The sequence below is a fragment of the Hordeum vulgare genome, chromosome 4H (assembly GCF_904849725.1).
Source record: "Hordeum vulgare subsp. vulgare chromosome 4H, MorexV3_pseudomolecules_assembly, whole genome shotgun sequence".
NCBI classification, from domain to species: domain Eukaryota; kingdom Viridiplantae; phylum Streptophyta; class Magnoliopsida; order Poales; family Poaceae; genus Hordeum; species Hordeum vulgare.
In genome coordinates, this window is record NC_058521.1 from 382,071,903 (window position 1) to 382,143,991 (window position 72,089).

Here is a 72,089-nt window from a genome sequence, read left to right on the forward strand (position 1 = left end):
CTCCTCTCTGTCCCGAGGTAGAAGACCACCCCGACAGGTGGGGCTCACCTTTCGGTGGCTGTTCTCTCCCCCATCTCTCCTCTCTGGCGCTGACCACAGGGGCCCACGCGTCAGGTTTAAACCTAGCCGCGCGCGCGCCTAGGCTGTCTGGTTGGCTGGCTGGCTAGCTGGGCCGGCCCAAGCCACAGGCCGAGCCAGGCGTGAGCCGAGGCCCTTTTCTTTTCTCTGTTTATTCTGGTTTTACAAGATTTTCATTAAAATAATTATTCAATATATTTTTGTTATTCTTCCACCATAATTCTTCTAAATGTGAGTAGTATTTAATAGAACCTTTGTACAAATTTTTGAGACAACTTTTCTGTTTTGTAATAATTAAACAGGCTATTTGGAATAGTTTTGCTTATCTAAAAGTAATTTAAAAAATAATCCTTTCACTAAAACCAAGGACAAATATTTTTAAAATAACAATATGGATTGATCGAAATTAAGCAACATTTTTAAAGTGACTTTGTGCTCTATTGTTGAGTGAGCTACTTATTGCTTTTTATTTATTACGACAATGGAAACCACGTTTGACGAAGGGGTTGGACATGAAGACCCCGAAGACCCCGGATACTTAGCTGATCAAGACAAGCAGCCCTTTGGACATGTCTGAGAAAATACTATATTTCATGCAAGTAGAGCAAATATTTCCGTTGCATATGATCATAAGTATCGATAAACCATCGGTATGATGTTTCCGATGGCTCCTCTGGAGCACTTGCATTTTGAGCATGATCCTACCACCTATGAGGGTCACGCTAATATCATGTTGACAAGTAGAGCTAAGCATAGTAGAAGCATGTGCATGATGATGGTAAAAATCAAAGGTTTACGAAAACCCCGTCGGGTGCCACTAATGCCTGAGAGTGATGATGAGTTAGGTAGCCACTATTGGTAACGTGGTGCACCGGGTGTATTTTGGTGCGAGTGGTTTCAGAAATGGGAATAGATTTATGATGTGACCATCATCCCAACCTTACATGTGCGACCACGTTACCCCTTTATGGGACGGGACTTTGTTTATTACTCTGATCGGTGCTAGCAAAGAGCCACATTACTAGTAGCGGGAGTGATATGTGGTCACTCTCGTGACGAGGTCGTGCCAGGTAGGGCGACTATCCGTTTTTACATGTTCTAGGCACACCATTAGTCCCCGCATAGATGATACTATCCAGAGTTGGTGCTCGTAAGACGTACATCATGTGGGTCGGGTACCAATCAAGTGGACCTCTTTGTCTAGTATCGTTAGGGAAAGGCATTGATCGGGTACTTACCTTGGGTATGTTATATACCGCGAGTCGTGGATGACACGGAAGTTTCCCGGATCTCGTGGGTACATCGTACAATCTCTGCAGAATATAAAACTATTCTAATAGCCGTGTCCACGGTCAAGGACAGTTGGGTAATACAACTTAAACTACGTCGAGTCATTTCCGCACAAACCAAGTGTGTGTGTGTGTGTGTGTTCAAGTAGTTATGTGAAAGAGTTGATATGACCAAGTTTGGCGACTTGGCATATCGGGTGAACCCGAAGTGTTCAGCCCATAACAGATATGTTGATATCTGTAACCTATTCTTCTAAATACCATCTAGCTTATGATGCACATTCATGATCATGTTTATTTACAGTTAAGCTACTATCCACTAGTACTGCATATTACTTCTTATCCTACAAATTGCATTATTCATATCATGGGCTGTTTGCGAGTACATTCAAAGTACTCATTGGCTTGCCACTAGTTATATTATTGACCAGACATGGAAGGACGAGAGTTTGGAGAAGCGTACGTCATCGGAGACGGCCATGCGAACTAGGACGCTTCCCAGTCAGAATGCCTGTTGGTGTAGGTTGATGGAATGGGCACCCGCTTAGCCCCAAGATTTCCGCTATTAGTTGTATCGGTGTGTTGTCGCCTTATAGGCCTAGCTACGTGAACTTGACCTTCCATGTCATTTGTTGTAATAATTCGGTATGTTGGATGTAAGACTCTTATTATTCAGCATATGTGTGCTCGATGAGCATTGATATCTGGGATCACTCGGCGATATCGACTCGTAAGTCGGGGTCCACACAGAGCTGGTATCAGAGCCATCCTGACTGTAGAAAGCCTTAGGTAGCGTGGACGATAGCCGAGACAAGTAGTGCACTCAACCCTTGCACTTGAGATTTTCTGCACCCACCAAAAATTTCTAACCCTCTCCAACAACCTTGTAGATGGCCGCCGTACCCGAGATGCTTCTGGAGACAGGCTTTCCCCTACTTTTGGGAGATAGCCTCGAGAAGTGTCAAGTATGCCACACAACCATTTTCCTCTACCATGAGCACTAGGACAACGTCGGCACTAAGGAATATCACATGGACGTGAGATTGAAGGCTAACGACTCCCCAACTAGTTGGTTCTTCGAAGGACCACAGATGGAGAATCTGATGTTGGTAGTAGAGAAAACCGCACGAGAGACGCTCATGCGTCTCCGCGACATCCTTCCCGAGATGGCTAATGAGCTGTCTACTCGTCACCTCCCTTTTATTAAGGAAGTATTTGATGGGAGTTGGATACTTAACCATCTTCAGGGGACGGAATGCCACTCAGGTTTCAGACCTACTTCAACCTCTCCGCCGACACCTTGACTCACCTTCTAATCAACGGGTCGACGATGCTTCGTCAAGAGCTGCACTAAGTCAAGGACCTAGTTCGCGTGGAAAAGTTGCAGACCCACAAGGTTAAGAAGGAAGGAGCACCCGGAGGGCAGTCAGCCATTGCCTTCCAAGGAGGAATACCACCGCTCACACCACTCCAATTCACAGTCGCCGTCTGACCGCGGAAGAGTACAATGAGCTCCTCACCGCCTCACCAACTAAGAGATTCCGTGATGGACCACTTCCGTCTCCCACACCTCTGAAGAAGGAATATACCAATGAGGATGAAGATGAAGATCTTACAGAACCTGCCTACGAGACCGAGCAGTCCGCCGCTTAAGAAGTACGACTTAGGCAAATAGGAGTCTTTCCCAAGCCTAGTTGAGTCCATGTATCGGTTCATGTGAACCATGAGTATTGTGTGAGCATGTATGATGCAAGCCGCATTTCTGCCATAGGCAGCTTGTAAGTGACTACATCACTTGATTAATTCAATGCATTAGCTTTCCCAAAAACCTTTTCTTAAACCTCACACTAGCACGGTACCAAACCCCCCTTATTTAGAGCATCATCCCTTATGATTCGCGGCCAATTCGGCATGATGACCTGTCTACTCCCCTTACAGGATGGTGATTTCACCATGCACCAGCACCTTCGGCAACCCCGACTCTACCACCTCTGGCCAGCAGCAGGGAACCGGTGGAAATGCTCAAGTTAGAGATCACCACGAGCAACAGCAAGGCGATATTCCTCCGCCACCGCCTCCTCCGGAGAGCCTGACTGTGGCTAAGTTCCTCCAAGATCTCCGAGAGGAATGCCAAGCCAACAATGCCTCCATCCAACATCTGGCTCAAGTCTTGGTGAACAATCCGCCGCAAAACAGAAATGGCATCGGTCGCTCTACTTTGTCTGAGTGTATGCGGACTACGCCTCCTATATTCACGGAGACAACTAAACCATTGGATGCCGATGACTGGATCCGCACCATCGAAGACCTCCTCACGCTGGTCAAGTGCACCGATGATCATGAGAAAGTCCTTTATGCTTCTCACTGTCTCGGAGGCACGTCCAGAACTTGGAGGGACGGGTTCCAGATCATGCGAGAAGGGCAAGCTATCACTTGGGCAGTATTCAAGGAAGGATTCCGTGCTGCTCACATTCCTCCTGGAATAATGACCATTAAGAAGAGGGAATTTTGAGCTTTAAGGCAAGGCAGTGTAACCGTCAAGGAGTATCTACAGAAGCTTAACCTCATGTCAAGATATGCACTATAGGACGTCAATACTAAGGCCGCAAAAGTGGAACGCTTTATGGAATGACTGCAGAAGTCACTCCAGTATCAACTGGTTGTTTGTCAATGCCGGACCTTCCGCGATCTGGTTAACAAGGCCCTCATGTTGGAGGATAAGAATCGTGCAATGTACGACACCCGTAAACGCAAGCTGATGGGTAGTGGAGGACCTAGTAACCCGAAACCACGTCCATGGCAGTCAACCCCAGCAAGACCCAGTTATCAGCAACAGGAGTACAAGGCACCAACATTCTGCCAGAACTACCAGCCCCAATAGCAAGTCAACACCAAGCCAGCAATCAACCGACCAATTAACAGGGGAGTCAAGACGAACATCCCGGGACAGGTTACCTGTTTTGGATGTGGACAAGCTGGGCACTATTCCAGGCAATGCCCCAACAAGAAGCCCGATGCACCGTGCCCCAATGCGCCAATCCAAGGACAAGGTCAAGGAGCACGAGGCAGGAACCAGGCTCCCCACAATTAGTAGTACCATACTAGGGGACGTATTAATCACATCTCCGCAGAAGAAGCACGGGAATACCCGGACTGCATTCTGGGTACGTTCCTCGTTACCTCCACCCCAGCAATAGTATTGTTTGATTGTGGTGCTTCGCATTCTTTTGTTACTCAGAAGTTTGCGGAAAATGTGGTTTGAAGCCTACCCTACTTAATGGGAAAATGGCCGTACATACCCCGAGAGCAGTTCTAAGGACCAACCTAGGATGTAGAGGAGTCGGGATCAATATTAATGGGATAAGTTTCTCAGAGGATCTCATCATCATTAAGTCGCGAGGCTTAGAAGTGATCCTTGGGATGGATTGGTTGGCCAAGCACTAGAGCATCTTAGACTGTGCCAATAGGACTATTACCATGACAAGCGACCAAGGGGTCAAAGAGTATGTCCCTGAGACGACATCCACTCAAGTCCCGCAGGTAAATTGCCTATCGGGAGAAGAGCTGGATCGTGCGCCGATAGTCCGTGAATACCCGAACGTCTTTCCTGATGAGCTGCGAGGGATGCCTCCTGACCGAGACATCGAGTTCATCATTGAGCTCATTCCTGGGTCAAGGCCTATCTATAAGAAGCCTTATAGGATGGGATCCGAAGAGCTAGCAAAGTTGAAGAAGCAGCTGGATGAGCAACTCAGGAAAGGATTCATTCGTCTGAGTGCATCACCATGGGGATCACGTGTTATGTTCGTGTCTAAGAAGGATGGCACTATCAGACTCTGCGTCGATTACCGTTCTCTCAATGCAGTCACGATCAAGAACAAGTACCCACTCCCCAAGATTGAACACTTGTTTGACCAGTTAAATGGAGGGAAGGTATTTTCCAAGATCGATCTTCGATCTGGATATTACCAACTAAAGATCCGTCCCGAAGACATACCCAAGATTGCATTCGTGACCCGGTACGGTCTATACGAGTGCACCGTCATGTCATTTGGGTTGACAAATGCCCTAGCATACTTCATGTACCTCATGAACAAGGTCTTCATGGAATACTTGGATAAGTTTGTCGTCCTTTTCATCGATGACATATTAATCTTCTAGAAGTCCGAAGAAGAGCATGAGCAACACTTGAGGTTAGTGTTGGAGAAGCTTCGAGAGCACTAACTTTATGCCAAATTCAACAAATGCCAATTCTGGCTGCATGAAGTTGGATTCTTGGGTCATACCATGACGGAAAACAGATTGGCGGTTGATCCTTCCAGGATTACCACGGTAACCATCTAGGAGTCGCCAATCGATGTGAAGGAAGTCAGAAGCTTCCGCGGACTCGCGGGATACTATCACAAGTTCGTAGAAGGATTCTCCCGCATCGCTCGACCAATGACTCGGCTCTTGAAGAAAGGCAAGAAGTTCAAATAGACGCCGGAGTGTGAAGCTAGCTTCCAGGAGTTGAAGAAGAGATTGACTACCGTCCCGGTATTGGATACTCCAGATATCAGCAAGGAGTTTGTGATATATTGTGATGCCTCGAGAATCGGGCTCGATGGATTCCTAATGCAAGACGGTAGGGTCATGGCGTATCTGTCATGGCAACTACGTTTGCATGAGGAGAATTATGCCACCCAAGATCTCGAGTTGGTAGTAGTAGTGCATGCCCTGAAGACAAGGCGACATTACCTTGTGGGGAAGCGATGTGAAATATACACTGACCACAAAAGTCTGAAGTATATCTTTACTCAAAGGGAATTGAATATGAGGCAGGGAAGATGGTTAGAGCTAATCAAAGACTATGACCTCAACATTCAATACCACCCCGATAAGGCCAATGTGGTGGACGCTGCCTTAAGCCGAAAGGCCAGCACCTTGAATGTTATGCTCAAGGAAAGGCTACCCGCCTTGTATGAATAGATGGAAAGCTTCGGGTTGGAGCTAGTTGAACTAGGATTCCTAGCGAACCTCGAAGTCAAACCCATGCTGGCAGACGACATCAAGGAAGCCCAGAAGGGGCACAAGAGCATCAAAGGCATCAAGGAGAAGATCCAGGAAGGCAAGGCCCCAGAATTCTTGGCGGATGAGCAAGGAGTAGTGTGGTTTGGGAAGCGTTTATGCGTACCCAACAAGGCAGAACTCAAGGACTTGATCCTGCAGGAAGCCCATGACACACCCTACTCTATTCACCCCGGTGGCACTAAGATGCATCAAGACCTTCGAGAAAGATTGTGGTGGCACGGTATGAAGAGGGAAATATCATCCTATATTGCCAAGTGCGATGTGTGCCAAAGGGTCAAGGCTGAACTCCAACGACCTGCTGGACTGCTACAACCTCTCCAAGTGCCTGAATGGAAGCGGGACCGAGTCGGCATGGACTTCGTCACCAGCTTACCCAGGTCCAGCAGAGGCCAAGACTCTATATGGGTGTCTCACTTCATCCTGGTTAGTACCACCTATGGGGGCGACAAGCTGGCTAGCCTCTACATTGAGCGTATTGTGAGCCTTCATGGAGTTTCCAAGGAAATCATATCAGACCGAGGCACACAATTCACCTCAAGGTTCTGGAAGAAGTTCCTAGAAGCTCTCGGAACCAAGCTCTCTTTCATCACCGCGTTCCACCCGCAAACGGGCGGACAGACGAAGAGAGTAAACCAGATACTTGAAGATATGCTCCACGCTTATGTTTTGGCACATGATACCAAATGGGAAGATTGTCTGTCGTTCGCTGAGTTCTCAGAGAACAACAACTACCAGTCCAGTCTCGAAATGGCCCCATTCAAAGTACTATACAGATCAAGGTGCCGCACCCCGCTCAACTGGTCCGAGACCTGTGAAGGATTGATTTTCGGGCCGGAAGTTCTGCAAGAGGCAGAAGATAAGGTGCAACTTGTCAGAGAAAACTTGAAGGCAGCCAAGTCGCGACAAAAGAGCTATGCAGATTCTCACCGCATAGAGTTGGAGTTCAACCTCGAAGACCAGGTGTACCTCCGTGTCACACCTCTCAAGGGAACCAAGCATTTTCACGTCAAGGGGAAACTTGCTCCAAGGTTCATTGGACCTTTTAAGATCATGGCAAGGCGTGGAGAACTTGTATACCACTTGGAGCTACCTCCAGAACTTTCGGGTGTGCACAACGTCTTCCACGTGTCACAACTCCGGAAGTGTCTGCAAGCGCCGAACCGTCCAGACCTTTATAAGGACATTGACCATCAGGCTATCGACCTTCTACCTGACCTCACTTATCGTGAGAGGCCGATCCGCATCTTGGATGAAGCAGAGCGTTGCACCAAAAGCCGCACCATCAAGTACTTCAAGGTTCAGTGGAGCAACCACACCGAAGCAGAAGCTACATGGGAGAGTGAAGACTATCTCCAATCTGAATTACCGTACACTTTTAACATCTAGCTTAGGAATCTCAGGGACGAGATTCTTGTAAGGGGGATAGGTCTGTCACACCCTGTTTTCAGTGCACTTTACTGTAATTCAAAAATCCGAGTTTATTAAAACTTTTTGAAAATCAATGATATGAGTGCCATGATTCTTGTAAGGGGGATAGGTTTGTCACACCCTCTTTTCACCTTACTTTCATTGTAGTTCAAAAATGTGAGTTTATTAAAAAAATTAAAAACCAATGCTGTGAGTGCCATGGTTGTCATTGTATGCTTGTATGCTTGATTGTGTAATATGAAAACCATATTTTCATAACATAAATATTCTCAAAAACGTTTTTCTTATTTCTGACTATCTCAAAACCCTCCTTTGGGTTGCACTACAAGTCCTTGATAGCAAGGGAGTGCTTTTCACCCAAAGATGGTGATCTCGTTATAAAACTATTTTTACACTTCAAAAGCTTAAAATAATTATTTATAAATTATTTTCCTATTTTATTTGCATGTCCATTTCCGAGGCCAGAAATGATAATCCTACATGGAAAATTACTTTTTTGCCTTAGAAAAATTTGAGAAAATTTGGGGATACTCAAAGGAAATATATTTTCCATACATAAGATTTTCAACCCCTATTTATATTCAAAATATTTGAGCAAAATCTTGAAAACCTATTCTGTCTGTTTTGATCTTTTGGAATATTTGCAATAAAAACTTAGAAAATTCCAGCAACCTTCCCAAGCTATATTTAGTGGCCACACCAAGTTTCATCTCATTCCAAGGTGATTTGGTTCCCTAAATAATTCCAAAACCCTTTCTGTCCAGAACCAAGTTGAATCATCTCTACGTTGCAAAGTTTATCCAAACATCTTGATACTTCGAAGGAGTGTTTAACACTCCAAATGAGGAGTCTCTCCCAAAAATGGGATTTGCAGGAGGTAATCTACCCACATTCCCTTTGGAAGGTGCAGATCTACCATTTGGGGGTGATTTCAAGTTTGCATTGCCAAACTTGTCCAATGAGGCTCAAATTTGGTGATGTATCTTATTTTTGCACCCAAGTTAATCGTGTTAACTCTCATCACCAGCGGTGAGGTCTTGCTATCCCAAACACCTGTCGAACACCTACTGCCATATTAGCGAATCAGCTCCTACCCTAGTCCACACCTAATATCTTCCCTCCAAACTCTTTGACCAGGTAGCCAACACCACTCCCCAACTGCAGGAGTGTGGCCCCTCTTTGAATCCAAGCAGAAGACCCCCAAAACCCCATTCTATGTTCTGGTCTTACACTGGCATCTCCTCTTTCCTCTCCTCCCATGGCCAATAGTGAGCCCCTCGGCTCCCAAACGGCTAGGCATCTTCAGGCCATGCCCCAGGACACCCCGTACAAGGCCAAAGCGCCCCAGAGCACGCCAGCATGCCGTGGCATGCCAAACTGCACTATGTGCACGCTGCTGGGCGTACCCAAAGGTAGGTGGCCAGCCCCGTCCCGTTTGAGCCTCCCCTAATGCCCATTCGAGCCCCCGACCACCTCTCTGTATCAGGGAAGCCCCACGGCCCCTCCTCCCTCGCTTTGTTGACCGGAGCGACGTGTGCCCACGCGCGCGAGATACACCAGAAGACCGTGGCCACGCGTGCAAGCTCCTCCTTGCTTTCTCTCCCTCTCACTGGGTCACGCGGGTCCTAAACCACGTCCGCATACCATGGTTTCGGCCCTGAAGGCTCACTACTCCTCCTGCGAGCTACGGTGAAACCACCGGCGCCACCGGCTCGGTGCGTCGTCGGGAGCCTATAAATAGGCCTCCCCCTCGCTCCAGCACCCCCATCCCACCTCTTCACAGCCTGAATTCCACCCCTAGCCACTCCATTCGAGCATAACGAGGTCCTGTGCTCGAGATCGATTGAGGCCCCGCCGCTTCGGAGCTTCGTTGATCTCGGGCTACATGCCAGCTCCGACGGTCCTTTGACCTCCTCCGTGCTCCTAGAAACCCCAGGGAGCTTCCCCATCACCTTCCCGATCTAATCCATGCCCGTAGCACCTAGTTCATCAACCTCCCGAAACATTCCGCCGCAGCCACCTCGTCGTCGGTGAACTAGGGCCTCCCCGTCGACCCCTCAACCACAAACATGTAGGCGACGGTGAGCTGGCCCCATTCCTTCCTTCGGTTGGGCTAGAGGCCATTGGTAGCGTCGCCGGCATGCCTGCCCTCCTCTCCGTCCCGAGGTAGAAGATGACCCCGACAGGTGTGGCTCACCTGTCGGTGTCTCTTCTCTCTCCCCCTCTCTCCTCTCTGCCGCTGACAGGAGGGGCCCGCACGTCAGGTTTAAACTTGGCCGCGCGCATTCCTGGGATGGCTGGCAAGCTAGGCCGAGCCAGGCCTGAGCCCCAGCCCCTTTTCTTTTTCTGTTTATTCTGGTTTTAAAATATTTTTATAAAAAAATTATTCAATATATTTTTATTATTCTTCCACCATAATTCTTCTAAAAATGAGTAGTATTTAAGAGAACCTTTGTACAATTTTTTGAGACAACTTTAATGTTTTATAATAATTAAAAAGGCTATTTGGAATAGTTTTCCTTCTCTTAAAATAATTTTAAAAATATTCCTTTCACTAAAATCAGAGACAAGTATTTTTAAAATAACTGAAAGTGCGTTATATCGACTAGAGGGGGTGAATAGGCAATTTTAGAATTACATCGCTAAGGAAATTCCTTTTGGGGAAATTCCTCACTCATGAATAACGTGCAACGGAAATAGCACAGGATCACTCGTGCAACGATTACAACAACATTTTACTTGATGAAGATTATGAGAATTGGTTTGCACAGTATGCAGGCACGGAATAAGAAAGTGAAGATTAACTGGTATGGATAATTTGAGGTTGAGGAAATTCAGAGAAAGTCTTCAGAAAATTCTTCAAACAGTGACAATGGAAGTCTTCAGCATACAATATTGAGGAATAGAAAGAGTTGAAGAAATAGAACCCGTATCAGGATGAAGACATATCTTGATGACCCAGTTCCAACTGTTGTGACAGTCGTACGTCGGGTTTGGAGCGGCTTGGTATTGAAACCAAAGGACACACGGTCCCGGGACACACAGTCCCTATCGTATTCTCCTTGAGCTAAGGACACACAATCCTTGTCCAACGCACGTGGTAAATCTTCTGGGCAGACTTACAAACCCTCACAAACTCGGTCACCCGGCGATCCACAACTGACTGCCGGATGCTCTAGACCATGACGCCTAACGGTCTGGAGGATGCACAGTCCTCAATGGAAAAAGGCTTCAGTTCCACACAAGAACAAATTCTCCAGTGATGCTCAATCACTTGGTTTTGGTTTGTGGTTTGGTGTTTGGGGTATTTCCTCACTTGATGATTTACTCTCGAAGACTATGAGGAATTTGGGTTGCTCTAAATGACAAGTGTCAGTTTCTCGCGGAGCAACCAACCAGCTAGTGGTTGTGGGGGTGTCTATTTATAGCCTGGGATGACATGATTTGACATAAATGCCCTTAAATATTGTGACCGTTGGTGTGGATAAGATCGGTGAGGTGGCGCGAATCGTGGCAATGGTCAGAACTCTCAACTGTGAGAGTCCTCATGTCTCTCATATTCCTCACTTGAGGCTTTTGTAGGTTTAGGCTTGGGTTGAGCATCATGAGGAAATTCATTCCGTAGTATTACCTCGACCCCCGTTAATAGTACGGTGTTCATATGACCCAAGAGTAAAGAAAATTAAACAGAAAGAATAAATCTTCACGCTTCAAAGTCTTCAGACTAATTTTCTTCAGGACACACCGAATTCCTCATCTTCAATATCTTCATGAGGAATATCAGTTTCATCACAATTTCTTCGCGATCAAAGTCTTTAGCATAAGACCAATTTCTTCAGCCAAAGACATACATTTTTAGGGGTCGATATTCATCGTATAACTCAAACTCCTTAGCGACTTATAGAGCATGTGTGCACTTATAAACACATTAGTTACTTAATCTATAAGTCCTCAAACCACCAAAATCACTAAGGGCACTAGATGCACTTACAATCTCCCCCTTTTTGGTGGTTGATGACAATTAGGTTAAGTTTTCAACAGGTATAAAAATATGAAGTGTAAATACTGAGTTTGAGGAATTTGAAATCAAGATGCTGAGAGAATCCCTCTGAGGATGTGCATATTTGGAGGAAATTGATTTTCACAGCAGATGCACATTGATGATTTATATCATGGAGATCTCCACCTGTATCTTGTAAATCACGCATACACTTGACATATAATATGAGGAATTGAAAATGCTAGATGAAAACTGGTGTCTGACGAATTTCAGCATGCCTGCATTAATATACTTTGAGGAATAAACATGCGAATAAAAACGTTCAAAAGAGTCAGAGCGCCATCGGGCATAAGTTACAACTCATTACATAAAACACTTCAGAAGAACCAAGAGTTTGTAACTTAATAATGTTCATAAGCCCCAAAAATATATCCCACTTGAAGACTAACTCAGATTTCTCCGCCTTCGTCATCAAGTGACGAAAAGGGACAAAACTGAGGACTAACGCCCCATGAAGACTGATCCGTTTCCAACGTATCTATAATTTTTGATGGTTCCATGCTATTATCTTGTCAACTTTGGATGTTTTGTATGCATGAATATGCTATTTTATATATTTTTTGGGACTAACCTATTAACTCAATGCCAAGTGCCAATTTCTGTTTTTTCCGTGTTTTTGGCCCATTTTCAAACGGAGTCCAAATGGAATGAAACTTTACGATGATTTTTTTGGGACAAAAAGAGACCCCCGAAGCTTTGGAAGAAGTCCAGAAGAGCCACGAGGGAGTCACAAGCCCTGACGCCGCCACCACCCCCCTAGGTGGCGCAGGGCAGGCTTGTGACCTCCTCGTGGGCCCAACCGACGTAATTCCACCGCCATAAATTCCTATAAATTCAGAAACCTCCAGAAAGAAATCTAGATCGGGAGTTCCGCCGCTGCAAGCCTCTGTAGCCACCAAAAACCAATCTGGAGCCCGTTCCAGCACCCTGCAGGAGGGGGAATCCATCTCCGGTGGCCATCTTCATCATCCCGGCGATCTCCATGACGAGGAGGGAGTAGTTCTCCCTCGGGGCTGAGGCTATGTACCAGTAGCTATGTGTTTGATCTCTCTCTCTCTCTCGTGTTCTTGAGATGTCTTGATCTCGATGTACCATGGGTTTTGCTACTATAGTTGGATCTTATGATGTTTTTCCCCCTCTCCCTCTTGTAATGAATTGAGTTTCCCCTTTGGAGTTATCTTATCGGATTGAGTCTTTGAGTACACTTGATGTATGTCTTGCACGTGTCTAGAAACAGTGATCAACTTGCGGGTTTGTGACATTGGGAACCTATGCATATGGGTTGGCACACGTTTGATTCATGTGAGTACTCGATGTATGTTTTGGTGATCAACTTGCAGGTTAGTGACATTGGGAACGTATGCATAGGGGTTGGCACACGTTTTGACTCTCCGGTAGAAACTTTGGGGCACTCTTTGAAGTTCTATGTGTTGGTTGAATAGATGATTCTCAGATTGTGTGATGCATATCGTATAATCATGCCCACGGATACTTGAGGTGACAATGGATTATCTTGGTGACATTAGGGTCTTGGTTGATATGTATCTTAAGGTGTTATTCTAGTACGAACTCTATGACGGATCGAACAGAAAGAATAGCTTCGTGTTATTTTACTACAGACTCTTGAATAGATCGATTAGAAAGAATAACTTTGTGGTGGTTTCGTACCCGACAATAAACTCTTCATTTTTTCCCCGCTATTAGTGACTTTGGAGTGACTCTTTGTTGCATGTTGAGGGCTAGTTATATGATCCAATTATGTTATCATTGTTGAGAGAACTTCACTAGTGAAAGTATGAACCCTAGGCCTTGTTTTCACGCATTGCAATACCGTTCGTGCTCACTTTTACCATTTGTTACCTTGCTGTTTTTGTAATTTCAGATTACAAAAACCTATATCTACCATCCATATTGCACTTGTATCAACATCTCTTCGCCGAACTAGTGCACCTATACAACTTACCATTGTATTAGGTGTGTTGGGGACACAAGAGACTCTTTGTTATTTGGTTGAAGGGTTGCTTGAGAGAGACCATCTTCATCCTACTCCTCCCGCAGATTGATAAAGCTTAGGTCACCCACTTGAGGGAAAATTGCTACTATCCTACAACCCTCTGCACTTGGAGGCCCAACAACGTCTACAAGGAGAAGGTTGCGTAGTAGACATCAAAGACTTTCACTTCTTGGCTAATGAAGAGGCGTCAGTATTCTTGGCGACAGGCTTCTTCCTTGGACAAGTTGCAGTGTCTTCAGGTTCTTCATCTGACTCAGCGGTGCGGAATGAAGAAAAAGAACAGTCCTCAAGGTCAGGAACTAGAATTGGCTTGAATTTCTTCTTGGGAAGCCACGACCAGTCGAAGTCCTGAGTAAACTCCAATTCCTCAAGTTCTTATTGAGTCTTCATATGAGCCGACGTAGCCCAGGTATGATCAAACTCCTCATGAAGATAATAGTGATTTTTCCTCACTGCATTCTGAGTCTCGTTGAGGGTTTTCACAATGGCACTGAATTGACGTTTGACCCATTTGTGATTACGATCGACCTTCTAATGATTACTGAGGAGTAGCTCTTTGTTATTCATCACTCTTGGGGAAGCAAGGCTTGGTGGATCTTGGGTAGCAATGTCATCATATGAAGAATATGACTCTGCTTCGCGAAACTGGCCATCAAGGGGCCGATTTCCTTCGTCAATAACAGATCTTCCTTTGCCTTCAACAGGCTCAAATGTCTTCTTAATGACTCTGATGGGCGGCATATATCGATATGATTAGGAAAATCAGCATGGTAGTTGATGCCTGACCCGCTTCTGATGAATCTCATGATCCACAAAGCATAAATCTTCATATTAAAAGGCGACAATGCATTATCAGCCAAAGTCCTCAGGAAGAAGTCATGAAGGTTTATGGGTATGCCATGGATGATATTGAAAAGGATATTCTTCGTGATGCATACGACATCTTCTTCATTATCATGGCCTTTGATAGGATAGATGACATTGGCCAGGATTCTGTAGACTGCTCGTGGTTCATACTTCAAGTCTTGAACCAGAAAGTGAGTCCTTGGAGGTTGGTCCTTGACCAAAGGCTTCATGAGGACTTCCATCAGTCTGTTGGGCATCTCACATTCATCATACATTAGCACCACATTCTCTGAGGGAATTGAGACTACAAGAGCTCGAAGCAATTCAGTGGCAGGCGCTTTGTAGTGTGTGTGCTGAGTCATCCAATCCAAAACCCAAGTGTTGACATCCTTTGGGTTGCCAGAGATATGCAGAGTGGCAGAGAACTAAAGAATTATGTCATAGTTCTAGTCACCTATGTTAGTGCAAAGAGGCAGCAGTCCAGCTTCTGAAGAACATTGAGGACTGGAGTGAAGCAAGGAATTTCTTCCATCTCATACTGAGGAATATGCTTGTGCTGAAATATCTAGTTCCTCCCATAGAGCACTGAAGCATAGTAGTTGAGCTGGTTCCTCGACCAAAACTTCCGGTGCCTGATGCGAAGCTTATCATAAGGATTTGCGCTAGTGAAGTACATCCGTTCTTCATAAAATTCTTCCTTTTGAAACTTTCGCCTTTTTGAAAAAGGCAAATTTTGCTGCGGTTGAAGATTATGTTGTTGTTCTTGAGGAGGAGCTACTATCATTGTTGTTTCTCTGTTTACCACAACAATAGCAGTTTCATCATTTGGGGCAGGAGCATTTTCTTCATTATGAGCATTTTCATCAGGTTGAGGGTTTTCCTCAACTTGAGGAATTTGCTTGTTTGAGGAGGCAGTTGTAGCATTGGTCGCTGCATTATCTTTAGCTGATGCAGCTAATTGTTGAGTAGATTCCTCACGGAAGGTCTTCCCATCAGATCCTGTGAGGATTTCTGTTGCAGCAGGAGTAGGAGGGATTTGGGTTGACCTTGGTGAGCGAAGAATTTCTTCCCAGAAGTCATCATGAATAACTGGAGTGGTGCACACAGTTTCATCATCACCCACAATTTCATCGGAGCTCTTTTGAGATATGGAGGGTTGAGGAATGTCATCAATTTGTATTTCCTCATCCATCATTTCTTCAGCTTCAGCATCCTCTATTTCCTCATCATCTTTAGGAATGGCATAGTCAACTCCGAAGGGAACCAGTGAGTAGGATGGAGCTACATTGAGAGGCGTAGCATCCACAGGGGCAGTTGAAGACTCTGTGTGAGTGACCTTTGGGTGCTTGGCCTCTTAGGATTCTGAGATCATTGAAGCTTTTCTCTTCTTTGCTTCTTTCTCAGCAGCTTTTGTCTTTTTCACGTCTGATGCAGACGGAATCATTTTCTTCACCTTTGAGGGTTGAGGTGAAGGAATAGTTTCTTCAGGAGCTAGTGCAGACACAACACTGGCATTTTCCTCAGCTGAAGCATTTTCTTCAGCTGGAACATTTTCTTAAGCTGGAGCAGATTCTTCAGCTGGAGTATCTTGAGGAATTTCCTCAGCAGCAGGTTCATCAACTTCATCTTCTTCTCTTAGCTGAACCATGTAGCTAGACTTAGGTAGCTTTTGCTGCACAGGACGAGCAGCTTTCTTGTTGTATTCATCAATTGCATCTGTTGCAAACTTGATGAAATTCACCTTGACACTTTGACAATCAAATTGGCTTGTGTACTTATCTGTCAAGGTTTTTAGTTCATCCTGAGTTAAAACAAGAGCTTCAGGTGTCAGATTGAGGAGATTCTGCTTGAGAAATTTCTCCTTCTTCAGTTTAGCAGCCTTTGCTTGCTTGGCTTGTTGTTCTTTCCTTTTTGCCTCATTGATGAATGTGGCAACCATGTGACTGACACTAGGGGGAAGCTTCAAGTCATCAATGGGAGTGTTTGGATCTTCATACCAGAGATTGATGAAGTTCAGCAGAACCTTGGGGTCCATGGCAAGAGTAATAGAGCTGCCTCAGGCTTGTGCAACTAGTTCCTGCTTGTTTCTGATGATTGCTTGAAGAGTTTCATCATCGAATTCCTCACTTCCTTCTGATGCAGATTGAACGTTGATGAATTTTCTTGGACTGAGCCTGATGCCTCTTCCAGCAGTCATTTTAGTCTTCAAAAGAGGTGGTGAAGACCTTGTAGCAGAGCTCGTGGCAGATGGCACTGAGGAACTAGAATGAGCAGGCTGATGCTTAACTATCTGCTTTTGTTGAGGTTGTGAGGACTATGGTGCTGTTGAAGGTTTTGGCACCGGTGAAACCTTCTGAGGCAATTGCTCTTTTGGCACTGAGACCTTCCATTTCTTTGGCATATTCTTCTTCTGAGGAATAGTTGTACCAGAGGCTTCACCAGCTGAAGAGGTGGCAGCAGTGGTAACAGCAGCAGAGTCCTCATTGAATTACTTCACTGCATCTTCTGCTTTCTTCTGTAGCTTAGTAAAATGTTTGTCTTTCTCATCAGGGTAATTCTCAATTGTTTCAACATTTGAGGGATGAGCAGCTTGTTGATCAGCCTGGGGAGGCCTCTTGCAAGGTGGCTTGAGGGAGAATTTCTTCCCATATATTCCTTCCACTCCTTAGCCCACCTGCGTTCGATATTCTGAAGCCTTATCTTGCGCTTCGCGTTGGTTTCTTTGCCATATATTTCCTCAGCAAGAGTGCAGTAGTCAGCATATATTTCTTCAAGAATATCAACTACAGTGATCTGTTCAACCTTCTTTCCTCCCTTTTGCTTTCTGTCATCTTCCATTTTCTTCACCTCGCGCTTTTGCTAAGGAATATGCACTCTTGAAGATTCTGATGACACTAGTAAATCTTTTCAAGGAACGCTGCAAATGAGTTAAGTTGATGAGAACCTAGTGATTCATGAGCTGACATTTTGTACCTGTGAACGGAGTATGGGTGCGAAGAATTTGGAGAGGTCATATGCGTTCTCAGATTTGAAGAAATTGTAAATTTTAGAAGTTGAGGAATTTGACCAGTGGGTTGAGGAATTTGACTAAGCATTCTGATCTTGGGTTCTAGAGTTGTGCAGATTCGAGAATTTACACAATTGAGGAATCTCATGAACAATTTGAGTGGCTTAGTGAAATTTATCAAGTGTTTGAGGAATGAGTGTGCGAGCCTGACAGAGACTCTGAGGAAAAACAGATTTCGCGTGTATAAAGTGAAATAATAGATCAACAGAGGCAGTAAAATAAGATTTTAATTACCGTGAGAGAAGAACACAAAGAACAGGAGCAGTAAAAGTGTGAAGCTCTTCGGTTCAGATCTTCTCCGCCCTAACTTGGCGGCAGAAGTCAGTTACAGCGGTGGCGGAGGAGGAGATTTCGCTTCCAGCTTGAGTTCGGCGACGGCGAGGGCAAGAGAGTGAAGTTGTTCCTCACCGGTGACGAGATTGCTAGCGGTGGCGCTAGGGTTGAGCTCGAGCGGAGAGAAGATGAGAGGACGAAGATTTTTAACTAAGGGGGGTAAGGGCCTATTTATAGCCTAGGTGAAAAACTGTTCGGCCGAATCTTTCGGACCGAACTGCCCTTGCCTATTCATCTCCGCACGACACGTGGAGCCCACGATTGAAGCGGTGGAGATCGTGCTTATCCGATCGTGGGAAGTGGGTCCAGTTACTATGTAACGTTATAAAATTCATTTTTGAAGGTTTGAGGATGTCGTTGCAAAGTCCTCAGCTGACAAGGACACAGTGAGGATTTTGAACAAGTTTCTAGTAGAACACATATGAAAAAATGAATAGACTCGGTTGAGTATAGCATACAGGGGAGTCGGGTCCGATCAAATTCACTTAGATAAAATATCAAATTGAAGACAGAGCTATAAGTGATTGTTGTTGAGGACTTTGAAATCCCAGTCTATATAAATATATATCTAGGCAAATGAAAATCATCAAACGTTTTGAAGAATTTTAAGATTTTGATGATTTTGAAAAACTTGAGGATTTTGTGACAAAGTGTCAGATTGATGAATTGCAACTTTGAAGAAAAACAGCTTGAACAATTTCAAAGTTGAGTGGTGGCGTGACCCACCGTATAAGAATGATGATTTCAGGCGCCGCGTACAATTGTCGTAGGGCCCTGAGAACCAAATTCTTCATTAATTTCCTCACACTAAGAGTGATATTCTTCATTGATTGAAGAAAATCGATTCTTCGTGTGTTGCACATCTAAGTCATGAATTTTGCATAAGTGTTAGGATGTGTTCATGTTTTCACAAAACATTTGAAGACTCTAAGATATTGAGCTCACACCGCAACTTGCAAAACCTTCTCTCATCCAAGGGCTTAGTGAAAATATCTGCTAGTTGATTGTGAGTCTTCACATGTTTAATGATAATATTGCCCTTGAGGACATGGTCCCGAAGAAAATGATGACGAATCTGGATGTGCTTAGTCTTCGAGTGTTTTATGGGGTTGTAGGCGATCTTGATTGAACTCTCATTGTCACAGTAGAGAGGCACATTCTTCCTGTTGATGCCGTAGTCTTTGAGGGTTTGCTTCATCCATAACAGTTGAGCCCAGCAGGATCCAGCAGCAATGTACTCAACTCCGACAGTGGAGAGAGAAACACAGTTCTGCTTCTTTGAGGACCAATAGACTAATGATCTTTGGAGAAAATGGCATGTGCCTAATGTTGACTTGCAATCCACACGGTCGCTAGCATAATCAGAATCAGAATATCCAACAAGGTGAAGATTTGAGCCCTTGGGTTACCATAATCCTAGTGTTGGTGTGTGAGCTAAGTATCGAAGAATATGCTTCACAATCTTATGGTGTGATTCCTTCGGTTTTGCTTGAAAATGAGCACACATGCAAACACTAAGCATTATATCTGGCCTAGATGCACACAGATACAATAAAGAGCCAATCATCGATCGATATACCTGCTGATCGAAATTTTACCATTTTCGTCAGTGCAGAGGTGGCCGTTGGTAGGCATGGGACTCTTGATGCCTTTGCATTCATGCATGTCGAATTTCCTCAGAACATCTTTGAGGTATTTCTCCTGTGATATGAAGAGGCCATTGCATTATTGACGAATTTGAAGACATAAGAAGAATTTCAGCAACCCCATCATAGACATCTGATATTCTTCACTCATCATGTAAGCAAATTCATCACTATAACATTTGTGAGTACATCCAAAGATAATGTCATCGACATATATTTGGCACACAAATAGTTCATTATCATAGATTTAGTGAAAAGAGTTGGATCGAGTGAACCAAATTTGAAGCCTTTCTTCATGAGGAATTCCTTCAACGTGTCATACCACGCCTGAGGGGCTTGCTTGAAGACATAGAGTGCCTTTTTGAGTCTGATGACTTTGTTTGGATGCTTCGGATCCTCAAAACCTGGGGGCTGAGGAACATATAATTCTTCCTCAAGCTTACCATTGAGCAATGCACTTTTCACATCCATTTGATATAGAGTAATGTTATGATGATTAGCATAAGCAAGTAGAATTCGAATAGCTTCAAGTCTAGCAACAGGTGCAGAAGTTTCATCGAAATCAATCCCTTCAACCTCTGTGTAACCTTGGTCTACAAGTCGTGCCTTATTCCTCACCACTTGAACATCCCCATCTTGCTTGTTTCGTAAAATCAATTTGGTGCCGATGATATTATGCTTGGGAGGATCTGGTCGTTTGATGAGTTCCCGCACGTCATTTAGCTTGAATTGAAGAAATTCATCTTGCATGGCTTGAATCCACTCAGGTGCCATGAAATCCTCGGCAACTTTTGAGGGTTCTGTGATAGACATAAAGGAGGAATGCCCACAAAAGTTAACTAAATGTGAAGCTTTTGAGCAAGTGAGAGGACCTGGTGCATTGATGTCATCGAGGATTTTGTGAAGTTCTACTTCATTTGCAATCCTTGGATGAGCAAGTTGAGGATTTTGCCTGGGCTGAGGAATTTGATCTGGAGCAATTTCCTCAGGTGCGCCTTCTTGAATTTCATCAGTGGTGGGGATGATTTCTTCAGCAATTTCCTTAGTAGGAACAATGTCTTCAGTAGCTTCCTTGGGAGATAATGTGTCTGGCACAGGAGGCAATTGCTCTCTTTGCGAGCCATTAGTTTCATCGAACGGCACATCTACAGTTTCAACAACCTTGTTGTGATAGGTGTTGAAGACTATGTAGGTGTGCGAGTCCATTCCATAACCAAGCATAAAACCCTCATCTTCTTTAGGTGCAATTTTTTAACTATCGTGAGGAACTCTAATCCAGCATTTTGCACTGAAGACTTTGAAATAACTTACATTGGGTTTCTTATTTGTGAGGAGTTCATATGAGGTTTTCTTGAGGAATTTGTGAAGATATACCATGTTGATGATGTGGCAAGCAATGTTGATTGCTTCAAGCCAGAAACGACAAGGAGTCTGATATTCTTAAAGCATGGTCCGTGCCATTTCAACCAGAGTCATGTTCTTCCGTTCAACGACGCCATTCTGTTGAGGAGTATAAGGAGGAGATAGTTAGTGAGTAATACCAAGTTCATCAAGATAATCATCAAGACCAGTATTTTTGAATTATATCCCGTTATCACTCTTGATGTGTTTGATTTTGACGCCGAAGTTCGTCGAAGCCCTTGAGGAAAATCGTTTGAAGACTTCCTGCACTTCAGTTTTATAGAGAATGATATGCACCCAAGTATATCGAGAATAGTCATCAACAATGACAAAGCCATATAAGGATGTTGCATTGGTTAGAGTGATATAATGAGTAGGTCCAAATAGATCCATGTGAAGCAATTCAAACGAACGAGTAGTGGTCATGATAGTCTTCGAGGGGTGTTTGGATCTGGTCATTTTTCCAGACTCACAAGCACCGCAGAGGTGATCCTTGAGGAATTTGACGGATTCGATGCCAATGACATGCTTTTTCTTCGCCAACGTGTGCAAATTACACATGCTTGCATGACCAAGTCTTTGATGCCATAGCCAGCCTTTTGAGGTTTTTGCTAGTAAGCATGTGGCTGGTTGAGGACTTGTGGAAAAATCAACAATGTACAAATGTCCTCTCCTAAAGCCTTCGAAGACTTTGGATTAGACAGATTCCATGATGACTACACATCTATATTTTAAACAGATAACAACCATATCAACATCACAAAGTATTGACACTGCCATGAGGTTAAACCCAGGGACTCGACAAGCATCACTTTGTCCATGTGTCTGTCGTTGGAAATAGCCACTTTGCCAAGTCCCAATACCTTGCTTTTACCTTTGTCAACACAAGTGATTTGCTTGAGTGGTGATGGAGTCAGTGGCATATTCATCAGCAAGCTTCTATCACCAGTCATGTGGTTTGTGCAACCACTATCAAGAACCCACTCATTACTCTTGGGTTTGTCATCCTGCAGATGAATTAGTACAACTTACCACATCATATGCTTCAGACTTGGAGAATATGATATCAATTTCATCAGATAGGGATTTCATCATAAACAATAAATTTGAGGACGTGTGAAATGTTAGCATTTCATGAATTTTAGCTTGCGCCCAATCAAACATTTTCCTCGGGTCTCCAACAAATTCTTCAGATAATGATTTTCATATGGAGACCTGACCTGCAAAAGTGATTAGTTCAATTTCTTCACCACCCACATCTGAAGGGGTGGCAAAGAGTTCATCATCCTACGTTGACCATATGAGAAAGGTGGCATTGAAGCTAATGCACTTCTCTTCAGAGTAGGGGGTTATAGTACTCAAATGAATAGGCAAAGAAGTTCTTTGAGGATTTATGAACATAATGATTTGATGTATAATGCTCATATTCATATCCCTTGTAATTTCCCTGCATATTAGAAGCGTTAGCACGAGTACGAGAATAGTTTTGACCAGTTGAGGAATTTGATCCTCTTGAAGACTTTGGTCCACCTGAGGAATTTGATCTGGGGTTCAGGTTCTTCACTGGTGGTTTCATGAGGACATTCACGTGAAGATTTTCCAAGCAACCTTTGGGGACCCAGATTTTCTTAAGAAGTGGTCCATTCCTGCAGTTAGTTCCAACATATCGAGCAAATACTTCACCGGATTGATTTTTGAAAAGTTTATAGTTGGAGTCAAATGACTCATCTCAGGAATAGGATAATTCACATGCAAAGCCTATTAGATTGGATGGATCAATAGGAGGTCCTTTAGAAGCAACCCATGAGGTTTTGCGATACTGCTCAGGTTTCCAGTATGATCCATCAGCATTCAGTTTCCTTTCAAAGGCAATTCCTTCTTTCCTCGGGTTCCTGTTCAAAATCTATGTTTTGAGCACATCGCAAAGGGTTTGATGCCCTTTGAGACTTTTGTACATGTCTATCACATACAATTCCTTCAGATCTGCATTTTCGTAAGTAACATTTGTGGTTTCCTGAAGTGAGGAATTTGTTACCATAAGAGCAGTTGAAGAATTTGTAGCAATAGAAGCATTTGATGATCCTGGTGAAGAATTGGCAGTTTCACGCTCGATTCATTTGAGACATGGTGGAGTGAGTTCAACCTGAGCGACATTGGTCTGTTGATCAAGTAATGAATCATTTTCCATTCGAAGATCATCATGAGACATCTTCAACTTCTCAAGATCAAGTTTCCTTTGACGAAATTCATAGGAAAGTTTCTCATGATCAGCCAAGAGTGTGCCATAACGATCTTGAAGACTATCAAGACTGGACTGAAGACTTTTCACATCTTCAGTGAGGATTTGGGTATGATTCATTTTATCATTCAACAGGTCATCGCTTCTGTCTAGCAGTGTTTGAAGTTTTTCAATGGCACTTTGTTTTTTAGTTGCAATGTTGGCAAGTTTACTGTAACTGGGTTTTTTATAACCATCAGGTTCACAGTCACTTGAATCAGAGGAGGAAGTGTCGTTCGGAACCTTTGAACATTTTTCCATGAAGCAATAGGTTGGAGCGAAATCATCAGCATAGTCATCAGGGTAGATAGCGTTGTCATTTTCTTCAAGGTTGAAGATTGACTTGCTGAGGAATGTGGTCGCTAGTGCAAGACTTGCCACACCAGACTCTGAGTCTTCTTCAGAACCTTCCTCTTCATCACATTCCTCAGATTCTTTCTCAGAATCCATTTCCTTGTCAATGAGTGCCCGAGCCTTTCTGAAACTAGTCTTCTTGTGCGATGAGGACTTTGAGGATGTGGATTTTGAAGATTTCTTATTTTACTTCGAGTCATCAGAACTTTCATCCTTGTATTTGTTTTTCTTTGATTCTTTCACCCAGCGAGGACAATCAGCAATATAGTGACCATATTTCTTGCATTTGTGGCAGGTTCTTTTCTTGTAGTCCTCAGATGAAGATTCTGATTTCCTCATATCTCTTCTTGAAGATTTACCAAACTGGCCACGCCTTATAAACTTTTGGAATTTCCTCACAAGCACTGCAAGCTCCTCTCCAAGTTCTTCAGGATCACCAATGCTGCAATCTGAGTATTCTTCTTTAGATGAGGAAATTGCTTTAGCCTTCAGCGCACGAGGTCTAGAGTAGCTTGGTCCATATAGATCTCTCTTTTCTACCTATTGAAACTCACGGGTATTGAGTCTTTCGAGTATATCAGCAGGATCAAGCAGTGTGCTCATTCTTGAATCATCAGAACTAGTGTATCAAATGATGGATCCGGAGATCTCAGCAGTTTCTTCACAACTTCATGGTGAGTGATGTCTCAAGCTCCCAGTGCTTGCAGTTTATTTGAGAAGTTAGTGAGGCGATCAAAGGTATCTTGGCAGCTTTCATTGTCAAGCCTCTTGAAGCGCTTGAAGATATTGTGAAGAACACCAACACGAGAGTCACGCTGAGTTGAAATTCCTTCATTGACTTTGGACAGCCTATCCCAGATAAGCTTCGTTGTGCCCAAAGCACTCAGTCTGTCGTACTAACTTTTGCTCAGATAGACACATATGATATTCTTTGCTTGAGAATCAAGTTGCTTGAATTTATTCACATCAGCGGCGCAGACAGTAGCTGCGATGGAGGTAATGCCATGTTCCACAATGTACGAGAGATCATTGTCAATAGTTTGAAGATGCATCTGCATCTTCGGCTTCCAAAAGGGTAAGTCGTTTCCTTCGATGATAGGACATCCTGCAGTAACCTTGATCATACCTACAGTCGACATAACTAAAACTCTAGGTGTTTAAACCAAAATCACAAAAAACAAGGGAGTACCTTGCTCTGATACCAATTGAAAGTGCGTTATATTGACTAGAGGGGGGTAAATTGGCGATTTTTTGAATTTCATCGCCGAGGAAATTCCTCACTGATGAATAACGTGCAGCAGAAATAGCACACGATCAAAGGTGCAACGATTAGAACAACAGTTTACTTGATGAAGATTATGAGAATCGGTTTGCATAGTATGCAGGCACAGAATAAGCAAGTGAAGATTAACTGGTATGAAGAATTTGAGCTTGAGGAAATTCAGAGAAAGTCTTCAACAAATTCTTCAAACAGTGACAGTGAAAGTCTTCAACATACAATTTTGAGGAATTGAAAGAGTTGAAGAAATAGAACCCGTATCATGATGAAGACAGTTGTTGATGACCTAGTTCCAACTGTTGTGACACTCGCTCGTCTGGTTTGTAGCGGCTTGGTATTGAAAACAAATGACACACAGTCCCTACCGTATTCTCCTTGAGCTAAGGACACACAGTCCTCGCCCAACACTCGCGGTAAGTCTTTAAGGCAGACTTCCAAACCCTCACAAACTCGGTCACCCGGCGATCCACAATTGACTGCTAGATGCTCTAGACCATGACGCCTAACCGTTTGGAGGATGCACAATACTCAAAGATAAAAGGCTTCAGTTCCACATAGGAAAAAAATTCTCCAGTGATGCTCAATCACTTGGTTTTGGTTTGTGGTTTGGTGTTTGGGTTATTTCCTCACTTGATGATTTACTCTCGAAGACTCTGAGAAATTTGGATTGCTCTAGATGACAAGTGTCAATTTCTCGTGGAGCAGCCAACTAGCTAGTGGTTGTGGAGGGTGGCTATTTATACCCTGGGATCATCCCGACATGATTTGACATAAATGCCCTTAAATTTTTGACCGTTGGTGTGGGTAAGATCGGTGAAGTGGCGCAAATCGCTGCAACGGTCGGAACTCTCAACTGTGGGAGTCTCATGTCTCTCATGTTCGTCACTTGAGGCTTTTGTAGGTTTAGGCTTGGGTTGAGCATCATGAGGAAATTCATTCCATAGTATTACCTCTTCCGGAGCACTTGCATTTTGAACTTAAAAGTCTTCGGATTGATTTTCTTCAGGACACACCGAATTCCTCATCTTCAATATCTTCATAAGGAATATCAATTTCATCGCAATTTCTTCGCGATCAAAGTCTTCAGCATAAGACCAATTTCTTCAGCCTAAGACATACATTTTTAGGGGTCGATATTCATCGTATAACTCAAAGTCCTCAGCGACTTATAGAGCCTATGTACACTTATAAACACATTAGTTACTTAACCTATAAGTCCTCAAACCACCAAAATCACTAAGGGCACTAGATGCGCTTACAATAAGAATATGGATTTATCAGAATTAAGCAACATTTTTAAAATGACTTTGTGCTCTGTTTTTGAGTGAGCTAATTATTGCTTTTTATTTATTACGATGATAGAAACCACGTTTGACGAAGGAGTTGGACTTGAAGACCCCGAAAACCCCGGATACTTATTTGATCAAGGCAAGCAGCCCTTTGGCCATGTCTGAGCAAATACTATATTCCATGCTAGTAGAGCAAATATTTCCGTTGCATATGATCATAAGTATCGGTAAATCATCGGTATGATGTTTCCGATGGCTCCTCCGGAGCACTTGCATTTTGAGCATGATCCTACCACCTATGAGGGTCACGCTAATATCATGTTGACAGGTAGAGCTAAGCATAGTAGAAGCATGAGCATGATGATGGTAAAAATCAAAGGTTTATGAAAACCCCGTCGGGTGCCACTAATGCCCGAGGGTGATGATGAGTTAGGTGGCCACATTTGGTGAAGTGGTGCACTGGGTATATTTTGGTGTGAGTGGTTTCGGAAAAGGAAATATATTTATGATGTGTCGACCTTCCCAAGCTTACACGGGCGACCACGTTAACCCTTTATGGGAAGGGGCTTTGTTGATTACTCTGGTTGGTGCTAGCAAAGAGCCACATTACTAGTGGCGGGAGTGATATGTGGTCACTATCGTGACGGGGTCGTGCCAGGTTGGGCGACTATGCCATTTTTACGTGTTCCGGGCACACCGTTGGTCCCCTCATGGATGATACTGTCCAAAGTTGGTGTTCGTAAGACGTACATCTTGTGGGCTGGGTACCAATCGAGTGGACCTCTTTGTCTAGTATCGTCAGGGGAAAGGCATTGGTCGGGTACTTACCTTAGGTATGTTATATACTACGAGTCGTGGATGACACGGAAGTTCCCCGGATCTAGTGGGTACAGCGTACAACCTCTGCAGAGTGAAAAACTTTTCGAATAGCCGTGTCGACGATCAAGGACAGTTGGGTAATCCTACTTAAACTGCGTCCAGTCCTTTCCGCACAAACCAAGTGTTTGTGTGTGTGTATGTTCAAGGAGTTATTTGAAAAGTCGATATGACCAAGTTTGGTGACTTGGCATATCGGGTGAACCCGAAGTGTTCAGCCCATAACAGATATGTTGATATCTGTAACCTGTTCTTCTGATGTGAATGTGTTTTTTTCAAAGAGCGGGAATTGCTAAAGATACGAATGAGTTAAACTCATCACTAGAAACCACTTTTCCTGATGTTTCTTCATGGCCAATAAACGAGTATGATATGCCAAAACAACACGACGGGTAAGTTCATTCTTCATATACATATGTAATTGTGTGTTTCATTATTACTTGACTCGCATTGTTATTTCGGAGTGTCTTTTGGACTTTTCATAATAAAATGTATCAAAAGTTAGGACAGGGAAGGTTGGAAAACTGAATTTAATCAAAACGACACTAATGATGCAAGGGGGCGTATTCTTGCCGAACTTCTTTTCTCACACACCAACAGACTAGACAAGGTGGAAGCTAAATTCCGAAATTCATGGAGAAGGTATAAGCGGGACGATAGGGTAGGGTTCTTGCTCCGTAGATGGTTTCCCTACCTTGTTTTGTAATTTGTTCTTCCATTATTGCAATGGAGATAATTATGCGTTACCACACATAATTTTATATCGTTATGAGATATTATTTCATTTTATAATGACATATTACTTGGTGCCGCCCTAAGTGAGCCACCGACTTTAAAGAATACATAGGCATGATACATTATTTATTTTTATAATGACATATTACTTGCTGCCGCTGTGGCTGAGCCACCGATTTTAAAGAAAACATAGGCAATAGCTTAAATAGATTAAATAAAACTAAAACTAAAACTAAAAAATAAGCCCACCCGCGGTTGTTGGGCCATCGACTTTTGAGAGATTTCATCACACAGGCCAAACAGCGGGGTTGAACAGGGCCGAGAGAGGATGTGTTATATATGTAATAGGGACTTGGGGTCAAACATCGATGCTGCTATTTAAACCGTTCAGCGCGCCCTTTGCTCATCAAGGAGGGATTAAATATTGGACGCCCTTGCCCACGGGCAGCGCGGTGCCTAAGGGGTTGGTCAGCCCAGCTTCGTCAGTCGGCCCACTAGGTCTAATATTTATATCGCCACCAGCAAGCCCACCAAGGCAACCGTGCGTTCAGCACCAGCCCCCCCCCCCCCCCGCCAGTGCCCGCCCTCTTTTAGTCCCACTTTGCTCGCGGAAGGACACCCAGACTGGCTTAAATAGTAGCACGCCTGGCTGTAGTAAGATTAGTTGTGACTTAGTGAATGCCAATGCCCCATTGTTGCCTGATGTTTCGCGTCGTCAAATAGCCGGGACTGCAGTATGGGCTAATTTGTTTCATTAGGTTAAACAAACTCTTTGACATAACAATATTAAAAATCAGTTACTTAAATAAACTCATTCACATAACAGTATTAAAAATAAGTGCTATAAATCATTGCTCCGACCATTCATATAGCAATATTTATGAGTGTACTCAAATGAACTCATTCAAAAATAGATATTAATTTAATTGAACAAAAATATTTTGAGCAAACATAGTCAAAAACATTTCTTCTGATCTAACAAGTGCTATCATATTCCTTCTTTGCAAATGTGCTATCATATTACTTCTTCGCACGCTTGAAACTGCATATCTATGCCTGGTTCCTGAAGAAAAGATAAATAACTACATGAAAACATGTAAGCAGTATAATGAAAGAAGCAAAATTAAAAAACTACAAATTTAGAACTTACTTTTCGTTAGTCTTAAATGTCTGTTTGTTATGACCTCCAGTCTTACTCAAACTGCACAAAGAACCAGTTTTCTTCTCCCTAAAATATTTTGGTCTTCCATTTTTCGTAGGGTCGAGGCCTCCTTTGGACCTCCCTTTCTTAGGTGTACCCTTCGTCGGTACTTTCTCAAGATCATGTATACCAACTGCACCTTCATCCGCCTGAATTGCATTGTTCATAGCATACCTTCTACAGGCAATCAGTTCCTCTTTTCAAATCTATTTTTTGCAATTATATCATCCAGACACTTCATCAAGTAACCGAACAAGAAAACATCATTACATGCAACATGAACAACTTCTGTTGTTTTTATGGTTGTTTGACTATACCGTTATCTCTGCTTTGGCCGTGGCCAACCCCAGCCAAACATATCACTCTTCCATTGCACAGACAACCCATCTCTTGCATTTTTGCATAACCGATGGAGGATACAATACTTTTTTTTTATTCTAGATATGTTTAGATGATGGAGAACAAAAAGGATGTGTTTGCAAGGGAGCCCTTTCCGAACAATCCTAAGACAAGTGCATGATATAGTCTCTACAGAGCTACCTGCTTCTTATTGGACATTATACCTGAACCTGTGGTTATCCTGCCATGTCACGATGAATATCTCAAACTCAATTCCCACGAGCATCTCAAATATATTCAGCTGTCCCATCTTCTTTAGATCATCTTGCAGAATGTAGAAGTTAGCAGGAGTAAAAACGGCGGTAGCATGCTCCTCAATGGCCTTATATTCGGTAACCGCCGGTGGTAGTTTATGATTAACATCACAGTCATCATGCGCCTCGTTCTCACAGAGACAAACTATACAGTTCCCATAATGTACTACCAAATCAACCATGGTCATACCTTAGTCCACGTGGAGGTGAAGGCAGGAGTTAAGGCTTTCGCTCCTCTCATTACTTCGCATTCCAAGAAAAAACTCATCCGATAGATATGATGCTGCCCAAAGTCTCCTCCTCATGTACATCTTGCTAATCCACTCTCTAGTTTTATCAGTCCTCCATTTAGCAACAAAAGCGTACCATCTCTGATCAAATTTGTCTTCACAGGTTGCATAGTATAAGAGCGACCTGAACTCATCCACTGACTTGTAATGTAGGTGCCTCTGCATATTTTTCTCTATATTCCACGAACAAAGACGATGGTATACATCAGAAAGGACACTCCGAATTTCTCAGATCATTGTAGCGTCACCGTTTGTAATAATTGACTTCGGCCTCACCTGACAGTTTGCATAAATGTTTGGAGCAGCCAAACTTACGTCCTTTCGGTCTCGTCAAAAACTATGGCGCAACCAAACACGGTGGTGCAATGGTGGTTGTTAATACCGACAAAGGGGATGAATGGCATACCATATATGTTTATCTTGTAGGTGTTGTCAAATACAACCACATCTCCGTAGTCCTGGTAGTCTCTCCGCGAGTGTGCATCGCACTAGAACATACTCTTCAATCGCCCTTCCTTATCAAGCACATACTCAAAAAAGAAATCGGGGTCTATAGCCTTTTTGCTCCTCATGATGCCCACTGCCATCTCAGCATCACCCTTTGGAACGAACCTCATTTTTGCTCTGAAAGGACGCGGATGTCGCCTAAAGGGGGGTGAATAGGCGCTTTAAAATAATTACGGTTTAGGATTGAACAAATGCGGAATAAAACTAACGTTTAATTTTTCAAGCACAAAACCTACAACAACTAGGCTCACCTATGTGCACCAACAACTTATGCTAAGCAAGATAAACAACTAAGTGATAGCAAGATATATGACAATAAACAATATGGCTATCACAAAGTAAAGTGCATAAGTAAAGGGTTCGAGTAAGAGATAACCGAGGCACGTGGAGACGATGATGTATCCCGAAGTTCACACCCTTGCGGATCCCAATCTCCGTTGGAGCGGTGTGGAGGCACAATGCTCCCCAAGATGCCACTAAGCCTACTGTAATATCCTCACACCCTCACACATTGCAAGATGTCGTGATTCCACTAAGGGACCCTTGAGGGCGGTCACCGAACCCGTAGAAATGGCAACCCTTGGGGGCGGTTACCGGTACCCGTACAAATTGCTCGGAGCGATCTCCACAACCTAATTGGAGACCCCGATGCTTGCCCGGAGGTTTACACCATAATGATTGAGCTCCAAGACACCACCAAGCTTCTGGGACGCCAAAGCATCCACAAAGAACAATCTCTAGGGTACTAAGTACCAAAAGGTAATATGGCTTCTCAAACTTCACTTCCACGTAACACCGTGGAGAACTCAAACCGATGCAACTCATGCGATGGCAAGAACAAACAAAGTGGTCAAGTCCCTCACACTCAAATCCCTCCACAACAACAAAAGCTATGGAGAAATATGAGAGGAAGAACAAGGAGCTCACAAAGAACTCCAAGATCAAGATCCAAGTGGTTCCCCTCACACAGAGGAGAAAGTGATTGGTGGAGATGTGGATCAAGATCTCCTCTCTATTATCCCTCAAGAACAAGGAAGAATCATTGGAGGGATTGAGAGTTAGCAAGCTCTCAGAAGGTCAACAATGGGGGTAGAACATGAGCTCAACGGATGGATAAGTCCAAAGGGGAAGAAGGCCCCCTTTATATAGTGGGGGAAGAAATCAGATTGTTACCCCCATTTACAGCCCGAGCACAGCGGTACTACCGCTATCCCTAGCGGTACTACTGCTAGACCCTGGCGGTACTACCTCTAGCCCTGCCGGTACTACCTCTAGCCCTAGCGGTACTACCTCTAGAGAAAGTCTTCGCAAAAAGTCCGACGAAGAACAACCGCTCACAGAGAGGTACTACCGTCCCGAAACGGTACTACCGCCCACCCAGAGCGATACTACCGCTCCTAGAGCGGTACTACCGCTAGGGAGCGGTAGTAAGAAATTACTACCGCTCCGGGGGCAGTACTACACCTCCGGGGGCGGTACTACCACTAGCACCAGGAGCGGTACTACCGCTGGATAGTGAATCTGCTCTAACTTTCGCATACGGACTCCGATTTCAACGAAACCAAGTTTGTTCGAAAGCTAACGACATGGGCTAACACAATATTGATAGAAATATCAATAAGAAGCAAGTGAGAAATGGTCCATAAGAAAATAGTGAGAACCCTTCTTTGAATAAGACCAGTAAAAACTCCCAACATCGAAAACATCATAGAAGATGCATATGGACTCCGTTTTCGTTGAACTCGAGCTTGTCATGAAGATGACCATAAGCTCTAAAACTCACAAAGAGAAACAACAAACAAGAACCAAGAAGTATGATGCAAGGATGCAAATGGTTTGAGCTCTCAACGAACGATACGATCAAGCTACTCACTTGGGAGCCCCCCTTGACAGTACGACAATCTATCCTAAAATAGAAAACCTATCAAGGGCAAACCTATACCTTGCACCTCGTCCTCTTGAGCTAGATGATGATGATCTTGGCTTCCTCAAGATGGACCACTTTTCTTGATTGCGTTGGTTTGATGAAGACTAGTTGATTGCTCCCCCATACTCACTATGGGTGAGCCACTCTTCAGCATATCTTCACAAGTCCATTGCCACCACAATGGACGGCAGGCTTAAAGCATGATATATTCATGTTGATCCACTTGAACTTGTACACCGCAATCTTGATCACGATCACCACTTGACGTCATCCTTCATGGGTTTTATGAGATCTTCTTTTTGATGCAAGCCCATGGAAACACACCTAACCCCCACATAGAACTCTCACGAAGACCATGGGTTAGTACATAAACACGTAATGGACAATGCTTACCATACCATGGCATCACTTGATCTCTCTCGGTACATCTTGTATGCTTTGTGTGTTGATCATCTTGATTTACTATTTGTCTAACGGTCTTGATCAACCTTCTGTCTCTATGACCATTCTTTGGATAATACCTTGAATACCATCTTGGTCATCATATAAACGCCTTGAACCCAACAGATGGACTTCAAGAAGTGCCTATGGACAAATCCTATAAATATAAGTTAAGGTAACCATTAGTCCATAGGAATTGTCATCAATTACCAAAACCACATATGGAGAAATATGCTCTAACAATCTCCCCCATTTTGGTAATTGATGACAACCACTTAAAGAGAGTTTATATAAGGAAATAAGCATAACCAAGCACACACATGCAAAGCAATAATGCATGCGTACAAGATGTAAATGCTTATGCAATAAAAGCAAAACCCTCTAAGCATAACCAAAGTAAATTCTCTAAACTTCTCCTCCATTGGCATCGATTGCAAAAATGGACAAAAAGTTTAAAAAGCCAATATAGTAGGTGGTCCTCCAAAAAGTGTGTGCTTTTCAGCAAATGAGTGAAGACAAATACACATATACAATGATAAGAAGTTGGAGGAAAACGAACTATATAGAGGACCCAAAGATTGCAAATAAAAGGATCGTATGCCACAAGGACATACAAAAATAGAGGCAAGTAATCAAAAGATACCAGATGGAACAAACAATCATATGGTCCTTCGAACCACATGAATAAAAGATATTTTTATAAAGGCAACGTAGTGTTCTATCCAAACTAGAGAAGCTCCCCATGATTTGTGCACTAATAAGAGATATTTGTATTTGATAGAAGTGCACAAAATAGGATCATTGCTCCCCCAAAATTTAAAAAAACACACAACGAGTGCAAGAAGATAGATGAGACAATAAGCATACGACTTGCACAAAACAAATGGTTGAGCAACATGTAAAAGAAGCAACTTAAGAATAGGCTCAACCAAAATAATGTGTGTGAGTCATGGCAAAGCACTTGAGAAGACTAAGATAAGGATGAGCATTACTCATCAACATAGTCTTGATGAAATGAGAAACAAAGTGCAAGACATATCATTCTCACACACACATACTAGAAAATGGGTTCACAAGCTTACTAATAAACAAAATAAGAACCAACGCTTGTCACAACCCATGGTGAAGATAGGAAATAAGAACCTTGTCAAGAGGAGGGATACCAATCAAAATGGCAACACCCTCATCAAGACAAGCACGGGGAAAAATAATCTTGACGGCCAAAGAGTGCATCAAGATGTAGGAAAATAAGATACACACTGAAGACAAATCCTTTCATGAAGCCACCAAAACTGAAAAAGGAAATGCAACAGTGGACGTGAAAGAAAAGAGGATATCAATTAGAGATGTAACTTCTCTCATCTGTAAAAGATTCTAAGTAGAAGACAATCATGATGATATATATCCACAAAGAAGGATGTACACACGAAATGGTTACAAGAAGTAACAAACAAGATATCCAAAAGGAAGTCATAAATATATCAATAAGATATTTGCTTGGAAGCATATTACATGGCCTAATATTTTCTTATTGTACAATATGAACTTCCAACATACGAACATCAAAGACATCCAATCGTTCGGATGCTTTGAGAAAGGAAACAAGTACTACAAGAATGAATCAAGAGATTCATGCCATGATGCAACCTGGAAAAGAAAAGACAGGTTTGGGCCTTTCTAAAAAATGAATGCATGAAGTAGATACTTGTTACCGAGACAACATTGGATTGATGTAGTAGATAGTTGTTCGTTGATCATCCTAACTTGGCTCCAATAATCACATGGTCTCAACGCCTTCCTTATAGGTGAGCCGAGCATCCAACGCATCTCCAATTGTTCCTGGAACAACAAAACAAACAAAATGGTGCCCAAACTCATTGGGACCAAAGAGTTAGAAAACCAACAATACATAGGACAAACTCCACATACATATGTGCACATAGATATGAATTTGAATTTCATGCACACTTTAGCCAATTTATGACAAGGTGGAGTTTCCCCTATATATTGGGTGAAAGAAAGAAAGCAAGGAAAAGAAGCTATATATAGTAAATATGCATGCTCAAGGCTTTCAAGAATCAACTCAACACAAAGTTGATAATACACCAAAAGACAAGGTATAAAGTGATAATAAGATACCAAAAGAAAAACCATCACTTGAAGGATATCAATTAAAAGACACCTCAAGGAATGAGATATCCATTGACACATGCCAAATAAAAGGAAACAAGATACCAATTGAAGGAAAACAAACACGAGGTATCTAGTTTCCGAAAGAGAGCTAGGTTCTAACAAAATAAACCCTCGACAAATTTTCATGATGGCACAAAGCATCATAAAGAGCAAAACTTGCCTCCCATCAACACACACTTGATGGGGATCAAAAGATTTTATGATGGGCGAGTAAAGAGAGTGTTCTAAAGAAAATAGGATAGCTCCCCCAAGAGATGTGCATTATATAGAATTTGCATTTAAATACAAAATGCACAAGATGGGATCATCACTTTCTATATATCTATAAAAACACTAGACATGTTAAAATATATCCACCAGAGGCAAGGAAGACAAACGAAACACAAAATCCAATGTAAAGACGATTAGGAATTACTACCACATGATGGGAATACCAATTGTCAAGGACAAGAAGTATTTTGGAAATAATACTCATTGGTAGATCGCAAATATATCTAACATCATCTTTACCCATAAAACACAAGCAAATGACACTTGTAGAGCTAACATGCCACCTAGGAACAAGATAATTTACAATATCAACACTAAGTGGCAATACCTCAAATGTACACATTTTCTAGGCTTGTAATGTGCACATAGCATATTACTCCCCCATAATGTGCTAACCCAAAAATATTAACAAGTGGCAAATTAAAACCAACAAGAGATAATTAATGGACCATATAGTATTTGAATTTCTCATGAGTAATACATACCACATAGAAACTAGATAATCTTGAAATATCAATACTAAGTGGTATTCCCCATGTATAGGATTTTGAGGTGTGCAAAGCACATCACTCCCCCACAATGGAATGATCCATTAATCTCTCACAAGAGCCAACAAAGATACAAACAAGATGCAATAAGGCTCAATACAAGACTCACATGTACATGATATGCAAACCAACATACACATACTCGATTACTCAAGATAAGCAAGTTGGAAGCACAACATATACAAACACATGCAAGGTACAAAACCACAACTTGCAAAGGGGAAAGCAACTAACAATGTAAACAGTTTAAATACAAGTTATTGTAAAGAGGCACATTGGATATAAGATAGAAACTCAATATTCGAAATGACTTGGCTTGAGATAATATGAATGATGAAGACCCCTTAATTCTTCATTATGTATCCAAGTCTCTAATGTCCTCCAAATTCACCTATTGATCAAGTTTGAGCTTGTTGGTCCCCATCCACGTTGGGTCCTAAGAGGTTACTCACAATAGGCTTGGCAACCCAAATGGTACTTTTCTTGACACCACTTTGAGTACCAACAAACTTGGCAAACACATTGCCAACCTTATCCTTCCCAAGAGAATAGATATCATCAATAACGATTGGGTTGGATAAATTACCTCTCGTGCAAGAAGAAACGAAGTGACCCTTCTCACGACATAAGTAGCAACATCTACCCTTTAATTTCTTCCCTAGTGATTTCTCAACATGAGGAGTGTTGGCTTGGGTCTTCTTGGGAAGGGTCCTTTCTTCAACTTGTAGTTGAGTATGTGAGTGCACTTCTGGCCTCTTCCCTTATCGCTTGTGACTTTGGGGCTTCTTCTTTAGTGGGTATGATCTAGCATGGTGCCCTTCAATTTTGCACTTGAAGCAAATAATCTTGGCCGAATTCTTGACTTGTTCTTGGCCCTTCTTCTTGAAGCTTTTGGACTTATTCTTCTTGTTGGAGTTGAATCCAAGTCCATATTTGTCATTTGGGGATTTTTCCCACACAAGACATTGTTGAGTGTGGACATTCCTTCATGACTCTTTTCCAAGTCTTTCTGCAAGGAAGTGACTTGGGACTTGAGCTCTTTGATTTCATCTACATGGTTAGCATCAACACAAGTACTAGAGGAAGTATAAGCTTCATTGTTAGAGCAACAAGGAATGCAAAGTAATTCATCACAAGATGTAGCAACATTATGAGTAGATGAATTACGAGGACTAGCACATGGCAATATAGCTTTTTGACTAGAAGTAGTGCTAATGTCCACGTGAGGCTCACTCGATGTTACCTTGGTAGTAATAGCCTCATTAGCTAATTTTAGCACATTATGGGATACTAGAAGATCATCATGTGAGCCTGTGAGCATTACATGACTTTCTTCCAATTTCCCATAATTGCTAAATAGCAACTCAAGTTGAGCCCTTAGCTCAACACTCTCCTTTAAAATGGATGCTTCACAAGAAGTAGAGTTAGTAGCACAAGCATCATTATTAACAATAAGAGGACAAGGCAACTTGGCAAGCTCTTTAGCATATGAAGCTTCAAGTTGAGCATGAGACTTGGTGAGTTCGATGAGCGAACTCTTAATAGCCCTTGAGCCATTTTCGAGGTGCTCATAGTCCTCAACAAGTTTAGCATGTGCAACTTCAAGCTTATCATTTTTAGTTTTAAAATCATTAGCCACCTCGAGAGCTCTATCATGGGATTCCTTTAATCTAGGTAATTCTATAGCAAAGGTTTCCTCAAGAGATTCCTTGGTGCTTTGTTCATTTTCAAGAGCTTGAGATAGCTCCGCGATCTCGTTAGCGTAATCACGCTCATGACCTTCCATTGTCTCAATGGTGGCCTCATGCTCCTCGAGATGAGCTTCCAACTCCTCAATGTATTTCTTGCCCTCAGTGGCAACAGACATGATTTCCAAGAAGTTGGAACAAGCAAGTTTCTTCTTATAAAGAGATTTAAAAATCATTTCACCCTTAATTTTTAAGGATGCAATAATATCACTCTCTTCATCATTATTCTCATTATCATTATCATCAACATCATCATCATGAGATACATTGGGATTCAAAGTAGGAAATACCTTTGAAGACTTAGCCATAAGTCAAAAGTGAGTAACAATAGATGATGATGTAGGATCCCTTGAAGCATCATTAAAGGCCACATCTTGTTCCACGGAGTGATGAATTTCCTCTACATTGTTAGCACAACAACTCGAGGAAATATATACATTTTTATCTTGGCAACAAGATATAGGAAGCATATCATCATGAGATTTAGTCAAGCAGTTTTTACATGATATGCAAGGACTATCAACACAAGCATGTAAAACATTTAGAGTGCTCGAAGTCTTAATGCCCAAAGATGAAGCATTGCAATAATATAGTGATGAACGATCATCAACCATAAACCCACTATCATCATTGCAATGATCACCACTACTCACCATATCATTACCTTGTGGCAATCCACATGTAGATGAAGTAGATGAATTTGAGAAGACCACACAACCGGAGGTGGAGGGAGAACAATCATATCCACAAATCTTGGACGTACCATATTTATCTTGAAGCTTTGTCCACAACTCATGAGTTTCCCGGAATGGCATGAGTTGAAATATAACTACATTGCTCAAAGCATCAAAAAGCACATTAGAAGCTTGAGCATCGAGGTAAGAGTTTTTTTCATCCTGTAAAGATATATTTTGAGAATCCTTTGGAGGAGAAAAACCCATATCTACAATTCGCTCTAAATTTGGGTCCGAGACACGATAGTGATTAAGCATGCGAATTACCCAAACATCAAAATTTGTGCCATCGAAACTAAGAGTGTAAGTGAATCCCTAAACCCCTAGTCGACATCCTTACTCTCTAGGTGGTTAAACCTAATAAAGAGAGACCTAGCTCTGATACCAATTGAAAGGACGTGGATGTCACCTAGAGGGGGGTGAATAGGCGCTTTCAAATATTTACGGTTTAGCATTGAACAAATGCGGAATAAAACTAACGTTTAATTTGTCAAGCACAAAACCTACAACAACTAGGCTCACCTATGTGCACCAACAACTTATGCTAAGCAAGATAAAAAACTAAGTGATAGCAAGATATATGACAATAAACAATATAGCTATCACAAAGTAAAGTGCATAAGTAAAGGGTTCAGGTAAGAGATAACCGAGGCACGTGGACACGATGATGTATCCCGAAGTTCACACCCTTGCGGATCCCAATCTCCGTTGAAGCGGTGTGGAGGCACAATGCTCCCCAAGATGCCACTAAGGCCATCGTAATCTCCTCACGCCCTCGCACAATGCAAGATGTCATGATTCCACTAAGCGACCCTTGAGGGCGGTCACCGAACCCGTACAAATGGCAACCCTTGGGGCCGGTTACTGGTACCCGTAAAAATTGCTCGGGGCAATCTCCACAACCTAATTGGAGACCCCGACGCTTGCCCGGAGCTTTAGACCACAATGATTGAGCTCCAAGACACCACCAAGCTTCTAGGACGCCAAAGCATCCAGGAAGAACAATCTCTAGGGTACTAAGTACCAAAAGTTAATATGGCTTCTCAAAATTCACTTCCACGTATCACCGTGGAGAACTCAAACCGATGCAACTCATGAAATGGCAAGAACACACAAAGTGGTCAAGTCCCTCACACTCAAATCCCTCCACAACAACAAAAGCTATGGAGAAATATGAGAGGAAGAACAAGGAGCTCACAAAGAACTCCAAGATCAAGATCCAAGTGGTTCCCCTCACATAGAGGAGGAAGTGATTGGTGGAGATGTGGATCTAGATCTCCTCTCTCTTTTCCCTCAAGAACAAGCAAGAAACATTGGAGGGATTGAGAGTTAGCAAGCTCTAAGAAGGTCAACAATGGGGGTAGAACATGAGCTCAACGGATGGATAAGTCCAAGGGGGAAGAAGACCCCCTTTATATAGTGGGGGAAGAAATAAGACCGTTACCCCCACTTACAGCCCGAGCACAGCGGTATTACCACTAGCCCTGGCGGTACTACTGCTAGCCCTGGCGGTACTACCGCTAGCCCTAGCAGTACTACCTCTAGCCCTGGCGATGCTACCTCTAGAGAAAGTCTTTGCAAAAAGTTCGACGAAGAAAAACCGCTCAGAGAAAGGCACTACCGTCCGAAGCGGTACTACCGCCCACCCAGAGTGGTAGTACCGCTCTAGGAAATTACTACCGCTCCGGGGGCGGTACTACCGCTACAGGAGCAGTACTACCGGTGTCACCAAGAGCCGTACGACCGCTGGATACTGAATCTGCTCTAACTTTCGCATACGGACTCCAATTTTAATGAAACCAAGTTTGTTGGAAAGATAACGACATGGGCTAACACAATATTGATAGAAATATCAATAAGAAGCAAGTGAGAAATGGTCCATAAGAAAATAGTGAGAACCCTTCTTCGAATAAGACCAGTAAAAACTCCCAACGTCGAAAACATCATAGAAGATGCATATGGACTCCGTTTTCGATGAACTCGAGCTTGTCATGAAGATGACCATAAGCTCTAAAACTCACAAAGAGAAACAACAAACAAGAAACAAGAAGTATGATGCAAGGATGCAAATGGTTTGAGCTCTCAACGAACGATACGATCAAGCTACTCACTTGAGAGCCCCCCTTGACAGTACGACAATCTATCCTAAAATAGAAAACCTATCAAGGGCAAACCTATACCTTGCACCTCGTCCTCTTGAGATAGATGATGATGATCTTGGCTTCCTCAAGTTGGACCACCTTTCCTGATTGCGTTGGCTTGATGAAGACTAGTTGATTGCTCCCCCATACTCACTATGGGTGAGCCACTCTTCAGCATATCTCCACAAGTCCATTGCCACCACAATGGACAGCAGGCTTAAAGCATGATATATTCATGTTGATCCACTTGAACTTGTACACCGCAATCTTGATGACGAACACCACTTGACGTCATCCTTCATGGGTTGTATGAGATCTTCCTTTTGACGCAAGCCCATGGAAACACACCTAAACCCCACATAGAACTCTCACGAAGACCACGGGTTAGTACACAAACACGTAATGGACAACGCTTACCATACCATGGGCTCACTTGATCCCTCTCGGGACATCTTGTACGCTTTGTGTGTTGATCATCTTGATTTAGTCTTTGTCTGACGGTCTTGATCAACCTTGTGTCTCTATGACCATTCTTTGGATAATACCTTGAATACCATCTTGGTCATCATATAAACTCCTTGAACCCAACAGATGGACTTCAAGAAGTGCCTATGGACAAATCCTATAAATATAACTTAAGGGAACCATTAGTCCATAGGAATTGTCATCAATTACCAAAACTACATATGGAGAAATATGCTCAAACACTCTCTACATCACATATTGTAAACATCACGCCTAACAAGTGCGCTCTTATCATACGAACCGTAGCTGTTTATAAAGTTGTCAACCATTATATGCTTTCTAATCCCAGCCCCTTGCATCGCCAATATTTCTGCTCTCTTTCCATCTCCAATCCATCTGTCTGACCATAGAAATGGGACCTCATCGGGTCGAGCCAGTGCATGGTTGTGATCGTCCACAAATGCCGAGACAAACCAAACTCCACGTGCTCTGTCGAACTTCACCACCATATGCGCACCGCAATCGCTTTGAGTCTCTGGTCTAAGACTGTGGTGCGCCCCTCCATAGTTATGAATTTACTCTACCTTTCTCCCTTTCCTCGAGCAAAGCATGCGACTGTATCGTATAATTCCAGAAGCACCTTTCCCTCGTTTCACCTTCTAATTTCTGATGCTGAACCCACTCTCTTTGGCGTTAGTGTTGTAGAAACTATATGCATCCCCGTGCAAATGAAATGTCATAGCCATGATCTTCCAATGTGTCTCCAACATATGTTGTTGGTTTTGAGCCTCCTGAGTGTCAATCTCTACCTCGTCGTGATCATCACTAGGACCATCTTGTGAAAAATATAGATGGCTGAATATTATGTGCTGTTGTGTTGTATTGATCTAACCCTTGTAGGGGTATATATAGGAGTACATGAGGGGTAAGGGCTTGGAGTACAAGACAAGTTACATGTGGTTTAAACTAATTATATCTCTATCTCCTTTTCTCTAACTTAAACCCAATTATACTTGTAACATTCCCCCTCAGTCATAGTGGGAGTGAAACGGATGCTTACGACTGAATTTAAATTCTTGCGCCTTTGTCATCTTCTCCACCGCATCATCATCAACTGCCTCTCTGATGGGTCAGCACCTAGGGCGGGGACTGTGTCCCCTTCTGGTGCGTTCCTTGTCTCTCCTCTATTCCCTCCCGCGGTCATAGCGGGAGTGGCGTGGACACTAGTGACGACGCGGACGCTGTTGACTGGAGTTGTTGCCGAAGAGTTGCTATATACGTAGCAATTAATGTCGATGTCGAGGTAGCCAATCATGGTGATGTAGCCGTGTCGAGGTAGTCGTGGTCGATGTGAGGTTGTCGTGGATGATGAAGCCGCACAAAGCCAGAGGCGCAAAAGAAATGCGCTATCACAAAGCTGCAGACGTGGACGGTGTACCTTGCGGATATTAGAGGGTGCCGTCGGTGATGAGTTCGCCGGTTTTGCAAGGACCGGAGGAAACCCATCGAGCACACATCAGTTTTGCCAGAACCATGAGGCCGAGTAGGGGTCGTCACTATAGTGACGCCGTGTTGATGCAGTCGTGCTGTCATGGATGACATTGTTGATGTCAACGTCGTGACGCGGTCATTGCCATATTGTCGAGGTCGCGTCTTGCAGAAAAATCTGTCAGAGGACGCTAGGTCTTCATCTTGTGAACCAGGCGGCAACGGTGTGTTGACGAAGATGTTGGTGAAGACCATGTTGATGAGGACCTTGGCGATGAAGTGTCGGCGGTGGTGTTGCAGCGGCGTGTCGACGATGATGCGTCGCTTGAAGGCGTCCCTCGCGGCGATGAAGTGTCGATGCCGTGACGCGTTGAAGAAGTCGATGAAGAATTGCGTCACTTTCCACACCGGCTTGGCGTGTGGATGATGCATGTCGATGTTGCTTCTCGTAGTGTGCTCGACGATGATGTAGTATGGCTTGATGCAGTGCAGAGAACGATCGGTGTAGTTGTTCAACATGATGATGTACGGAGGATCGATGCAGAACAGACGTACTACTCGGGGTAGAGGATCTCCTGTAGATACATGTATGCATATCTTCAGGCGGAGCCTCTTAATCTTGTACACGCATGCAGCCCTGAGCCTAGATGGAGTCTAGATTCCATTTATGGACGTGAACACATGGGCTCTGCTTGTGTCATAGAGACACGCGGCCAACGAGAGGCGCTGGAGTCCGCTCGGTGCTCCACGACATGCGCAGGTGTCATGGCCTGGAGCCAGGCCTAACCCTAGTGTTTTAGAGGCCCTTGTGCGAACTTCTGAACTCCATTGCCGGCCATGGGCCCTCGCCTCGTCATGGCTCGGACTACCACCACACGTATCACCGGTCAGCACTTAACGTTGTGGCATTAGCCGCTCGATTGGGTGCTGCTGTCAAACCTCAGTGTTGTGTGGTGGCTTTGATTCGTCATAAAGATTTGTTGGTTTTGTTGCCTTTTCTATCATTTTTTCTTAGTATACGTGTATGGGTATATATCTACATTGATATGCACACAAGATGGGGCCCGGCTCTGGCTGGGCCCTAGGCAGCCGCACTCCTCACCATGCCCTAGGAAGGCAAGATATCAAATGACGACCACGACTCAGTGTTACTGCTGTCATCACCTTCATTACTAGTGTCTTTATCGGTCCGACTGACCTCATCAATATCAATCACATCGCTCGTTAATGCAGTTTCTTGATTCATGTCTACACACCTCACTAACAAGACTACACATCATTCATACATGAGAAGTGTTCATACAATGGATCATACTGATTAATGAACAGTAAGATAAACTATTGAGTCTGATTTTTCTTTAACAAAATCTAACTCATTTCAATCCGTCGAAGGTTGGATCGCAAACCTTACATGGTGGTGGCCACATCGCTGCTCAAGACGACGTTTACGTGAACACGATGAAGCCACCCGCGGGGTTATGTGCTAGATCCGCACGAGGGACGACTGTGGCGATCCTCGGGGTTATGCACTGGATCGGCGGCGAGGGATGACTGCGGCGAGCCTTAGGGTTATGCGCTGGATCGGCGAAGAGGGACAGCTGCGGCCAGCCCCGGGTTTATGCGTTGGATCCACGGTGTGGGACGGCTGTGGCAGCCATGGCGTCTGACGTCTGGCCAGTCACCGACGACAGGGACCGCGTCATGCGACATGGAAGGTGAAAAGCGACGTGGAAAGGGGAGAGGTACTCAACGACGACGTCGGTCTTCCACACATCCGGCCACCGGCGGCGCTTGGCCAGTTGGGAACTGCCGTAGGATCGGGAGCCGTAGCATGATCACCGAGCTGGAGGAGATAGATCGTGGAAGTTTCTTTTTTTTTCTCTAAGCGGGCGACACGCGGGCGTGATCTTTTTTTGCATGAACGCACGTATTGCTATGACCGGCTAGTATATACAAAACGAGGTGGATATACGGAACAGTGAAATGAACCCTTTGTCCTTGTATGGTTTGGGGGGGGGGGGGTCTACCGAAACAGGTCTTATAATTTGTATGGTTTATCGTGGCAATTCAAACTTTTTCCTTGTTCTTATGGTTAGAGGCAGTTTGTTAGATGCTTACTTTGATGTTGATGTGTTGAACCTTGTCTGTTCGTTGCTTCATTAATCAAAGTGGAGCAGGGGGAGACCCCTTTCATTAAAAAAAACAAAAAATTCTACGTCTATGGGTACTCCACAGATTGTTTTGTGATGAAATGATGATTCTTTCGATTTCAGGTGCTTGAACAATGTGTTGCGGGTGATGGTTATCTACCTGTGTAACGAACAAACGGGTTAATATACTATACACTAGATCATATTCCTACAGGTTCCACAGAAGCTCATGGTCCTCAAATCCTTGCCATTTCCTTTTCTGGAATCTGAATGAAAAAGAAAACTCAGAATCATCATATACTCCATCTGTCTCAAAATAACTGTCTCAATTTTATACTAGCTCGAGTACAAAGTTGTACTAATCTTAAGACATTTATTTTGGGACGGAAGGAGTAGCTTCTAATAAAAACACACACAAAAACACATTATTTTAAATACATTTAACTAGCGCTGCATCCAGTGTGATTTCGAGATTCTAAACGCCACTGAATACTGTTAAGATTCAGACTTGACAGCAAGGATAAGCGGGGTTTGTAAACCAATGTGCTAGCTTAGATTGTAAACGCCAGCTTTTGCAGCTTCTGGCAGCTTATTGCCAAAATAAGCCACAAGGTCAAAAGAACTCGTTTTAATAAGCTAGCTTAGCTTATTTCCATCTCCACTTTCTTCATAATGGAAAAAAGGTAGGGAGATAGGTGCTTCCCGTAGAAGCTCACTTACGATCGAAGCGGTATATCTTACTGGCATTGAAGTTCGCCCATATTACAAAAGAAATGCCACCGCACCAATCCTCCAACCAGCAAAACGATTCGCTCGAGCGCTCTCCCATCCTGCACGAGAACCGCACCCGCATCCGCTACGATTTCTTGCAGCAGCCGCCGTAGCCGCCGCTCCCAGCCCCTCACTCTGGCACAACCTGACCTCCCACCGGCGCCACCTCACCTCCCTCGGGCTCATCCCCCGCCAGCTCACCTCACTTCGGCCACGGACGTCGCCCCAGCCTCGCCCCTTCTTCGTCGTCGCCAGAGGCCGCCTCCAGCCTTGCCCTTCCTCCGGCCATCATCCCGCTCCAGCGGTCATCTCCTGCTCCTCCTGCCGACCCGTCCCTGCCCCCCCTTTCCTAGGTGCTAGACAGAGCCCGAGCAGCAGCTCGTCGGAGCAGGGCGAGACCTCCTCCGCCTTTTCTCCGGAAGCGTCCTCCGTATCTCCTCTTTCCCGTCCGGCCACGAGAATGACCTCTCGCGAGCTCGCGTACCCCATGCATCTCCGTCAAGCCTGCGTCAGCCACCTGCTGGTCCAGCTCCGGTCTTTCCAAGTTTGCTCGCAAGGGTATTAGAAACCATTCCTGAGCGTATGTGAAAATAAGCTAAAAAGACAGAACCTAAAAATAACTGGATAGCTTATTTTCATGGGCTTATTTCCACAACAGCTTTTCTAGGGCTTATTTCTATCGCAGTTATACATAAGCTGCACCTTAAAAGAACTGGCCCTAAATGACTTGGCTAACGGGTTATACATAAGCTGCACCTTAAAAGAACTGGCCCTAAATGACTTGGCTAACGGATTTCATGCTTTCTTCTTTACTACTCCCTCCGCCCCGAATTAAGTGTGTTAACTTTATATAACTTTATATTAGAGTTAGTATAAGATTAAGACGCTTATTTTAGGACAAAGGAAGTATTTAGTTGTGGTTACTGAGCATGAGCTATGCACGTAAAAAAATTTCTGCCTAATTCTGGTTCAAGATAACAAGATCTGATGCGGTAACATAGATTTGGGCAGGATGCACCAGAAAAGATGGTTCACTTTGATATTCGATGAAATATTGAAGCTGGTGTGCATGGTATTTAGGATGTCCGAGTTGAAATGAACTAAATGCCTTTCTAAAATAAAATAAAAAGACAGATAATGATTTCATAAGTACTCTCTCCGTTTCAAAATATAAGACTTTCTACAGATTTCAAAATACACTGCATACAGATGTATATAGACATATTCTAAAGTGTACATTCATTCATTTTGTTTCGTATGTAGTCTATAGTGAAATCTCTAAAACGGAGGGAGTACTACGTAGTAAATATACATGTTTGAAACTGATCTTGGCTAGTACAGCTAACTTCTAGTACACTCTTCTCCAATGCTCAAGATTAAAAATAAAAGAATATCAGGGGAAGAAGAAAAGGAACAACCGATTAGTCTTCAGTCTTCACAGATTGCAAATTCAAATAAAACATTACTATTTAAAAAATTTGAAGACCGGTGCATTATACTACCTCAAGAAGAAGTATAATACTGCTTTCAAGTTGGTGTAAGTAAGCTTTGGTCAATGATTACGTAATTGACAGAAATCTAGCAATATGAAAGCTTGATCTGTTATCCATAACAGTGCATCTTTTTTTACAACACAATGATCAGCACTTCAACAGAGCCCAACCCCTTAGAGGTTGCACATACAACACTTAACACAGCTACCTTTTGTTACCGCAGTAACCGAGTGTTATCAGTCCAAAGAGTACGCTCCAAACCCTATGAGAGAATTGAATGCCTCCAAATGGTATAAAATGTTGCAACCAATATCTGTAAGGCTGTGTGTAATGGGAGTACCATAGGTAGTATCGTGCATGCCAACTAGGTAATTTTGATGAGGTGTCATGGAATTAAATGAAGAAAGAGAAGGTTGAGTATCATATCATGATACCGTATCATATTAAATGATGTGCTACTATGTGTCTTGCATGACAATAAATGAACTATTCTATGATGCTAACATATGATACTATGCATTACAGATGTGGTATCATAGACTAGTATCATATGCATGATACTACTATATGATACTAGCCATTACAACCAGCCTAAGACTCTCGCGTGAGTAAATCCACCTGTTATGCAAAAATCCATTCTGAGGAGCATCAATTACAACGTGCATCCAACGGTGGCCCATCAGAATGACATTTTGTGCAATTAGAGCAACTCCAACGGGGCGACCCATTTCGTCCGTCGCCGTCCGTTTGGATCGGTGCGGACAAAAAAGATGGCCCAACGCGCCGCCCCATTGCCAAGACAGGTCCGCTTCGCGTCCGCGCCGACCCATTTCCGGCCCAAATTTGGGACTGAAATGCGTTGGTGCGGACGCGAAGCTCACGTGGGCGCCCCCTCGATGTCCGCCCACAACCACTGCGGTCAACCTAATTTATGACGGCCCCCATACTCGGGCCCACGCGTCGGCGACCGCGGACGCCCTTTTTTATTCCGAGCATGCGGTGGGTTCCGCCACCCGCTTCCAGAACCCGTCTCCCTCCCCCACCTCGCCACCTCCTCGGCAACCGAAACCCTAACCATGGTCGGCGGCTTCCCAAACAAGGGCAAGGCCCCGCTCTTCCCCCGCGCCACCTCCCCGCCGTCTTCTTCCCGGCCTCGCCAGCGCGTAAGCGTCCCGGTGCACCAATCGTGGTGGCACTAGGAGCACCGCGTCGCACTCCCTTACCCCAACGTCACGCTGCTGCACTGCTGGCACCTGGATCCGCAGAGGATTATGGTGCCGGCCGTGCCACGGTCGACGCGGGTGCATCTGGAGGAGGTGACAAAGCGGCGGCGTCTGCTGACGGAGGAGCATTGGCGAGACCCCACATACGCGACCGACTCCCCTAACTAGGAGGTGTGGTTCGCGGTGGAGCACGAGGAGCAACGCCGCCGTGGCGTGCGCCAAGTGCAGCCAGGAGGCCCTCCACCGCTGCCGCTGCCGCCTATCGTCGGCGACGAGGACCAAGAGGCTGAAGCCGCCTACCAGGCGGCGCTCGTTGATGTCCTTCGCGATAGAGAGTAAGAAGCTCGGAGAGCCGCCGAAGAGGAGGAGGCGTACCAGGGAAGTTCACGGAGGCCATGGGGATGTCGGCCGTCGGCGACTGCGTCGTGCCACCCCCCGCCCGAGCCTGCGCTACCACGGCAGGTCTACCAGTGGACCGGCATCGTCCAGGAGTTCGTCAGCGCGTCGGCCATCTGGCTGGGCGCGACCCCGCAGCAGGAGCAGGCCTACGTCGAGCACTAGAGGTCGGTGCACCTGCAGGCGGAGTGCGCCGAAGTCCTGCGGCTCATGGAGCTGGAGAAGGAGGAAGAGGAGTAGCGACGGGAGGCGAAGGAGGAGGAGCGTGCTCATGCTGCTGCGCTGCCACCGCCACCACCCCAGCCCGCGCCAGCGGGGAAGACGACGGAGGCGTATGTAGTTGCGCTCTGGAACTCGGCTGATGAGAGAGATTCCGTCTGTCATTTTCAAGGATGAGGCTCGCACGGGCTCTATCCTACAGTAGCCATCATGTACAAGGCAGTGCACATGACATACGAAGCGTCCCCGAGTCGTAGCAAGCTACAAGGACTCTTTAAGACACAACGAGATCCGCTGTAAAACGACTGTGAACAAACAAATCCATTAGATGTCGAACCCCAACCTCACATCATGCATCAGTTGGAATATTGTCCTATAAGTAACTACTTGAATTCCCACCTAAGAGCTCCCAAAATTTCTGGTCATGCAATCGGGTCTACGGACACAAGGAGTAAATTTCACTCAACTCCTAGCATCTAACCCTTCTAATGTATCACATCCATCAACACTTAACCAGAGATCTGGGAAAGTCATCTATCTCAGATCCTCGTAATCACAATGATACTAAGTATGGCGATACATCCGGATCTATCTGCACCAGTACTGGGGAAGCTGGACTACTCTCGCCACTACTAGTATTGAAGCAATTTCGAACATCCTCCATGCTAAGATACCAAGAAATCTGAATGATAACGATGGGCTCAAGAATCCCATGAAGCTCAACTCCCCGGAAGAAATCAAGTCTGACAGGAGGCACCAAGACAGAACTCCGTCACAACGAGATCATATAGATTCCAAAAATATCCGCGTGATCCTAAAAAAATTGAGTGAGAAGAGGAGTATAATTAAAGTTCCTAAGTCGTGAACCTCACTAGAGCATAGATGGGGAGAAAAAAGAAACCCACTCTCCGATATAACTAAGATTCAAAATAGTTTTTCACTAGACTCGACTCGGCCAAGTTGGATCAACCAAGGGGGCTCCTAGGTCGGTATTGCTCTGATACCAACTTGTAATGCCCATGTTGCGACCCTATCCTTCTTTTGGCACGAGGGCATCGGCAGGGATAGAAGCGCATCTGTTCCTTCCGCAAGAATGGATATCGTTACAAGTACATGTACTGAATATATGAGTATATGGAATTGGCTTACACTCGCCACAAGCTACATCAGAGTCACATCAGTATAATACATAACCATCATGAAGAAGAGCAGGGTCCGACTACGGATGAAAAACAAACAATAAAAGAACGACGTCCATCCTTGGTATCCCAGGCTGCCGGCCTGGAACCCATCCTAGATCGACGGAGAAGAAGAAGAAACTCCAAAAGCACAATCATCGCACTCACATCATAATATCACCTTATCTATACCTGCAACTGGTGTTGTAGTAATCTGTGAGCCACACAGACCCATCAATCTCATTTCCAAAGGTATCAAGACTAGCAAAGCTTAATGGTGAGGTATGGTTAAGTGGTGAGGCTGCAGCAAGTGACTAAGCATTTATTTAGTGGATAACTTCCGAGTACAAGAATCAAGAGGGGGTGATCTACGCATAGCGGGCGTGAACTAATAATGATCAAATGAATGATCCTGAACACCTACTTATGTCAGACATAACCACACCGTCTCCTTGATCGGAGAAGGAGCTCATGAAAGAGACAGTCATGGTTACACACTCAGTTGGCAAGTTTTAATTAAGTTTACTTCAGGTCATCTAGAACCGGATGTTAAACAAAGTTTCCACGTTGCCACATAACCGCGGGCACGACTTTCTGAAAGATTTAACCCTACAGGGGTGCTCCAACTAGTCCATCATAAATTACCACAAGCCGAATAGAAAGCCTCGATCACGAAACTCATGACTTTGTCGGATTCCTTAGTGGAAAATCTCAAGTCTGAAAAATCCCAAAGCTTCACCGGAATCCTGATGCACAAGATATTACGTAAAAGGTAAAACTAATACAACAAGGCCGCCCGACGTGTCGACGATCCTGATAGGAACTGCGTATCTCATTCTCAAGACACGACAGATGGGCAGAACGTCAGGGTGGCTAGACCCTGGGTGACCAGGGGCGCTGGACATCACCCGGGTTGGACCAACACTCATGCGTAGCACTGGCCCGGGTGTTGATTAATTACTCGGCGGGTGCTGGCGGGTCCCAATGCATTTTTATTAGGTTATTAGGTAAATGTAGTACCAAAGTTGGGCCTTGCCAGACCAGTTTTAATCTAAGACGAATTATCAAGGGGGTCCCCATAACAACCCCGATCGTGTTAGGAGCACTCAATTATGGAATATAACACCGGTAGCCGAAACAATGGTGGCAAAGGTGGAACAAAACACCAAGCTAGAAAGGCCGAGCCTTCCACCTTTTACCAAGTATATAGGTGCATTGAATTAAATAGCATTAATATGGTGATATAACAAGGAACCCATGTTATCACATGGAAGCAACTGCACCTGCAACTAGCAACGCTAACACATGGTTAAACAAGCGGTAACATAGCCAATGAGTGGTTTGCTAGGTTGTAGAAGGTTGAAGGTTTCATGGCAATGTTGAGAGGTTGATATTTAACAGGTGGTAGGCAACGAGACGTACCGATAGAAACGAAACAACTAGCATGGCAATAATAGTAATGGTATCTAGGGAAATGGTCATCTTGACTGAGATCCCGCTTGGAAGAAAAACGACTCCGTGAAGCAGACGAACCGATGTAGTCGAACGGGTCCTCACATTCTGACACGCTTGCGGAACTCTATCGAGACGAAGCAAACCGGAAACAAGAATCAACACACGATATTAACCACACGATGCACAACACATATGATGCATGAACGGTACCAATTATGCACGGTATGACATGGCAATTCACACATTCAAACACTACACATTAAGTGAAGTTCGATATGCAACGAGTTGCCTATTGACGAAACTCCACATTCGAATTATATAGTTCACTCTTGATTTGGTACACGACTGTTTTAAAATGTTTTTAACATGGCAAGAGATGAAGCGTAATTAAGCTACCTATCTAGGCATTTTAAATGAGGTCGGAAACGACTAATAACATCTCCGAACAGACCCGATACGCTAATTTATAATTCTGACCAAATTTGAACTAACATGTTTTAATATTTGTTAAACCGCCAAATAAATAGTTGCACATGATTCTACGCGCCGTTCCAATCAATTTACACCTAGAGATCATTGCAAACGGAACTACAGATCAAAAGGTATGATCACCATAAGATATGATGCCATGAATGCAATATGTATTAAAATGACAGCCATAAACATTCCAAACCAAGAAGGAAGCAACATAATATGAAACTACACGAGATTCTAAGCAAGTTTCATGTAGGACACGATCAAAACGGAGCAACGGTTCAACAAATACAAGTTACGCAAGAAATAGTCATAATCTGCAAAAAACAACAACATGGCATTTTCTACACCCCAAGACAACAAGCTACATAATCCTAAAATGCTCAAACAAGACATGAGGAAGTAGTGCTCAAGATGCACAACAATACCCTACTAAAGACGACTAGCATGGAAGCATGGGTCAGTAGGAAAAGAACTCACAAAATGGCATCTCGCACACAGTTTCAGACTTAGTTAAAATCACACTTTGATGGTGCAGTTTTCGATCTAAAGGCATATTGACAACAGTAAAACTACATATTACGGGGCACCGAATGGCATGAAAATTAACAGAATGCTACAAAATCTGAAGGACTACAACTAACTCCATTGCACCAACCCCAAAGGAGCAGTAGATCACTAGCAAAACTCATGGCAAGACAACAACGAAATTAATAAAGATCTCAGACTTAGAAATATTTCAGCATCTCCAAATCAACACTATTTTCTAGCATGTTGACAACAAGCAAACAACACCTAAACATGGATTTCTATTGCAACCAAAATTACCAGGGTATAGCATACATATCCAAGGGCATATCTCTAGTTCACAACTCATTCATATCATGCATGGAATAAATCACACAATATAAACAAGAGGGCAACATGGCAAAATATGATGCATGCTAACTTACTCGAAAGGCAAAACTAATTGCAGAGTTAAATTCTATGTATTTTTCTACCCCGAGAACATGTATAATATGTGGGGTTCACAAAATAAAACTAACGCCACACATATATGCGTGAATATGTCGTAAACACGTCATAGCAAACTATTGATAGCTCCTACATGCAAAAATGCAAGAAACTACTCTAAAATACGTGGCAAAGGGTCCCGAACAACATGAATATTTTATCTATGGGATTTGAATAAACCGGACGCGCACAAAAATAATTATGGAATAGTTAACCTATTAGGACAGCACGCGAATCTAGGCAAATGGCTGGTCAAAACAACTCCAAACATGCATGCAAGTAGTAAAATGATGTTCCACACGAAAAACTACACAAGATACATATATAATTCGTTTCGATCCGATGCACGGTTAAAAATCTACCAGCGTTTTAATATCTAATATATTCCAGAAATACTAAATTCACAAAACCTAAATAAAAATAATCTACCGGGTCGAACCTGCAATAGGGCCCAAACAAATCATAGCGCGATGGTCACTATATTGCGCACACGGACGCGGGATAGAGGGGCGGATGGGTTCACCTTGGTAGGCCGAGCCCATGCGGTGGAGGCGGTTGGGTTGAGGTTGTCAAACTGGGCCTAGAGGCAAATTAGGCGTGGCGGGACGAAGCCGGTCGGCTGGGCCATGGTGCGCTGGCGGCCCACCTAGCCTTGCAGGGGCGAGCGAGAAATGGGGTCCTCCTGATCCGGTCTGGATCGAGGTTGGCCTGCGACGCAGCGACGGCTTGCTGGCGGCGACCTGCACCTCCGGCGGCGGGGTCAGCTGCGGCATGGGGAGGCCAGGGACGGGATCCTCCAACCCGGATCTGGCTGGGTGCGGACCGGCTAGCCCTTGAGGCGGAGGTCGGTGCCATGGTTGCTCGAGGTCCTGCGCAGAACGACAAAAAACGGGTGAGCAGAGGGGAAGGAGGAAGAAGAAGAAGGGAGAGGAGAGGGAGATGGAGGTCCGACGGCATGGGAGCTCCGGCGGGGAGGCGGGGCAACGGGGCTCACAAGGCGCGGCGCGGGATGACGCGAGGCTCTCGGGAGGAGCAGGGAGAAGTGCGGGGTTGCGGCGGCTGACCCGGGTCCAGATGGGCTCGAGCGGGCCGGTTGCGGGCTCACGGCCCAGCGGCGCTAAGGAGGAGGTGGGAGGCTGGCTGGGGCACGGAAAACGAGGAGGAGGACAAGTTTTCCCTATTAAGACAAGAGGAGCTTCCTTATATAGCAGGTTTAGCTAGGGTTAGGGCTTTCATTCCGTTTTCGGACAGTTGGATCGCGATCCGACGGTTCCGGAAGCGGAGGGGCTTAGGAAGGGATTATTTGGCTGTCTAGAGTAGGCTAGCCGGAGATGTGAGGGAAAATGGGCACCCGGCAACAAGATTTTTAAGCCGACAAAACCGTCGGACGAATAACCGACAATGGTGCCTCTACGGTCGACGGTTCGAGTACCACACGGACTCCGATTGCGACGAAAACTGGCACGCGGCCTATCTATATGAAAATAAGACTGCACGCCAAGTTTCATCCCAATCCAAAAATGTTTGATACACACTTTAAAAAACAATATTTTATCGATGCCGCGGGCGCGTGCGTGTGTGGTTGGGCTGAAAACGGACAACGGCGAAAACAGAGAGAACTGGCAACTACCAACGGATGCAAGTTTTGAAAACTGGCGGCAACGGAGTGCCGATGCAATGCGGATGATGCGAATTATGCGATGATGAGTGTGACAAACAATCTAATCCCTCGACGATAATGGAATAAAAGGGGAATATTCTGGAGCGTGGGTCTCGGGCTGTCATAGGAACGTTGCATGGGAAACAAAAAATTTCCTACGCACACGAAGACCTATCATGGTGATGATCATCTATGAGAGGGAGATCAGATCCACATACCCTTGTAGATCTCTAAGCCGGAAGCGTCAAGAAACGCGATTGATGTAGTGGAACGTCTTCGCGATCCAAATCGCCGTCGTCCCACGATCCGTCCTGATCTAGCACAGAACGGACGGCACCACCGCGTTCAGCACACGTACAATTCGATGACAATCTCCGCCTTCTTGATCCAGCAAGAGAGACGAAGAGGTAGCTGAATTCTCTGGCAGCACAACTGAAAGGACCACAATGACGCCTAGAGGGGGGGGGGTGAATAGGCTACTTAAAAACTTCTTCGGATTTGGCTTAAACCTGATGCGGAAATAAACTAAGAGGATACTTTTGAAGCACAAATCCTAAATGCAATAGGCACCACAACGTGGACCAACAACACGATCTACCAAGATGGACACAACACGGTTACTAACAAGCACAAGTAAGTTACACAAACTTACTTGAGCTATATCACGCGACGAGTAGGTGAACGACACAAGATACTAGATCATACTATAGCACACGATATATCAAAAGCTGCAAGTGTGAACGTGTGGATATAGAGTGTATGCAATAGGTACGATATAGAGTGTATGCTCGACAATGTATGTATACTCAAGTAACACAAGTAAACCACAAGTAAGGAGTTAGGGTTAGGGATAACCAAGGTCACTGAGACAAAGATGTATCCCGATGTTCACTTCCTTGGAGGGAAGCTAGTCACCGTTAGAGAGGTGGATGTTATAACGAAGGCACACCAACGCCACGAAGGCTCATCCTATTCTCCCTTTGAGATAACACCACGAAGGCGTTTCTCAACCACTATTGGTAAGCCTTTGAGGTGGCTTCTAAACCCTCACAAACTTTTCCGGGGGTAATCACATGGATTGATTCCTCTTCGAAGAACTCCTACCGCCTAGGAGTCTCCAACGTCCAAGAGTAACAAGGTCACGGGGAATGCTCAAAACTTGCTCAAATCTCAAATAGCTTGGGTTGAGAGGAGGATAGGGAGACGATATATCTTTTGATTGGAACAACTCTCAAAGGGGCTCACAAATGCTCTTGGGATCTAAGATTTGGTGTGAGCAAATGTGTTCTTATGAAGATATCGCTGTGTTGGACCCCCTCTCACGAAGTGGGAGGGGGTATATATAGTGGGGAGACTAAAATAACCGTTGTGGTCACTTAAGTCTAACAGTGGTCGGACGTCCGACGGTTTACGTACGTCCGGACGGCCCCATATGTCCGAGAGTACGACTCTGTTCAAGAGAACCGGATTTCCGAAAGTGGTCGGGCGTCCGGCCCTCGGACGACAGGGGGAGGCCGGAAGTCCGAGTTATTTGACTCTGGATTTCTCTCGTGCAAGGTTCCGGTTTTCCGAAGTGGTCGGGCGTCCGGTCCTTGGACGTCCGGAGGAAGTCGGATGTCCGATACTTTGGTTCTGGTATAGGGTTTCGGATTTCCGAAGTGGTTAAGCGTCCGGCCCTCGGACGTCCTGTGGGGGCCGGATGTCCAAGGCTTTGGTTCTGTTTTGGGATCAAAGCAGAGCAGTGGAGATGTGGCATTACCAGAGAAGTAGAGATATAGTTTGAGCAAATTTATCGCAATACCCAGTGATCCCCTCTTAATAGTGCGGGATCCCTAAAGACTCAAGAATCATAAAAAAGGGGTACCGATGATCTATACTTGCGTGTATACTTTTATTCGCTGATCATCACTCCGCACCACTAACGTCAAAGGAACTGACACCTTTGAGTTAGCCCTTTCACTTGAGCTTGGTGTTGTTGTTCCTTCTTGACTCAAGATGAAAGCAAGACCTGATGAAGTCTTCAAGAATCTCTCCCATACACAATGTGGAAGGCCTAGCTTGTGTATTCATCTTCATCTGTCCACCATGTGAGCATCCACAAGATTCAAGCATATAGTACTCAGGAATGCTTATCTTGATCTTGTCCTTGTTAGCACATGAGCTTGTCCTTATCAACATATGATCATTAACAACAGCTTAAAGGGGATTAGTGATTAGTTATCTATATGTGTGTTGTCAGCAACTACAAAACACGATTAAGGGCATGACTGCACTTTCAACAACGGCGTGGCTGTGATGATGGTGGAGCTACTCCAGCAAGGCGTCGTCGTGCCGTACCAATCTAGCTACGATGTGTCACGAAGTAGTGGAGGGAGAGAGGTTTGCACACAGGCTTCAAGTGCAAAAACCCTCTCAAACCTCCACTATATATAGGAGGAACAAGAGGGAGGTTGCCTTGCCTCCCACTGCAAGTAGGAGGGCTCGACCGAGCCAAGGAGGAAGGTCTCCTCCTCCAATTCGGTTTGGTGGAGGAGTACTTTCCTTCTTGTCCACCTCTTCTCCTTTTTTTCTTTCCTTTCCTTTTTTTTTGCTTCAGCCAAAATAGACCTATATATTGGGCTGGCCTCACCAGCCCACTAAGGGCTAGTGAGCGACCCATGGGCGTATTAGGTCCTCTCCGGGTGGGTGGCCCCTCCCGGTAAAACCCCGGAACCCATTCGTCACTCCCGATACTTTACCGGTAATGTGTGAAATCTTTCCGGAAGCCAAATGCAATAATCCTATATATCAATCTTCATTTCCGAACCATTCCGGAGACACTCGAGACATCTGGGATCTCATCCGGGACTCCGAACAACATTCGGTTACCAACATCAATAATTCAGCTATGCCAAAAACGTCAGCGAACCTTAAGTGTGCAGACCCTGCGGGTTCGAGAACTATGTAGACATGACCGAGACACTATACGGCCAATATCCAATAGTGGGTCCTGGACGTCCATATTGGATCCTACATTTTCTACGAAGATCTTATCGGTTGAACCTCTATGTCAAGGATTGACACAATCCTCTATATCATTCCCTTTGTCCTTCGGTATGTTACTTGCCCGAGATTTGATCGTCGGTATCTCCATACCTATATCAATCTCGTTACTGGCAAGTTTCTTTACTTGTTCCGTAATACAAGATCCCGTGGCTAACTCTTTAGTCACATTGCTTGCAAGGCTTGTTTGTGATGTTGTATTACCGAGTGGGCCCCGAGATACCTCTGTGTCACACGGAGTGATAAATCCTAGTCTTGATCTGTGCTAACTCAACGGACACCTTCGGAGATACCTGTAGAGCACCTTTATAGTCACCCAGTAACGTTGTGACGTTTGATACACACAAGGCATTCCTCCGGTGTCACTGAGTTACATGATCTCATAGTCATAGGAATGTATACTTGACATGCAGAAAACAATAGCAACAAAATGACACGATCATATGCTACGTTTATAGTTTGGGTCTTGTCCATCACATCATTCTCCTGATGATGTGATCCCGTCATCAAGTGATAACACTTGTCTATGGCTAGGAAACCTTAACCATCATTGACTAACAGGCCAGTCAACTAGTCACTCACTAGGGACATTGTTTTGTCTATATATCCCCACATGCATTTATGTTTCCATTCAATAAAATTATAGCATGGATAATAAACGATTATCTTGAAACAAGAAATATTCCCAACACATTGATCGGATGTCCGGCCACTGTAGCTTCGTCAGCTCCATCTTCTTCCACCGTCGCTTCCACGCTTCCCTGGCGGATGGTGTAGTTGTTTCTTGGTGCTTGCACTCCTCCTCGTCATCCGCGAGGCTCCAAAAATACATATGTATGCAGACGAGAGGAGTGTCAAGTAGTATACCATCCATGAATGGGTAAAGTGAACACGTGTAAAGGAGATGATTCACCTTTATATACTTGAAGTGGATGTCGCACATGTCACTTGCAAAACGGATTCTTGTCACGATGATGTTCGTAGGATGCTCGACATCATTACCCCCCCTCTTGGGAAAGTTCCGTCCTCGAATCCAGATCCAAATCACCATAGAAAATAGATGGTGTCACCATGTAGAAGTGGACGATCACCAAGCACTTATTATTATCAAGCTCAAAATGGGCACTCTCCAACATCTCTCCATCTTGTAGTTCCTTCAAAAGGAGCAAACCTGACAAACACTTGGAAAAACAAATGTGGCTAGCGTTAGTGCATAACCAAGCATTCAGGTGGTTATGCATCGAACAAGTGTCCTCAAATGCATAACATATGGTTTGACAAGGGATTTTTGCATAAATTGAGCACAAGCACAACATGAGAAAGAGCATGCAAATGTTAAGTAGAGATGCTAATATGAGTTACAATATAACAAGCATATACCTCATGGTCGTAGCAATCATGCACAAAGTGCTCAACGAATAGTATATGATAGCCATAGGAATCATTCACAACACCAAATAAAATGAAGTGTCTAAACACATGGTGCAATCCAAAGTGCAAAGCAATCCAAGCATAATGTGCTTATAGTGTAGTGAAGATAGTGTGGCACCCAACACAATATAAAGAGCAATTGGTCACCATGTGTGTGGCAATCAAGTCAAGCATGTAACAAGCAATCGGGCATAGCATATGTGAATAAATGACATTGTTGCAACCAAGCATATGATAAGAACAAGTAATCCACAAGTTGGATGCAACACACAAGGTATATATGTCATGAGGCATGGAAAGATGTCAATCAAGAATGGAAGCAACATCTCTATTATGTGTGCAAATATGTGGTCCAAGATGACCAATATGTGTCATGGTGCAAGAAAGACAAGTAAGATGATCCACAACATCCATGCTCAAGAAGGATGCCACCTCAAAAATGTGACCTTGTGCGTCCTTCACAATGTTGAAACACAAGCAAGGGTGATGTAGAAACACGTCGGTGTAGCATGGCTCACTCTCAAGAGCTCGAATGGTCAACTCATGTGAAGTTGAAGTTAATGTGTAGTGGAAGTATCCTACACATGCACAAGCAAACGCAAAGAATGTATATGCATGGTAGATAAATACATCATTCATCATGATGGTTCTCTTCTCTTGCACATAACCATTAGAGGCAAAAGTGCATGATCAATATGATGCAACAATAGTGATATTCAATGCACTATGAATAAGGTGCAAAGAAGGAAGCCAAACATGCTTCACATGAAAGATGTCAAAAGCTCCAATAATATGAGAGAAAGCTACGGGGGAAATATCATTAACAAGATTGTTGCACTCAATAAATGGCAATTGAAATAGCAAGAAAGAGGCAACACATGGAGACATATGACAATATGCAATATCAATCTTGTGGAAGGCATGGCAATGGTTGTCATCAACCGCATTAAATGAGCAAGTATTAATCATCAGTGATGCAACATAAGTAAGCGTAGTGATCATGTCATGCAAACTATTAGTGCGAAGATGCAACAAATTGAGGAAATCATGGCAATCATGTCATGTGAGCAAATGATACGCGTAGACAATGTGCTTGACATATCGCAAGCAAGGAAACAAAACATGATCAATGCATCATCATAGTCATGGGTCATCAAGAAAACATGGCAATAGCAATTAATATGTCCACCAAGATTGCAAATACACATACAAGTCATATAATCAAGTGTCATCTGAGATGCAAAGCATGGGTCACAAATGTGTGGCAAGGGCATGTAAATGAGAATATCATGCAAAGTGAACATGGCAATATGGGCAAATGATATATGATGGACACTAGCCCATAACCACGTGAGGGCCATGTAAAATAAATGCATGAAGTATTTGCGCAAAGTGGATGGGTGGAGGGTAAGCACTCCATGGCGGCGCACATCTTCGTTGCTCTCTAGAGCTCGTTTCGTCAACTCGTGCGCTTGCGAGGTTGACGAAGAATCATGTGTACATACACAACAAGGAGACATACAAAACAAAGAGTGTGCATTGTAAATGTACACATCATTAATCATGATGTGTATGTTCACATGAGAGTTAGCACAAGGTAAACAATGCTCAAAGAAATTTTAGGCATGGTATATGAACATGGCAACCATCATGAAGGAATAGTTGTTATGTATAAAACGATGGGGACACAAATTTAGCATACACGTATATGGCACATTAATAACATGTTTATTCACGGGGAGCATATTGTGCATAAAAATATGGGGATCATGCAAAGTGTAGGATGGACCAAAATCTCGTGATAGGTATGAGGAAACCATGGGAGCCTCATCATATGCAATAGCGGAAGCATAATATGGAGAATACGGACAACATAAAAAATAGTGCATATCCAAAGCATGATGGTCATGGTATGGCATCTGTGAACAATTACGCAAGTGATGCAAAGGGGGCATGGCAATGTTATCACAAGAAAAACAAACGACAATAACCATGGGCTTGTCATGTATGCCATATGTGCAAATTGGTTTTATTTTAAAGGAATATGCATAGTTAATATGATGAGATTGCAAAGATGCAATATGGGTGATCTCATGAATAGCATATGACAAGTCAAGCAGATTGTTAAACATGATGTGACCTATAGAGTTCTCACAAGGTATCCTATGTGACATGGCATAACAATTAATAGACTCCACATGAGAATCGTCAAACTCATCATAAATTGGTAAGTCATTGCTACGGCTACAAAAGTCCTTCCCCGGCAACGCTAGGAATTCTTCTTGCTACTTCTCTTGCTTGCGTCAGTTTTCCCTTGAAGAGGAAAGGGTGATGCAGCACAGGAGCAATAAGTATTTCCCTCAGTTTGAGAAGCAAGGTATCAATCCAGTAGGAGAATCTCGTCAAGTCCAGAGTACCTCCACAAACACAAAAGAGCTTGCACCCAACGCTATAAAGGGGTTGTCAATCCCTTCAAGATTGATTGCAAAGTGAGATATGAAGGCGGAAAGTGCAACGAAGAAAAAGTGTAAGGCTGAAAATATGGTGTGGAGTAGACCCGGGGGCCATAGTGTTCACTAGAGGCTTCTCTCAAAATAGAAAATATTACGGTGGGTGAACAAATTACTGTCGAGAAATTGATAGAACCGCGCAAAGTCATGATGATATCTAAGGCAATGATCATACATATAGGAATCACGTCCGAGACAAGTAGACTGATACTTTCTGCATCTACTAATATTACTCCACACATCGACCGCTATCCAGCATGCATCTAGTGTATTGAGTCATGACGAACAGAGTAACGCCTTAAGCAAGATGACATGATGTAGAGGGATAATCTCAAACCAATGATGAAAACCCCATCTTTTTACCCTTGATGGCAACAACATGATGCGTGCCTCGCTACCCCTTCTGTCATTGGGTGAGGTCACCGCATGGTATGAACCCAAAACCAAGCACTTCTCCCATTGCAAGAATCATATATCTAGTTGGCCAAACATAACCCACAAATCGAAGATAATTACAAGGATATGAAATCATGCTAAGAGAGATCAGAAGAAACTCAAATAAGATTCATAGATAATCTGATCATAAATCCACAATTCATTGGATCTCGACAAACACACCGCAAAAGAAGATTACATCGGATAGATCTCCATGAAGATCATGGAGAACTTTGTATTGAAGATCCAAGAGAGAGAAGAAGCCATCTAGCTACTAGCTATGGACCTGTAGGTCTATGGTGAACTACTCACGCATCATCGGAGAGGTCATGGTGTTGATGAAGAAGCCCTCCGTATCCGAATCCCCCCTCCGACAGGGCACCAAAACGTGCCCCAGATGGGATCTTGCGGAGACAGAAGCTTGAGGCGGCGGAAAAATACTTTCGATGATCTCTTGATTTTTTATGGGATTTTAGGGAATATATAGGCACAAAACCTAGGGCAGAGGAGGTCCAGGGAGCCCACTAGCCAGGGAGGCGCGGCCTCCCCCTGGTCGCGGCTTGGGGGCTTGTGGGGCCCCTGGGGACCCCCTGCCTTGGCTCTCAAGTCTCTCGATCTTCTTCTGTTTTGGAAAAAATCTTTTCGGGGATTTTATTCCGTTTGGACTCCATTTCAAACTCTCCTCTGAGAGGGGTCAAAAACATGGAAAAAAACAGGAATTGGCACTTGGCACTGAGTTAATAAGTTAGTCCCAAAAAATATATAAAAGGCATGCAAAACATCCAAAGTTTGACAAGATAATAGCATGAAACCATCAAAAATTATAGATACGTTGGAGACATATCAAGCATCCCCAAGCTTAACTCCTGCTCGTCCTCGAGTAGGGAAGTGATAAAGACTGAATTTTTGATGTGGAATGCTACCTAGCATAGTTGTCCTTTGCAACTTCTTTCATGCGACATAAATGTTCAGATCCGTAAGATTCAAAACAATTGTTTGCTATTGACATGAAAACAATAATACTTCAAGCAAACTAGCAAGGTAATCATGAACTTTCAAAATAACAAGGCCAAGGAAAGTTATCCCTACAAAATCATATAGTCTGGCTATGCTCCATCATCCTCACACAACTAATGTGAATCATGCACAACCCCGGTATTGGCCAAGTAATTGTTTTCACACTCTTGCTTTCTCAAACTTTATAACTATCACACAATACATGAGCGTGAGCCATGGATATAGCACTATAGGTGAAATAGAGTGTGGTGGTGGTTGTGAGACAAAAAGGAGGAGATGGTCACATTGACTCAGAGTATCAAAGGGCTATGGATATGCCCATTAATAGATATCAATGTGAATGAGTAGGGATTGCCATACAAGGAATGCACTAGAGCTACAAGTATGTGAAAGCTCAAAAGGAAAACTAGTGGGTGTGCATCCAACTTGCTTTCTCACGAAGACCTAGGGCAATTTGAGGAAGCCCATCATTGGAATATACAAGACAAGTTATATAATGAAGATTCCCACTAGCATATGGTGGTGACAAAGCAACAAGCTCTCCATCATGAAGAACATGGTGCTATTATGAAGCACAAGTGTGGAAAAAGATAGTAGCATTGTCCCTTCTCTCTTTTTCTCTTTTTTTTATTTGGGTTCTTGGGCCTCTTTTTTATTTTCTCCCCTTTTTTATTTGGGCTCTTTGGCCTCATTTTTTTATCTCCTCACATGGGACAATGCTCTAATAATGATGACCATCACACTTTTATTTACTCACAGCTCAAAGCTTAGAAATGACTGTATAGGATATGTCTCCGGCAGTGTACCGGGATGTGCAATGATCTAGCATGGCGTATGACATTGAAACATCTTGCTAGCTATCTTACGACCATGCAATGGCAATATGAGAGTAACGGCACAAGTCATGAGACGGAACGGTGGAAGTTGTGTGGCAATATATCTCGGAATGGCTATGAAAATGCCATAGTAGGTAGGTATGGTGGATGTTTTGAGGAAGGCATATGGTGGGTTTGTGCACCGGCAAGAATTGCGCGGCACTAGAGAGGCTAGCAGTGGTGGAAGGTGAAAGTGCATCTATACCATGTACTCACATTAGTTATGAAGAACTCACATACTTGTTGCGAAATTTTCTATTAGTAATCGAAACAAAGTGATAAATGCGTACTCCTAGGGGAAGTGTTGGTAGGTGTTAAGCATCGCGGGATCCCGACCTCAACACAAAGGATGACAATCAATAGATCAATTATGCTCCGACTTCCTAACATAGCGGTTCACCATACGTGCATGCTATGGGAATCACTAACTTCAACACAAGTATTTCTAGATTCACAACACCCTACTAACATAGCTCTTAATATTACCAAATCCACGTCTCAAAACTAATTGAGAGGAATCAAGACTTCTCTTTCTACTCAATGCACATGAATATGGAGGTTTTTGTATCCTCTTTGGGTACATATCACCTTTGGGACTACTTTCATAGCACAATCCAACTACCAAGTCACGCACCGCCGTGCTCTAAAAGATATAAGTGAAGCACATAGAGAAAAATTATCTAGCTCAAAAGATATAAGTGAAGCACTATGAGCATTCTAGCAAAATCACGATGAGTGCATGTCTCTCTCTCTCAAAAAGGTGTGCAGCAAGGATGATTGTGACACAACAAAAATAAAAGACTACTAGATACAAGACGCTCCAAGAAAAACACATATCATGTGGTGAATAAAAATATAGCTCCAATTAATATTACCGATGGATTGGAGACGAAAGAGGGGATGTCTTCCCGGGGCATCCCCAAGATTAGGCTTTTTGGTGTCCTTGAATTTGGCTTGGGATGCCTAGGGCATCCCAAAGCTTGACCTCTTTCCACTCCTTATCTCTTTTTCCATGAGAACATCACCCAAAACTTGAAAACTTCACAACACAAAACTTAAACAGAAACTCGTGATAACATTAGCACAAGAAAACAAACTACCACCTCTTTTGGTACTGTAGAAAACTTGAATTCTATCTATATTGGTGTTGGGCTACTGTATTCTCACTTCTCCATGGCTAGTACCCCCCGATACTAACCATAGTTTCATCAAAACAAGCAACCAACTCAACAAAAACAGAATCTGTCAAAAACAGACCAGACTATAGAAATCTGTATACTTCGTATACTTCTGGTACCTCAAAAATTCTGAAAAATTACGAATGCCTAGGAAAAAGGCATATCAACCAGCAGCAAAAAGAATCAACTCAAAAGCTCTTTATAAATAAAAATTAAAATCATCTCGTGAGCGAAAAGTTTCTGTCTTTTTCCAGCAGGATCAAACAACCATTACCAAGACTAGTCATAAAGGTTTTGCTTGGCTCAAACACAAAAAGAAACACAAAAAAACACAATCACAACAGAATTATGATGGTGTCGACGCAACAAAACAGAAAGAAAAAAATATAAATTCATTGGGTTTCCTCTCAACAAGCGCTATTGTTTAACGCCCTTATCTAGGCATTGATAACTCAATGATGCTCACATAAAAGATAGCAATCGGACACGAAGAGAGCATCATGAAACATGTGAAAATCACATCCAAGTCTAACATACTTCCTATGCATAGGCATTTTATAGGAAAACAGATTGTCAAGACAACCAATAGTTGCCATATGCAAGGAAGAAGAAAGAGACAATAGCAATCTCCACATAACGAGAGGTAATTTGGTAACATGAAAGTTTCTACCACAATATTTTCCTCTCTCATAGCAATTACTTGTGGGATCATAATCAAATTCAACAAAATAGCTATCACAAAGAATATTCTATTCATGATCCACATGCATGCAAAGTTGACGCTCTTCAAAAATAGTGGGATTATCATCAACTAAAGTCATGACTTCTCCAAACCCACTTTCAATATTATTGCAAATATCATTGCAACAAGTAGTGGACATAGCAAAACCAACATCCCCAAGCTTAGGGTTTTGCATATTTTTAGCATGATTGTCATTAATAGAATTTATAATGAAATCATTGCAATCATACTTTTCATTCAAGGAGCCCTCGTGAATCATTTCATAAATTTCTTCATCACGATTTTCAGATTCACGCATCTCATGCAAAACTCCAAAGAGAAAGTCAAGTGCACTCAACTCACTAGCAATTGGTTCCACATAAGTTGATCTCTTAAAGAGATTAGTAAGTGGGTGAGGATCCATATCACTAGATTTTGAGCAAGCGAAGATGCAAGCATATTGAAGGCACCTAACACACAAGCAAAGGAAAGGAAAACGAAAAAGGCAAATGAAAAAGGCAAATCTTTTTGTCAATTTTGTTTTTCAGAAGTGGGGGAGAGGGAAACGAGAGACAAAAAAAAGTAAATGCAAGAGATGAGTTTGCGACACTTACTTGGATGAGTTCTTGACTTGATCCTCCCCGGCAACGGCACCAGAAATTCTTCTGCTACGGCAACAAACGTCCTTCCCTGGCAACGCCAGGAATTCTTCTTGCTACTTCTCTTGCTTGCGTCGGTTTTTCCCTTGAAGAGGAAAGGGTGATGCAGCACAGGAGAAGTAAGTATTTCCCTCAGTTTGAGAACCAAGGTATCAATCCAGTAGGAGAATCTCTTCAAGTCCAGAGTATATGCGCAAACACAAAAGAGCTTGCACCCAACGCTATAAAGGGGTTGCAATCCCTTCAAGATTGATTGCAAAATGAGATTTGAAGGCGGAAAGTGCAACGAAGAAAGAGTGTAAGGCTGAAAATATGGTGTGGAGTAGACCCCGGGGCCATAGTATTCACTAGAGGCTTCTCTCAAAATAGCAAATATTATGGTGGGTGAACAAATTACTGTCGAGCCACTGATAGAACCGCGCAAAGTCATGATGATATCTAAGGCAATGATCATACATATAGGCATCACGTCCGAGACAAGTAGACCGATACTTTCCGCATCTACTACTATTACTCCACACATCGACCGCTATCCAGCATGCATCTAGTGTATTGAGTTCATGACGAATAGAGTAACACCTTAAGCAAGATGAGATGATGTAGAGGGATAATCTCAAACCAATGATGAAAACCCCATATTTTTACCCTTGATGGCAACAACACGATGCATGCCTCGCTACCCCTTCTATCACTGGGTGAGGTCACCGCACGGTATGAACGCAAAACCAAGCACTTCTCCCATTGCAAAAATCATAGATCTAGTTGGCCAAACAAAACCCACAAATCGAAGAGAATTACAAGGATATGAAATCATGCATAAGAGAGATCAGAAGAAACTCAAATAAGATTCATAGATAATTTGATCATAAATCCACAATTCATCGGATCTCGACAAACACACCGCAAAAAATGATTACATCGCATAGATCTCCATGAAGATCATGGAGAACTTTGTATTGAAGATCCAAGAGAGAGAAGAAGCCATCTAGTTACTAGCTACGGACCCGTAGGTCTATGGTGAACTACTCACGCATCATCGGAGAGGTCATGGTGTTGATGAAGAAGCCCTCCGTATCCGAATCCCCCCTCAGGCAGGGCACCAGAACATGCCCCAGATGGGATCTTGCGGAGACAGAAGCTTGCAGCGGCGGAAAAGTACTTTCGATGATCTCTTGATTTTTTATGGGATTTTAGGGAATATATAGGCGCAAAACCTAGGGAAGAGGAGGTCCAGGGGGCCCACAAGCCAGGGAGGTGCGGCCTCCCCCCTGGCCACGGCTAGGGGGTTTGTGGGGCCTCTGGGGACCCCCTGCCTTGGCTCTCAAGTCTCCCAATCTTCTTCTGTTACGGAAAAAATCTTTTCGAGGATTTCATTCCGTTTGGACTCCGTTTCAAATTCTCCTATGAAAGGGGCCAAAAGAATGGGAAAAACAGGAACTGACATTTGGCACTGAGTTAATAAGTTAGTTCCAAAAAATATATAAAAGTCATGCAAAACATCCAAAGTTTGACAAGATAATAGCATGAAACCATCAAAAATTATAGATACGTTGGAGACGTATCAGTCATCACATAAGAAAGTCACATGATCATGAATCATGGCAATAGGTGGATCGACATCATGCAAGTAATCAATGTCCACTAGTGGGATAAGAGCATCACCTTCACCTATGTTACTTTTTTCATTCCAGTCATGTGGTGTAGGTGAGGTGGAAAAGACCAACTTGGGTCATCTTCATCGTGATGGTACCATATGGGGGGTGCATCATCTTCCACCATGGCCATCGTCTTGTCCAAAGGAGGGACAAAGTTGTCGAGGATCAACGCATCATCGTATATGTAACCTAGAACCAAAGGAGAACACACAATAGAGGTAGAGGTTAAGTTGTTAGAAATCGAAATGGCCTCACATGCCCTATCAACTACCTCACTCTCTCTCTCTATGTGGTTGTTTGCACACTCCCTCGAGATAGGTGCACTCAAAATAAATATGGTGGAGTCACTCATCTCAATCAAGTGGTGAGGGTTGTGGATCTCCTCACATGGGAATTGGGGGAAATCATCATATACGGGGCTAGTGGTGAAGGCACTCTCGCTCTCAATATGGTGGTATAAGTCATTGATCTCATCCCCAAATGCCTCCATGGTCGAAAGGAAAATCCTAAGATTAACCATCTTGTCATCCTCGCCATGGATGAAGGCCAAAGATGGCACATCATCACTCGCCTCCATGACCGCAGGGAAAATTCCATGCTCGATCTTCTCACTCTCGCCTCCAAAGATGATAGTCCTTGCTCGCCACCTTGTCGCTTGCCTCCAAAGCATGTTACTTGAGTGACTTTGTAGTAGTACTTCTCATTGCTCCGTCTTAAAAAATAGTCGTGGTAGACTCGTCATCATCAATGCCACAAAGAGGGATGGTTGTGAAATTGAACTTCAGAGCGTCATCTCGGAGCTTGTTAGGCTTGGACATGTTGTGCTACCATCCTCATGCTCGTCGTTGATGACCCACAAGTATAGGGGATCAATCGTAGTCCTTTCGATAAGTAAGAGTGTCGAACCCAACGAGGAGTAGAAGGATCTGACAAGTGGTTTTCAGGAAGGTAAAATCTGCAGGCACTAAAATTGTCGGTAACAAGTGATTGTGTGGTGAGATGATTCGTAGCAAGCAACAAGTAACAAAAGTAGAAGCGGTGCAGCAAAGTAGCCCAATCCCCTTTGTAGCAAGGGACAAGCCTGGACAAAGTCTTATAGGAGGAAAAACGCTCCCGAGGACACACGGGAATTTCTGTCATGCTAGTTTTCATCATGTTCATATGATTCGCGTTCTTTACTTTGCTAGTTTGATATGTGGGAGGACCGGCGCTTGGGTACAGCCCTTACTTGGACAAGCATCCCACTTATGATTAACCCCTCTCGCAAGCATCTGCAACTACAAAAGAAGAATTAAGACAAAGTCTAACCATAACATTAAACTAGTGGATCCAAATCAGCCCCTTACGAAGCAACGCAAAAACTAGGGTTTAAGCTTCTATCATTCTAGCAACCCATCTTCTACTTACTACTTCCCAATGCCTTCCTCTAGGCCCAAATAATGGTGAAGTCTTATGTAGTCGACGTTCACTTAACACCACCAGAGGAAAAACAACATACAACATATCAAATTACCGAACGAATACCAAATTCACATGACTACTATTAGCATGACTTATCCCATGTCCTCAGGAACAAAAGTAACTACTCACAAAGCATAATTATAATCATGATCAGAGAGGTAATGAGTAGCATCAAGGATCTGAACATAAACTCTTCCACCAAGTAATCCAACTAGCATCAACTACAAAGAGTAATCAACACTACTAGCAACCTTACAAGTACCAATCGGAGTCGCGAGATGGAGATTGGTTACAAGAGATGAACAAGGGTTTGGAGATGAGATGGTGCTGAAGAAGATGTTGATGGTGATGAGTCCCCTCCGACAAGAGCAGTGTTGGTGATGACGATGGCGACGATTTCCCCCTCCGGGAGGGAAGCTTCCTCGGCAGGATCGTCCTGCCGGAGCTCTAGATTGGTTGTGCTCAAGTTCCGCCTCGTGGCGGCGGTGAAACCATGAAAAAGCTCCTCCCTGATTTTTTCCTGGACAAAACCCTCCATATAGCAAAAGAGGGGAGCAAGTGGGCCAGTGGGATGCCCACAAGCCCCCATGGCGCGGCCTGGGGGGCGGACGTGTCGTGGAGGCTTGTGGGCACCCCCTGGTGCCCCTCCGGCACTTCTTCGGCCCAGTATTTTTGATAAATCGGGAAAGAAATCTCCGTTGATTTTTACGGTGTTAGGAGTTGCGCAGAATAGGTATCTCAACTTTGCTCCACTTTCAGGCCAGAATTCCAGTTGCCGGCATTCTCCCTCTTCATGTAAACCTTGCAAAATAAGAGAGAAAAGGCATAAGAATAGTACCGTGAAGTGAAATAAAAGCCAAAGAAGCAATAAATATCAACATGAAAACATGATGCAAAATGGACGTATCAACTCGCCCAAGCTTAGACCTTGCTTGTCCTCAAGCGAAAGCCTAGCTCAATAAATATGTCCACATGTTTAGGGAGAGAGGTGTCGACAAAACAAGATACGAACATGCATGCATCATGATCATGATCAGAACAACAATACCAACATACAATCTCTCATGCTAATGTGACAATTCCTTCACAAAGTAAAGCATGGATCAAGAACCTTACCGAGAAGTAACAACGGATAGCCTTTAGTCATTGAAGCAATTGCAATTTATCACAACATCAGAAAGAGTGAAATAAGAGCTTGTAAAGCAAATCCACATAGTCAATCATTCTTTCGTTCTCTACAATTCCTACAACTCACGTGGTACTCATGAGATCGAAGTTTCAGCTGGACACAGAGAAAGATAGGGGCTTATAGTTTTGCCTCCCAAGTGCTTACCTCAAGGGTAATGTCAACAATTCTAATTCATGAATAGTCACCTCCAAGTTGACATATGAATATAGATCTTTCCCAAGCATATGACGGTAGCCAAGATAAAGGCGAAATAAGGAATTGGTGAGGATCACCATGACTCTTTCAAGGGCAAAAAGTAAAGGTACAAGATAGGCCCTTCGCAGAGGGAAGCAGAGGTTGTCATGTGCTTTTGAGGTTTGGATGCGTGTCCTCTTAGTGCGGAGGAACGTCACTTTATATTGCCCCCTGTGATAAAGAACTTTATTATGCAGTCTGTCACTTTTATGTCTTCCTCATCACAGGTTCGTATAAAGCTTATTTTCCAGACACTAATAGAACATACATATTAGAGAGCAATTTTTATTGCTTGCACCGATGACAACTTACTTGAAGGATCTTATTCAATCCATAGGTAGGTATGGTGGACACTCATGGCAAAGCTGGTTTGAAGGTTTATGGATGCACAAGTAGTATCTCTACTTGGTGCGGGAGATTTGGCTAATATGAGGTGGAAGCAATCGTCGCATGCTAAGGGATCTCTAATCATATAACATTGTTCGGAGCCAAGCAAACACAATTCATTACGTTGTCTTCCTTGTCCAACATCTAATTCTAGGCATGTAATAGTTTAGTGAGAATTCACAATCATAGATGGTGTCAGAGATGATATATTTATATGTGAACCTCTCCTTCTTTATCACTTCCTATTAATCGCAACAATGACCAAGGTCTACGTTTGCCTACCCTCAACAAGTTTCAATCATCATTCTTTTTCTATGTGAAGCCGTCACTTCCCATAAGATCATTACATGATCTTTCATGCTTTTGTTCTATTCTCACTCTATTGATCATGGCAAGAGGCAAAACCCTTCAACTAAGACTCTCTTTATTATATGGCTCACGAGCAAGAATACATCGGGGGTGACACAAAGCAAAACTCAAGACTAAAACACTAAGACTTTTACTCTACTAGAAAAAGAGAAAACTGAAAAGGAAAACTAAAACAAAGGTAAAGGCAAAAGATGTGACGGTGATACGATACCGGGGCAACTCCCCCAAGCTTGACATAACCCAA